Source organism: Chiloscyllium plagiosum, unplaced genomic scaffold, assembly GCF_037043375.1.
Source record: "Chiloscyllium plagiosum isolate Xiang-an unplaced genomic scaffold, Cpla_swu_hap1 HiC_scaffold_43, whole genome shotgun sequence".
NCBI lineage: Eukaryota > Metazoa > Chordata > Chondrichthyes > Orectolobiformes > Hemiscylliidae > Chiloscyllium > Chiloscyllium plagiosum.
In genome coordinates, this window is record NW_028270181.1 from 9,676,968 (window position 1) to 9,748,712 (window position 71,745).

The window sequence follows — 71,745 nt, forward strand, 5'->3', positions numbered from 1 at the left end:
AAAAGTGAAGGGGAGGGCAGGGATTAAATCAGAATAGAATTGGAGAGGGAAATAAAACACCCCACACACCACTGTGTCCGGCTCTAATTTCCCACTTTCTTTTTCTTTTTCTTTCAGTCCCCTAAACTGAGGAGATTCTAAATCTCCTGTTTATATTTTTCTGTTACCCCCGCACTGCTGCCTGACATTGGTAGTGCTTATTTTTCCCCAGCACCCATGTCGTGTGTGTGCAGGTGTGAGACACAGTGAGAAACAATACTGTGTTAATTTTAATTCGTATTACACCACCAGGAAGAAAGGAAACACCTGAGCGGCCGGTGACAAACAATGCCCTTCTTGTCAAAGGGCAATGATGCGCGATCAAACAAGTGAAGGGAAGGTGGGGATTAAATCAAAATAGCGTTGGACGGGGAAATAAAACACTCCACTCCCTGCGGTGCTTACCTCTAATTTCCCACTTTATTTACCATGAGTAATTGAGCCTTAATGATTAATTCTTAATGACGTGGTTTGAAGATAGCACTTTTAAGCCCCATGCTACACTCGTACAAATAGTATAAAGGTGTTTTGATATGTTAAAGTGCGATACTAACTCCAGCTGTTCATTAATTCAAATAAAGGTTCTGGCAGAATATGTAAACCATTGCTCCTGCACTGTATGGGTGGAGGTATCCACAAATGGAGCATGTATTGGATTGAATGCATTTACCAATCATTGACTTCGGTCATAGAGTCATAGAGATGCACAGCACGGAAACAGACCTTTCAGTCCAACTCGTCCATGCTGACCAGATATCCTAAATGAATCTAATCCCTTGGCTTCCTGCTCAGATCACATGGTCAGTGAATTAACCAGCATGTTTAACACATGGGCCATCGAGTAAGACAGTCAGCAGTGCATCTTAAAGGTTAAAAAGTAAGCTGTTGGTTTGCACTGGGGCTGATAGGATACTGAGTATTGGCTGGAACTCTTTGGCACACCATGACAAACAACACAATTTCCCTGACAGTTGCTACCAATTCACCTGCATTCTAACTTCCTGGTTATATATTTTTCCCCCCACACACTATCGCCAAACAGCGGTACTGCTTATTTTTCCCCAGCACCCATGTCATGTGAGTGCAGGAATAGGACTCTGAGAAGAACAACAAGTGGGTAAATCATATATTTATATTCCACCACCAACACTCGAGTGGCCAGTGACAAGCAGTGCCCTTCACATCAAAGGGCAATGCTGTGTGATCAAACAGTGAAGGGAAAACACAGTAACAGTTGGCAATTCTCACAGTGCTTGTGTTCCACTTCATTGGCTATCAAATGAATCTAATATGCAAACAACGCGATGATGAACTCATCATATTAAATTACTTTGTTAGCTAAAGAAGTACCTGTTGGGAAGGTGAGTCAGCACACCAAGGTTTTGCATCTGGGACCTAATTAGATTCCAGCTCAGAAAACTGGAATGAAAGTCTACTGGCTGCAAGGGTCCATTGTGAAATAAGTTGGACACTGTCCACATAGTCCCAAGCAAGCAGGCAGGGGCGTTTAAAAGTGCAAATTCAGCTTCACAATCACCTTTCTCAACTGGGAAGTTTATGAGGCCAGGTTTACACCAGAGCATTCTAACACCCTAAACTGTTTTCTTACAAATGTCCCTCCAGAAACCAAAGCCCCTTTAATTTTGTATTCTGGATTCAGAGCGATCCTGGATATGCTGATCATTACAAATTCATCTCAAGACAGCCTCAGAGGCATCGCTAAAAGCTAAATGGGTTCTTAATGCAACAGAATCCATTCGAGGATCAGTGAACAGAAATATGTCAAGTCAAGCTTTCCATTTCATTTATGGCAAGGCACTGAATAATTCAACAGCCCTGACTTTCGGGCTGAGAAAACCAAATACCCAGAGTATACTAAAGCAACATTTCCACTGACAAGGATTTTCATTCTATACTGGGCCTTACTGCACAGATTATCAATGCAAATGGTGGTCCAATATCTGTAGCACCACGGCCAGACCATTATTTCACAGTATAAAAGTGCAGGCTTGACAGCAATGCACTAGTGCATCAAGATACAACTTAACACCTTGCATTTATATAGCACCTTCACAGGAACAATGATTATGTGAAATTTAGCACAAGGTCACATAAGAAAATTTGACTAAAAGCTCACTCAGTCACAGAATCCCTACTGTGTGGAAGCAGGCCATTCAGCCCACTGAATCTAGTTCAAAGCCCTCTGAAGAACATCCCACCCAGACCTACCCCCTATCCTATCCGTGTAACTCTGCACTCCCATGGCTAACCCACCCTGGCCTACACACCCCTGGACACTAGGGCAATTCAACATGGCCAATCCACCTTTGGACTGCGGGAGGAAACCGGAGCACCCGGAGTCACGGGGAAAACGTGCAAACTCCACACAGACAGTCACCCAAGGGTGGAATTGCGTTCCCGGTGCTGTGAGGCAGCAGTGCTAACAATCAACGCATTGATTGAGCATGGGTGGCATAACGTAATGCCGCCCATGTTGAAGGAAGTAGATCTTAAGGAACATCAAAGGAGCAGTGCTATGGAGAGGTTTAGCAATGAATTCCAGAGCAGCTAAATTCATGGCACCCATAGTGAAATGATGAACATCAGGAACTGCAAAAGGCTTGAATTGGAGGTGTGCAGAGATCTAACCTGAATATCAAACTTCTAGACCTGATTTTATGTCCATCTGCAAAGCTATTTGATCCTCATAGCATGTTAAAAGATGCACAACTTATTTATGCATTAGCATAATGTTTTGAATTCACGATTATAAATGGAAGCGACGGATGTTGGTTATTTCTGTGAAGAGTTCCTTCCAGAGAAGTGAGTATATCCAGCATTTCTCAGAAAGCAAGTGAGTGTTGGCCCCTGTGGTGCTAATGGAAAGATGTTTATACTGTTGGATTTATAGTAGGGAAACAGGTAAGGTCATTAGCTCTGCCTTCCATTCTGAAGAATCTACAATTGAGACAGCTCCTTAATTCAGTCAGAAAACACCAGGGTTGCATTCTGAAACAAGTTTAGATTCTCTCCTGGAAGGAGGTCAGGGAACCAGTCACTTCAGCAGGAGGGTTTAGTTTGTGAAACATCTAAGCCAGGAGAGTTTGGTTAGAAAACTGCAAGTTATTTGAACTTAGGAAGTTTAGGCCCCCCAGTTTGTGAAACATTCATATCAATAGACTTGGAAAGGATTTGTTGATTTGCTTTCATAATCCATTGCTCAGAAACTGTAAGGAGCCACTTACACAGAAGGTTGGTGAGTTGAGTGAAATGTGCAATTTCTCTGGGCCCGAGTCCCTGTAATGATGATGTCAGAATAAAGGTTGAAACTTTGGTTTGCGGTATGTTTTAGATCTTTCTAGCTGTCTTCTATATTAAGGTAGTTTGGTTTGTTTCATTTCTTCTTTTATGGAACAAACATCTACTCTATTGTTAAAGAAAATCTGCAGCCTTGTGTGAATTTGTTTCAGGGACTAACCACCACATTAATGAATCAAACACAATGATAATTATATCATCTATCAAGCCAGGTTTAAGTCTGGAATCTAGTAGAAGGTTTGGAGGGTATGTAAGGAAAACCGTTTTCACCCAACGGATGGTGGGAGTTTGGAACTAGCTAACTGTAAGGGTGGTAAAGGCAAAAAACCTTTATAACATATAAATAGTGTTTAGGTGTGCACTTGTAAGGCTGTGGACCAAGTGCTGGAAAATGGGATTAAAATAGTTAAGTAGTTGTTTTTGACTGGCACGATTGAGATGGGCCAAAGGGCATTTTTCAGTGCTATAGATCTCTATGACTCTACGGCCATCAGCTCATAATGGTGATCTCTGCAATAATAAAGCACCAGAAGAACTACCCAGTACATGTACAACGCCTTGATTGAAAATGCTCCAAACACACAGTTTACTGCCAACTGTGACAGTTCTATATCTGTTGGTGATAAAGTGCGAAAAAGTGCAGAATTAATTATCTCAACTGTCGAGTTGTTTGTGACCTGGTCAAGCCAGTCATAACCCTTTCTAAAGGAAGGTATCTTGCTGGTTCTCCAATAAGTTTGCTCCCAAGCCAATTATTCCCATAACAAAATCAGGCTGAACATTGCCTACTCTGGCTGGACATATTCCTGGAGATTTTATCACATGTTCCTCCATTGTTCAGGTGCCCCACCTTCCCCACAGCCAATCAGAAAGGGAACGGACTATTTTTGTTAATTGGTTAGGTCTACCTTGACAGTTCCCCATCACCAACATTTCCAGAGCCAAAAGTAGAAGTGTTTTAACACAATTGTAGAAAATACAAAAATTTGCACTAAGGAATTTTTTTTTCTCTCTGAGGGTTTTTGCATACAAGATGTTGTATGAGGCCACATTTGGAGTACTACGTGCAGTTCTGGTCACCCTACCATAGAAAGGATGTAATTAAATTAGAACAAGTGCAGAAAAGATTTACTGGGATGTTGCCTGGAATGGAGAGTTTGAGTTATAAGGAGATGCTGGGACTTCCTTCAAGGAGTCTGAGGAGTACCTTTGTAAAGGTCTATAAAATCATGAGAAGCAGAGATAAGGTAGATAGCTGACAGTTTTTCCCCATAGTAGGGGAGTCTAAAACCAGAGGGCATAGGTTTAAGGTGAAAGGGAGAGATACAAAAGGGACCAGAGGGGAACTTTTTTCATACAGAGGGTGGTGAATGTCTAGAATAGGCTATCAAAGACAGTGGGGGAGGCGAGTACAATTTTATGATTGAAGAAACATTTGTACAGGTACATGGATGGGATAGGTATGGAGGGGTATGGAGCGAATGCAGGCAAATGGGACTAGATTAATTGTGAAAACTGGGCAGCGTGGACAGGTTGGACAGAAGGGCCGGTTTCCCTGTTGTAAATCTCTGTGACTCTCTGAAGGCCCTGAAGATTCTTTAATTGCTAAAGGCTGGAAGACAATTCTGTGAAGTTGACAATTCTTATACCAGTGGAACCTTTTTTTGTTTATCTTTCGTGGGATGTGGGGATCACAGACTAGAACAGCCTTTGTTGGCTAACACTGTTACCTTGAGAAGGTGATGCTGAGCCAACTTCCTGAACCACTACAGTCCATGAAGTACAGGTACAGCCACTATACTGTTAGGAAGGGAGCTCCAGCATTTTAATGTAATGACAGTGAAGGAATCCTAATACAATTCCAAGACAGGACAGTTTGAACTAGAGAGGAACTCAGTGTGTTCCCATACACCTGCCTCCTTCAAAATGGCACAGTCTATGAGTTTAGATATTGCTATTCAAAGGAGCTTTGGTGAGTTGTTCCAGTGCATCTTGTAGATTGTACATACTTCAGGGAGAAGGGAGTGAATACTTAACTTAGTGAATGGGGTATGATCTAAGCAAGTCCAAGGAAGTGTTGAAGGACGTCTTCAGTGTTGTTGGAAATGCACTCATCCAGGCAAGAGGAGAGTATCCCATCTCACTCGGGTCGATTTTCGGAGATTCAGCTTTGGTAACACCATTGAATATCAATGAATTCTGGTTAGATATTCTCTTGTTAGAGATGGTCATTGTCTGACTTGGGCCTTGGGCTTTGGGAATCAGGAGTTGAGGGACTCTCCTCAGAGTTCCAAGCTTCTGTCCTGCTGTTACAGCTACAAGATTTGCATGCCGGATATTTCCCAAGTCTTGCTGTATTTGGACATGGAATGCATCAGTATCTGAGGAGTCGCAAGTGGTGCTGAACATTGTGCAATCATCGGCGAATATCCCCATTTCTGACCTTATGATAGAGGGACGGTCATTGATGAAGCAGCTGGAGATGGTTGGGCCTAGGACACCACCCTGAGGAACTCCTGCAGAGATATCCTGGAGTTGAGATAACGGACCTCCAACAACCACAACCACCTTCCAATCCCATTATAGCACATTCAAGGGGCCAAATGGCTTATGCCTGTTCCTATTCTTTACAGTCTTACAGTCAATGGACTACAGTTTTGTTAAGGTTCCTTGATGTCATACTTGGTTAAATGTGGCTTTCCACCTCCCCTCTGGAGTTCAGCTTCTTTTGCCCATGTTCAAACTAAGGCGATAATGAAGTCAGGAGCTGAGTAACCCTGGCAGAACGCAAACTGAGCATCACTGAGCAGCTGCTGCTCAGTTGCACTGTTGCTGACCCCTTCCATCGCTTTACTGATGAGCGAGAGTAGACTGATGGCATGGTCATTCACTTGGATTTGTTCTTTTTTCAGAAAGGATATATCTGGAGAGTTTCCCTCAATGTCAGGTAGATATCAGCTTGGCTGGATGAGCAGCAAGTTCTGGAATGCAGGCCTTCAGTATTATCATCAGAATGTTGTCAGGTCCAATATTTTTAGCCAATTCTTAATGCCACGTGGAATGTATAGAATTGGCTGAAGTCTGGCTCGCTGGAGGAGATCAATGTGGATTGTTCACTTGATAATCTGGATGAAGAAGTTTGAAAGTTCTTCAGCCTTATCTGATGTGCTGAGTTCCCTGCATCATTGCAGGTGGGGATATTTGTGGGGCTACATGCTGCTCCAGTGAGCAGCTTACTTATCCAGCACCATTCACGGTAGGATGTGGCAGACTTGATTCATTAGTTGTGGAGTCCCTTGGCTCTGTCTATCATTTGCTACTTATGCTGTTTGGCACACAGGTACTCATGTTTTGCAGCTTCATCTCAGTTTTAGGTATTTCAACATGGCTGGGATACTAGAATTAGGAATGTAGGCCAGAAATTAGGGCCAGATCATTTATAGAATCCCTAGTGTGGACTCAGCCCATTGAGTCCACACTGATCATCCCAGTCCACCCAGACTTATCCCCCTCCCCCTCCCCATTTCCCACTAGCCAATCCACCTAACCTGCATATGTTTGGATTGTGGGAGGAAATCACAGGACCCAAAGGGAACAAATTGGGGAGAACATGCAAACTCCACACAGACAGTCACCCGAGGCTGGAATCAAACCCAGTTCCCTGGACCCTTCAATCCCATAGCATCAATGTGGACTTCACCAGTTTCCTCATTTCCCCTCCCCCCACCTTACCCCAGTTCCAACCTTCCAGATCAGCACCGCCCTCATGAGCTGTCCCATCTGTCAATCTTCCTTCCCACCTATCCGTTCCACCCTCCTCTCCGACATATCACCTTCACCCCCACCTCCATCCCCCTATCATACACTCAGCTACTTTCTCCTCAGCCCCAGCCCCCTCCCATTTATCTCTCCACTCACGAGGCTCCCAGCCTCATTCCTGATGAAGGGTTTTGATGAACACATCGATTTTCCTGCTCCTCGGATGCTGACTGACCTGCTGTGCTTTTCCAGTTCCCCACTCTAATCTTGACCCTGGTGCTGTGAGGCAACAGCGCTAACCACTGAGTCATGGTGACCTGCAGGAGAGATGTTAAGAAGCACTTCCATGTACAAAGGGTTGTAGATATTTGGAACTCTCTTCCACAAATGGGAGTTAATGCTAGAGCAGTTGTTAATTTTAAACCTAAGACAGATCAGTTTTTTTTGTTAAGCATAAGCGTTAAATGATATGGGCTAAAGGCAGGTACGGGAAGTTAGGCCACAAACCAGCCATAATCACATTGAATGGTGGAACAGGCTCAAGGGGCTGAATGGCCTACTTCAGTTCCTTTCGTTCTGTTGCTAGCATGTCCTCCTACACTGTTCACTGAACCAGGTTGATCACCTGACTTCAGGTTAATGATAGAGTTGGAGATGTGCTGGGCCATTAGGTTACGGGTTGTGGTCAAATACAATTCCGCTGCTGGTCAACAGCACAGCCTCACAGATTCCCAGCTTGAGCTGTTCCGAACCCTATTCTACTCAGTCAGTAAAGTCATCATAGACAACAATTTACGGCTTAGCCTTAAAGTCACCACACTTCAGGTGAGGGCAGAGGTTGAGAAGGTGGGACATTCATAGTAACCTCAGTCGGTGCAGGAATTGAACCCATGCTGTTGGCATCACAAACCAGCCATCCAGCCAACTGAACTAACCAATCCATGTAGCAGTGTTCCACACGACAGCCAGGAGAGTATTGTCAGTGTGAAGGCATGGGGCTGTCCACTGTCACTCTGATCTAAGCTGTGATTGGACTAATGCAGCTGTGAGAGATAGATTGGTGAGGATATGGCTGAGGACAGTTTCCCCTCTTGATGGGTTTCCCTCAGCACTTGCCATAGCCCCAGTCATAGAGTCATACAGCACAGAAACGGGTCCCAACCATGTTGTTAAAGCATGGAGTAGGAAAAAGCACAGCAGGCCAGGAGAAGGGGAGTCGACCTTTCAGTTCGGGACCTTTTATTGGGACCTTTTTGTGCTGTGGGAGTCGTTGCGTTTGAAATGGATGTCAGTGCTGATTCAGTTGCCAGAGATGAAGATGGAGAGGTCCAGGAAGGGGAGGGAGGTGTCAGAGACAGTCCAGGTGAATTTGAGGTCAGGGTGGAAGGTGTGGGTGAAGCTGATGAACTGTTCGAGCTCCTCATTGGAGGACGAGGCAGCGCTGATACAGTCCTCATGTAGCAGAGGAAAAGATGGAGCCTGGTGCTGACATAACCGCGGGAGGGGACTGCTCCATGTTCCCAAACTAAACTAGTCCCACTTGCCCCCGTTTGACTCATATCCATGTCCAAAAGTCTTTTAAATGTTGTAACTCCACCTACACCTGTCACTTTCCCTGGATGTTTATTCCACATACCAACCACCTTCTGTGTGAAAATGTTGCTCCTCAGTTCCCTTTTAAACCGTTCTCACCTTAAAAATATGTCTCCCAGTTGTGAACTCCAGTCAGGAATATTTTTCAGGACCCAACCCTCACACACAGTCACAGTGTTTGGATTGAATTTTGGGGAGTTCATAATTTCTCAAGTTAGCTCAAAGGAGGGATGCAAATTGCACAGAACACCCCATCTCCATCTTTGGTTTTATTTAACCATTTACCCTGAGCACTTCAAACGTGCGTTTAAGCAGAAGACTACACTTCAAGTAGTTTTCAATGTTAGGGACAGGAAACACACCCCCAGATTATTATTCTGATTAATGCAGGAGCTTCAATGATAGTTTTAGTCTTGTGTCAGTGGTTTTTTGCTGCAAGTTCATGTGGGAGGATAAGCTAGCAAATCATGCGAAGGGAGCCTAAAATAACTGCATGTTCTTCTGCACTGCCCACATCACCTGATATTTCTGTTTTAAGTTGGTCACAAGCAATTGGCAGAAACAGTAAGTCAGCATGAAGCCTGAAGCAGCTAAGCAAAATACAGCATTTCGAAATTAACGCGCCGAATGGGAGATAAACTACAGCTGTAGGCAGACTGGACAGTGGAACCACAATTACTTGTCGAGTTTCTATAATGGAAATTACTTTGTCACCTCCAGTTTAAGGTTATGCTGTCTGTCGATCTGTTACTTCAACCAGACGAAGGTTAGTACACCCGCAACTATTAGAAACAATAAGACTACTGTTGATTCAAGTGGTTTCTCAATCTCTAGTTCTTGGGAACATGCAAAAAAAAACTTTCTTTCCTTCTCTCTTTATATCTCCGTCTCTCTCACGTAGGTCAGTGCTCCAGGAAGTGCTGCACTTTTCGGGAGAGAGCATGCCAAGTGTTTGGTTAGTGCTCCGACCAATATTTCTCCCCGAACGAATGCCATCCAAAAGTAAGTCATAGTATGACTGCTTGTAGCATTTTACTTCACACAGAATAACTGCTGGGGTTTCCGGCAGAGCAAGCTCTTTTGCTAGCCCAGCTCTGCTTTCACCTGGCGCCAATGTTTGTTTATTAATGTTCCTGTGAAGTGCCCTGGGACGTTTTACTCTATTAAGTGTGCTCTATAAATAAAGGTTGTTGTTGCTTTCAGGGGTTTCCATGAGATGCCATATGAAATAAGAGAGTGACATGATGGCTCACTGCTGCTTCATAGCGCCAGGGACTCGGGTTTGATTCCACCCTCGGTCCGTGTGGAGTGTGCACTTTCTCCCTTTCTTCCTTGTATAGTCCAAAGATGTGCAAGTTGGGGTGGGGAAATTACTAATAATGTCCAGGAATGTGTAGATCAGACTTGGCGCTGGGATACTGTACAGAAGGTTAGTGTGGACCCACCTCGACATTGGCGTTCAGGCTGCCTGAACTGCTGTGCTTTTCCAGCGCCACTCTAATCCAGAATCTGGTTTCCAGCATCTGTGGTTATTGTTTTTACCTACCTCGACATTGTAGGAATTCTGCCATTGGAGCTTTTGAAAGTCAGCCTGAACATCTTTTTCACTTTTGACCCCCATTTCCATTACTCTCTTATTTGACAGCTACAACTCTGACTTCAGTTCAAAAATTAAATCCCACGTTATGCAAGGTTTCACGAACTAACGTCCCACTACTCCCTCCAACAAAAACTTTCGCTTGGAAATATAATCTGGCAAGTGTCTCAATGCTTTTGCTTGATAACTATGAAATAACTATTTGATGCAGACAGTTGACTTTATCACAACATAGACTTGTTTCCCCTGTCGAGTGACGGTCTGATGATGGTAGAGATGGTTTTCAGACGGTCCTCATGTGTGATTTTATCAAAGTCCTGCTCCATGTCAACAGTCCTGCCTCATGCCTAGTCATGGCCCCATGGTTTAATGGTAGGTGTTTGGAAATTAATAGGATCTTTTTCTAATTAACCCAATACCATCCAACAATATTCAGACAAATCTCTCCTTGTTTAAGAGTGGGGGAGGAGGGTCTAGATTAAAGTGGTGCAGGAAAAGCACAGCAGGTCAGGCAGCATCCAAGGAGTGGGGGAGTCAATGTCTTGACAGGACCCTTCATCAGGACTCCTAGTTGCTGCTAATCACACTGGGAAGCCTCTTCTAAGGATGCCCACATTGAAGAATTTTTCCTCCTCCCTCCGCAAAGATCTCCGTGAGTCTCCCATTGACTCTCCTGCTCCTCGGATGCTGCCTGACCTGCTGTGCTTTTCCAGCGCCACACTTTGTCGACTCTGACTCTCCAGCATCTGCAGTCCTCACTATCGCCTTGTTAAGAGGGACATGACTAATGGAGCACTACGTCTGAAAGCATGGAAACCATAAAATGAAATAATACAGTACAATACAGCCCTCCAGTCCTGCGCTGATTCCTAATCCTTAGTTAGACCTGCTTATTGCCCATATGTGGTTTCTATTTCTCCGTTTGCCTGCCATTTATGTGTCATCAAGATACGCCTTAAACATTGCTAACATGCCTGCTTCCACCACCTCCACTGGCTGAACCTTCCAGGCACCCACCACCCTCTGTGTGAAAAGGTTTTCCTGCACTTCCCCCACTAAATTTTTCTCCCCTCAAGTCACCTTGAACCTGTGCCCTCTTGTCATTGACCTTTCCACCTTCTCATTATCCACCCTATCTCTGCTATTCATAATTTTGTAGACCTCTGTCAGGTCATCGCTCAGCCTCTGTCTTTCTAATGAAAACAATCTGAGTTTATCCAACCCTTCCTCATAATTAAAACCGTCCAGACCAGGCAACATCCTGCAACACATTTTCAGCTCTGATCTCCAGCATCTGCAGTCCACACTTTCTCCAGGCAACATCCTGGTAAACCTTCTCTGCACCTTCTCCAAATCCTCCACGTCCTGGGGAGTGGTGACTTAATTATATTATTAGAATCCATCGAACATCTGGAGGCCATTCAGCCCATTGCTTTAGGAGACTAGAGACCCCTTTAGTTTGAGAAATGTGACCAATGAAAGGGCTCTTTGCCCACCTGAATCCATAGAGTCAACAATAAGCTTACGTAAAACAGTGAATGTAAGTTCTGTTTGAGCACATTATGAAACAGTATACATTAGTTTAAATTTCACTTCCTCGTGCCAGGTGATGCATAAGACAAACAGAGCATGTGGTTCTGAAGGGTTTTTTTTCCCCTGGACGGTGTTGTCAAACGTGACACACATCACTTTCTACCAAGTGTGACCAAAAGAATCTTCCCTACTCTCACTATCTACCATCGGGATATTGGAAAGATTATACCTACCATGCCCATAAAATGGGATTTGAACCTGGGGGATTCTGGTTTGGGGGTAGTGGTAAAAGTAGTGTAAAAAGTGTGTCTTTTTATTTCACTTTTTAAAACTGGGGACTAAAATGAGAAGGAACTGATGAAATCATGGATTTTACAAGAGTGGCTGCATGTTGAGAAAGGAAGGGGGTGTGAACACTAGGTGGAGCAGTGAGCTGCAGTAAATGTGCAGACGAACTGGAGCCACAGGGTTGTTTACAATGAAGCCGATAGGTGTGTGGAATAGGGACCAATTACCAATGACAATGATCCTCTCTCTGCCAACCATGTATGTGACAATCACCTGATGAAGGAGCGTCGCTCCGAAAGCTAGTGTGCTTCCAATTAAACCTGTTGGACTATAACCTGGTGTTGTGTGATTTTTAACTTTGTACACCCCAGTCCAACACCGGCATCTCCAAATCATGTATGTGATTGGTTGTCAAGCAGCTGAACAGCTTGGACTGTCAGAAAGACAGAGAAGCTTTGTCAGACCAAAGTGAAACCAGCAGGTCAGCAGCAGCCAAACAACTCTCTCTCCCAGTTCCCTGCAGTAAGCCATTTTAAACCAGCTCATATACCTTCAGCAGTTAATGCAAACTGTGACATTGAATTTGCTAGGTCAGAGACATTTTATAAGTGATCCAGCCATACTGCATCTCTTGCAAACCAATGGAAGCATTCAGACAAAGGTTAAGATCTTCAAATCAGCATCAACAAACCCAACAGATCTTATGAGCAAAGACTGTGGAACTGACCATAAACTACAGGAGTAGAATCGGGCCATTCAGCCCATCGAGTCTGCTCTACCGTTTGATCATGGCTGATATGTTTCTCAACCCTATTCTCCTGCCTTGTCCCTGGAAGTTTTGATTCTCTCACTAATCACTACTAACTAGTGGGTTTTTTTCAATTTTTTCTAAGCCAATATGTTTTCTTTGCCTGTTTGTGAGTTTAAAAAGGGGGTTTAAACTTTAATTTGTAGTCTTATATGCTGACAGTTTATAATTGCTTGACCTGTAGCTGGAGGAGAAAGTGAGGTCTGCAGATGCTGGAGATCAGAGCTGAAAATGTGTTGCTGTAGCAGGAATCTAATGACCAAATAAGTTGGGATTCTTGTTAAGTACAGAAACCTGATCTGTGCTTTCTATCAATATGGGTCAGAGTATCAGGTAGTTTGGGGATTTTGTATATTTCTTGTAAACAAAAATAACTTTTGCGATTAGTGGGATTTGAGTTGCTGTGTGTTACCCCAGTGAGTGGTGACAGTACACCTCCCCTCCTTTAGAGTAGAACAGATGGCATTGATGAAGTTTTTGTTCCACTGAGTATAGATAAACGGTGGACAAATTGACTTATGTTTGATAAGGCAGGCTAAATTGAGACTATTTTGTCTGGTGAGGCAGATCCATAAAGATGCCAGAGTTCTAACAGACTCTCATTCGAGAGAGACCTTCATAGTACGTTCAGCCAGTATAGGAATTGAACCTGCGCTGTTGGTATCCCACAGTATCACAAACCAGCCATCCAGCCAACTAAGCCAACCAACCACTGGAGGAAAGACCTGCAACAACCAGCACAGCCTTCAAATTCCAACTCCGGAGCAATACCAGGGAAGAGTTTCTTTGCACGCTAGGTTGTAGAGATATGGAACTCTCCCTCAAGAAATTGTTGAAAATGAAAATGTCAAACTGATATTGACCGATTTTTTAAATTACTCAAAGGCATGGAGGGTAATGGATCCAAGCAGGGCCGATGGAGTTAAGAAACAGGTCGAAACATTGTCGAAATGAATAACCCTGCAGATCTGAATTGCTTGCTTTCTGTTTCCTCTGCTCAATCAACCTATTTGACAGGTGGCCTGTCTTAATATTTCCTTAAGTGGAGTGGTGTCTAATTTTGTCTCATTAGACCTATGTAAAACATCTTCGTACATTTGATGATACTAAAGTCTCTACAGAAATGCAAAGTTATTGTTGTCCCGCAGTGCCACCACAAGGATACATTATGTAATGTCATGTGATTTTTGCACCACATTGAAGTGAGATTGCTGGTGTTCAACACAAACAAACTTGATGTGAATTCCCGGTCACTACTGAGTGACCAGAGGGTAGGTGTGTTCCCAATGCCTTTGCCTTGTAAGTGATGCTTCAGAAGGTGGCTGATTGAAAGTGAATGATTGTACTGATGATAGCTTTTCATCTCACCTCAACACAAAAGTAATGGTTACTGAGCCTAACCTAATCTAGTCCCATTTGCCAGCACCCGGCCCATATCCCTCCAAACCCTTCCTATTCATATACTCATCCTAATGCCTTTACCACTTCCTCTGGCAACTCATTCCATACATGCACCATCCTCTGCATGAAAGGTTGTCCCTTAGGTCCATTTTAAATCTTTCCCTTCTCATCCTAAATCTATGCCCTCCAGTTCTGGACTCCCTGACCCCAGGAAAGAGACTTTGTCTATTTATCCTATCCATTCCCCTCATGATTTTATAAACCTCTATAAGGTCACCCCTCAGCCTCTGACACTCCAGGGAAAACAGCCCTAGTCTATTCAGCCTCTCCCTATAGCTCAAATCTTCCAACCCTGGCAACATCCTTGAAACCCTTTCAAGTTTCACAACATCTTTCCAATAGGAAGGAGACCAGAATTGCACGCAATATTCCAACAGTGGCCTAACCAATGTCCTGTACAGCCGCAACATGAACTCCCAACTCCTGTACTCAATACTCAGACTAATAAACGAAAGCATACCAAACGCCTTCTTCACTATCTACCTGTAACTCCACTTTCAAGGTGTTATAAACATGCACTCCAAGTCCCTTTGTTCAGCAACACTCCCTAGGACCTTAATATTAAGTGTATAAGTCCTGCTAAGATTTGCTTTCCCAAAATGCAGCACCTCACATTTATCTAAATTAAACTCCATCTGCCACTCTTCAGCCCATTGGCTCATCTGATCTATTGTAATCTGAGGTAACCTTCTTTGCTGTCCACTGCATCTCCAATTTTGGTGTCATCTGCAAACTTACTAACTATACCTCTTATGTTCACATTCAAATCATTTAATATAAATGATGAAAAGTAGAGGACCCAGCACTGATCCTTGTGGCACTCCACTGGTCACAGGCCTCCAGTCGGAAAAACAACCCTCCACCATTACCTCTGTAAATATATTAATTCTCTTTAAACCACTGGCAGGAGCACATTATTTTCCATTTTAATGTTCTTGTCTGTGCAGTGGAATAGGTTCAGAACAATAAAACACTCCATATACAACACAGATGATACACATGAGGTAACATCCTGCCACGATCTGGCCACCAATGCCCTGATATTTAGCCAGAAATTCTGCTTCACACACATGTGAAGGGAATCAAGACAAGGGTGAGGCAAAGGGTCCCTGTGGATTCTGAGGGGATTTGGCAGGGTAGATATGGAGAGGTTGCTTCCCTGATGGGAGAGTCGTGAATAAGACAGAACAATCTGAGAGAATGGCGATGCCCATTTAAGACTGAGAGAAGGAGGATTTCTTTTCTCTTTGAGGTTGATGGAATAGTGAAATTCTTCACTGCAAATGAGGCTGGGTTGTTAAAATATATGCAAGGCTGAGACAGATTTGTAGTCAGCAAAGTAATCAAGGGTTATGGGGATAAGACAGGAAAGTAAAGTTGAGGTTTATCAGATGTCCATGATCTCATCCAATGGCAGATTGGACTTGATGGGCTGAATGGCCTATGTCTGCTCCTATGGTTCATACGGGAGAAGAAGGAAAGGGAGTGCAAGTAACATCAAGGCTGATGGACATAGTGGATGGTCCTGATGATCAAAAGCAATGGAAATAAAAGTTATGCCCGAGGAGAAGTGGCATTTCAGAAATTTTGGCACAACAAGCGTTATTAATATAGCAGGTTGAAATAGAGAAAGGGATTGAGTCCTTTGGGGAAGGGGAATTGACAGAAATAGAATTTAGAATTTAGTGGGCGGCACAGTGGTTAGCACTGCTGCCACATAGTGCCAGACACCCAGGTTCAATTCCCGCCTCAGGCAATTGTCTGTGTGGAGTTTGCACATTTTCCCCGTGTCTGCGTGGTTTTCCTCTGGGTGCTCCAGTTTCCTCCCACAGTCCAAAAATGTGCAGGTTAGGTGAATTGGCTATGCTAAATTGCCCGTAGTGTGTTAGGTGAAGGGGTAAATGTAGGGGAATGGGTCTGGGTGGGTTGCGCTTCGGTGGGTCGGTGTGGACTCGTTGGGCCGAAGGGCCTGTTTCCACACTGTAAGTAATCTAATCTAATTGCCAAAAATGTAGAGAAAAGTCAAGGGAATGGAATGGAAGAGTTGTAGATGGAGCACAAAATGGTTGAGAACTGGGAAATGGAAGGAGTAAAATTCTGCAGTTTAGAACGAAAGCAAGAGGCTATGTCAACGCAATCGACAATATCAGGGGAGGAGATATTCATGACAGGACATGAGAAGTCCTGAAAGACACAGTGGGAATGGATTTGCCAGTTACTTTATCGAGATCACATTTGTCACACTGGTAATTTGATGTTGGGACTATAATTCTGCTGCTGTCATGGTACGTTAGGTTCCTATGTTTTCGTCTATCCTCACACATCCACTGTAGCCTGTCAACAGCCACTCTGTGACATCCATTGTCCAGCCCCACCCAGGATAACCCCTCTTACTGCTGATCTCCACGTTGTCCTCCAGAAGAGATCTTTATGGCTTTTCAGCCATAAAGATCCAATGGCTAATGCTAGCATTTTCTGTTCTGGAAATTACTTTTTAGACCTTTATTTCTTCCTGTGATTTCAAGCACGTCTTGAGTTGATAATCATCTGTATTTGAAATTTTAAGGCTATGTCTTAGTATCAGCATCTTTTTCTCAGATTTTACATATTGTCCAGGTTTCTGAATCAGACGATGGCTCAAATGTAAACAATATGCTGAAGAGCCACGATCCCATTCAGTCTGTTAATCAGGAGAATGATTTGGGTGGCACGGTGGCTCAGTGGTTAGCACTGCTGCCTCACAGCGCCAGGGTCCCAGGTTCAATTCCATCCTTGGGTGACTGTCAGTGTGGACCTTGCACATTCTCCATGTGTGTGTGTGGGTTTCCTCCCACATTCCAAAGATGTTCAGGCCAGGTGAATTGGCCATGCTAAATTGTCCATCGTGCTAGGTGCATTAGTCAGAAGGGGATGGGTTACTCTTCAGAGGGTTGGGCCGAAGGGCCTGTTTCCACACTGTAGGAAGTCTAATCTAAAATGTGGTTCTCTGTTGCATACTTTACGCTGTAAATCCAAAACCAATTTTAATCCCACAGAGTTCTGAAGACAGGTTTTGTTACAGCAGTTTTGTCTTTGCTATGTTGACAGTTTGGGGGACGGTTACAGAGACATACGATTGTACAGCACAGAAACAGATCCTTTGGTCCAACTCATCCATACCCACCAGTTATCCTAACCTAATCTAGTCCCATTTGCCAGCATTTGGTCCACATTCCTTTAAATCCTTCCTATTCATATGCCCGATTCAGATGCCTTTTAAATGTAATTGTATCAGCCTCCACCGCTTCCTCTGGCAGTTCATTCCATATACGTACCACCCTCTGTGTGAAAAAGTTGACCCTCAGGTCCCTTTTAAATCTTACCCCTCTCACCCTAAACCTATGCCCTCAAATTCTGGACACCGCCACCCCAGGGAAAAGACCCTAGCTATTCACTCTATCCATGTCCTTCATAATTTTATCAACTTCTATAAGGTCACCCCTCAGCCTCTGACACTCCTGGGAAAATTGCCCCAGCTGATTCAGCCTCTCCATGTAGTTCAAACCCTGCAACCCTGGCAACATCCTTGTAAATCTTTTATGTAACCTCTCAAGTTTAACAACACCTTTCCTATAGCAGGGAGACCAGATTTGAACACAGTATTCCAAAAGGGAGCTGGATGGATTGCTGGTTTGTAGAGTGATGCCAGCAATGTGGGTTCAATTCCTGAACTGGGTAAGTTCACACTGAAGGTCCTTCTTTCTTAACCTATCCCCTTGTATGAGGCGGGGTTAACCTTCAGGCTAAACCCAACACTAGTAATCCCTCCTTAAACAGAAAGTGATGCTATGGCTACTATATCATTGTCTGTCAGAATCCGTTTACGACAGAAGTGAGATTTGTATCTGCAGCAGTAAAAACATTTGGTCTATACGTTTCATTCCAGCTGGTGACCCTGCTGAGGTGTGCTGCATCTCACAGTCTGGACAACTAAATGACAGTGTTATTGGGTGAAATTTGACAACAAAAGCTGGATAAAAAATACTAGAAAAGATGACTAGAGACTGTCAAAGAAATAGGTTTTAAGGAGCATTAAAGAAGGAGAGATAGGTAGAGAGTCAGGACAAAGCAATCTGCTTGATTGGCACCACAGCTACAAACATTCAGTGCATCCATCACTACTCAGATGTACTGCAGAAATTCACCAAAGATCTTTCGACAGCACCCTCCAAACCCATAAAACTACCATCCAGAGGATCAATGGCAGCAGATATATGGGAACACCCGCACTGGCAAGTTCCCCTCCAAGCCACTGTCCATCCCGTCTTGGAAATATATCACCAGTCCTCCAGTATCATTGGATCAAAATCCCGGAGTTCCCTCCCTCAACCTAAGCACATGGATTGCAGCAGTTCAAGAAGGCAGCTCACCACCACTTTCTCAACTAGGGACGGGCAATAAATACTGGCCCAGCCAACAACACTCACATTCCACAAGTGAATTTTTAAAAAAAGAAAGGATAGTTTACGGGTAGAATTCCAAAGATTAGGGTCTAGGGCATGCACAGTCATGAAGCTGGAGTGTGTAAACTGCAGGATCTGGAGGAGCACAGAGATCTGGATGTAGGTTTGGTGGAAGGTTCGCTGAGCTGAGCTGGAAGGTTCGTTTTCAGATGTTTCGTCACCATACTAAGTAACATCTTCATAAGCACTGGGATCTCAGGACCTGGAGAAGGTTACAGACAGATTGAGGAGGAAGACCATGGAAAGATTTCGAAACAAGCGCAGGAATTTTTATATCACAGTGACCAACCCAAGCAAATCCTACTTTGACAAAAAGGTTATTTCAATTATTTAAAAGAAACTCTTGTTGACTTTATTCATTGTTGAATAGTTCAAGAGACCGACTCCCAACCCTCAAGGGCATATACATCTAATTCTTTGATAAACAAAATCCAAAAAGATTAATTATGTATGTATAACTGTTTTTGAGAGGAAGTCTGTTTGATTCCTTGAACATCATGTTCAATTAAATCAGTATTATCTGCTGAAGTAGTGACACTCATTCTATTTTAATATAATTGCACTCATCGGCAGAAATTCTGATTGATTGCTCTTTTACTGCAGTTATAAAGTCAGCATTCTGCAATGCAGTGATAATATTTGGGATGTATTTAGCTGTGCTTATTCAGAGACACAATTGCATGAGCAAACAGCCTGCATACCCAGGATTGAGAAAAAAAAACAGACACACAAAGATGCATAATCAAACAACCTACATTTCCAGGATTGGGAACAAGGTTATTTACCCATTTGAAGTAATATGGAGTGAGGAGGCAATAATATTTTTCCAAAAAGCAATTCTCCAGGACCTCTGGCCTGACCATTCTAAGCAGTATCACTCACCAGTGCCAACATCACAGTATGGCATTCTACCATAATATAAAACATTGATGACGGAAGCACAATCTGATTGTGGAAAGAGCTAATGCTGGCAGTGAGAAAAGGAGGATGATAGGGGCCCTGAGTTGGCATGAGCAGTGTGTAACTCTCACTGCTACGTGTTGTACTGCAGTGAAGTTATAAGATTGGACTAAAATGGAGCAGCTCAGATTTACTAGACACTGATTGAAACACTGTTGATTGAAGAGGCTCCAACCTTAATTCCATCACATGGATTGACTAGGAATCTCTCCCACTCTTACCACCTGCCATTGGCATGTGTTGGAAGAAGCTAAAACTTGTTATTTGACCTGTTTGCTTGGATTACAAACACCTTCCCTCGCCACCCAGTCCTGCAGTGGGACTTAGACACATAAAGATGTACAGTATGGAAACAGACCCTTCAGTCCAACTTATCCATGCCTACTAGACATCATAAATTATTCTAGTCCCATTTGCGAGTCCCATTGGCACATTGGGGAGACTGGGCGCCTCCTAGCAGAGCGCTTTAGGGAACATCTCCGAGACACCCGCACCAATCAACCACACTGCCCCGTGGCTCAACATTTCAACTCCCCCTCCCACTCTGCCGAGGATATGGAGGTGCTGGGCCTCCTCCACCGCCGCTCCCTCACCACCAGACGCCTGGAGGAAGAACGCCTCATCTTCCGCCTCGGAACACTTCAACCCCAGGGCATCAATGTGGATTTCAACAGTTTCCTCATTTCCCCTTCCCCCACCTCATCCTAGCTTCTAACCTCCAGAAACTCGATCCCCTGACCTGTCCGGACTTGTCCGACCTGCCCAGCTCCTTTTCCACCTATCCACTCCACCCTCTCCTCCCTGACCTATCACCTTCATCTCCTTCCCCACTGACCTATTGTACTCTATGCCACTCTCTCCCTACCCCCACCCTCCTCTAGCTTATCTCTCCACGCTTCAGGCTCTCTGCCTTTATTCCTGATGAAGGGCTTTTGCCCGAAACGTCGATTTTGCCTGTCCTCGGATGCTGCCTGAATTGCTGTGCTCTTCCAGCACCACTGATCCAGAATCTGGTTTCCAGCATCTGCAGTCATTGTTTTTACCTCCTAAAAGACCTTGGCTGTTCACCCTATCCCTCATGATTTTAGAAAACTCCATAAGGTCACCCCTCAACCTCCAACGCTCCAGGGAAAACAGCCCCAGCCTATTCAGCCTCTCCCGACAGATAAAACCCTCCAACTCTGGTAACATCCTTGTAAATCTTTTCTGAACCCTTTCAATTTCCACAACATCCTTGCAGTAGCTTGGACTTGAACTTAAACTAGGAGGTTCTTATTGAGAGGCAGGGACACTACCCACTCCACCACAAAACCTCTCTTCATGAAGACAAGAGACACGGACAATGTACACCTGCTAAAAGGATATTTCAGTAGATTACAAAACATCTTTCATTTTCAATAGGAAATTTGACTAAAGTATCTCAAAATGAAAATAGATTTTTAAAAATCTGATTGTTCATATCAGCAGTCAATTTATTGTTATGAACTAAACCAGACCCCCTCAAAATGTTTTAAGAAGGTATCCTAGACTCTAATTTTTTCTTATTTTAAAGACAAATGGCAAGTATGTGTTCCAGATGCAATGCAATTGGTCAAACTATTTGACGTTAAGCAAAGCAAAATTTATTTAAACACTGTAGTTAAAATACAATGAAAGAAAGAGGAATTTAGAATAACTTAACTCTGTTGGAAACCTAACAGAATAATAGATACAGTAACTATAACTAATTAACTGTTCCAATATTGTAACATCCCATAAACACACTGCTTGGCAAAAAAGGAAAATTCAGACACAGATTCTCACATGCAGTTCTCCAATTCAGGAGGAAAACACATCAAGAGAAAATTCAGACACAGGAGCAGCCAGGAGACATTCACTGAAGCTTCCAACTCTGTTGAGACCCCAACAGCTTCTGATACTGTTCATAAATCCTGATCTGTGTGATAGCTGGCACACCCATTCAGGCTGCATTAAAACAAAATCCAAAGCCTTCCAAGCAGTTTACTCAAGTGGTCTTCAGTAGTTTGCTCGGTTTCTCTCGTTCAATCTCTCTCTTAAAAGTAACCAGGACAACCTAACCTTTTAAAGGCTTGGGACCTCTTTGTCACATTATACACAGCTAGCTGAGGGACAATTGGGATATCAAATGCCTTCCTTCATTCAAATCCATCTTGTGTTTTACAGAGGACTGCTGGGTCATTCTGATGCCGATGCTGTAACAGCTGAAGGTCAATGATGCCAATCTATGTGCTAGAAGTCTGGGTTATAATCCTGGTAATCCTAGCGACTATCCTCGTAATGAGTTTGCTGATCATACTGCCACCGGCTGTCATCGTGATCTGGAGGATGAAGCACGTCTCTGAAATCTCGCTGGAGGGAGCAATGTGAAGTGGGATGCACAGAAATTCAGCCAGTTACTGAGACTACCTTTGCACTAATGTTCAACCCCTGATTTGTCAACCACAGTGTTTAGACACACAACATTCTGAACTGTAGTGTGCTAAACTCCTGTAACCGGAAAGTTAAATCCCCAAATCAGCTTTCCTAAAGCAAAAATCCCAGGAGGACATCCCCTGCTGGGTCAATATCTTAATTTACTTGGAAGAATCTCGGGATTGAAGCTAAATCCCCTCTCACCTGTATCTATGGAATGGAATTTCCAGGTGGGATAGGGCAATGGAATAGAAGGAAAAGACAACATCATTTAAGAGGCCAGTGGATTCTATGAGAAACCATGCTGGATGGTTGAGCTTTCTATATACATTCATGGGATATAAGCAGCTGTATCAGTGGCCAGCACCACTGTCCATCCTTTATGGTGCTTGAGAAGGTAGTGGTTAGGTCTGGAATTGACTGTAAGACCTATTCTAGCTCAGAAATATTCAGAGAATATATTGCCTTTCTTCAAATCTACCATCTACTTACAGACGTATATAAAATTTACCTTATGTACAATGGCCATTTGCAAAATGAAGGAACTTACAAATTAAGTCAACTGATCCCCATCTCTAACATCCATATTGGCAGGTTTCAGTGTATCTGTTTAATAAACTCAGCTTACACTGTGAGAGTATTGGAATCACAGTGCCAATGTGAAATAACTGCACAGAGGCCGGTATCCCATCACTACGTCACCCTTTATTTACATGAGGACAATACACTGGCTGTGACCAGCCAGTTCAGAGCCAGCCCCTAGACTGAGGAGACTCTCTGAAATATGGGTGTACAATATCTTTAATGCAAAAATGAAAGCCACAAATATGGTCCTTTAATGCAAGTTATTGCAAATTTGAATCACCTCCTTTGATTTGGCTGTGTTCTCCTTTTCCACCCAACGTGCCACAGTAACAATAAATGTGGAACTAAAGTTGGCAACAGTATTCTGGTGTATGTGGATGATGAGACATAGGACTGTAGCACCATCTGGTGTTAGGTGAAGCCACACAAAATGTCAAAGTGCTGTCCCCAGTTGACAATGTGAAACTTAAAAAGGTTCAGAAAATATTTATAAGGATGTTGCCAGGGTTGGAGGATTTGAGTATAGGGAGAGGCTGAACAGGCTGAGGCTGTTTTCCTTGGAGCATCGGAGGCTGAGGGGTGACCTTATGGAGGTTTATAAAATTATGAGGGGCATGGATAGGGTAAATACACAAGGTCTTTTCCCTGGGGTTGGGGAGACCAGAACTAGAGGGCATAGGTTTAAGGTGAGAGGGGAAATATATAAAAGAGACCTAAGGGGCAACGTTTTCACACAGAGGGTGGTACGTGTATGGAATGAGGAAGTGGTGGAGGCTGGTACAATTGCAACATTTAAAAGGCATGTGGATGGGTATATGAATAGGAAGGGTTTCAAGGGATATGGGTCGGGTGCTGGCAGGTGGGACTGGATTGGGTTGGGATATCTGGTCGGCATGGACAGGTTGGACCAAAGGGTCTGTTTCCATGCTGTACATCTCTATGACTCACATTGCACTAGAATCCAGCTCTGAATGTTATATGACACTGTGATTATTTAGTACAGTTGTGAAATTGAAATCAATGGAGTGTGGATGAGACTGTAAAACTCATTTACTGTCTTGTCAATCAGTAGCATCACATAAATTCCTGCTTTGCTTCACAAAAATAGCAAATTATATCTGAAGTTGTCTAAGATTACAGTCTAGTGCAGCTCAAGGCTTGCAGTTGGACCGGAAAAGTCCTGAGTCGCAAAGTGTGGCATTGGAAAAGCACAGCAGGTCAGGCACCGTCTGAGGAGCGGAAGGATTGATGTTTTGGGCATAAGCTCTTCATCAGGAAGATCCTGAGGCTAGGGTGTCAGACAATGAGACTGAGTTCATGATTGAAAGTGTGTGCCTTATATCCTGAAGAAGGGCTAATGCCCGAAACGTCGATTCTCCTGTTCCCTAGATGCTGCCTGACCTGCTGCGCTTTTCCAGCAACACATTTCCATCTGTGCCTTATATCAGACATGTGTAAAGTGGAACCGGATAACCTGGACCTGAGAATCCCTGGAACATACATAAAGACCTTGCACACACAGAGAACTGACTAAAATTGAATGGTCCAGGTGAACAAACCAAATTTCAGTACCACAGGAGTGTCACATGCAGCCCATGCTGTCTGCACTGGACTCTGAACAAGCATTGCACCCAATATCATTACCCCTAGTCTCCTTGTAACCCAATGCAACGATTCTATTCAATCATCTAATACCCTCATGAATGCATCAACCGAACCTGCCTCCATGACATTTCCAGGCTGTGCATTCAGACACAAACCAAGCGCAGCTTGAAATTCTTGCAGTGCATTTGCTTCTTTTGGAAATCACTTTAACCCCACGTCTTCTGGCTTTCAATCCTTTCACAAGTGGGGAACAGTTTCTTCCAGTCTACTCTGTAACAGAGAAAGAACAAACCTTAAATAAAACAAATAATTGTACATGCTGGAAATCTGAAACAAAACCTCAACAAGATCTGGAAAAAGAAGCTAGTATTTCCAAATAAACCTGTTGGACTATAACCTGACGTTGTGTGATATTTGATGTTGGAAATAGAATAACTTGTAGAGATTTGCAACTGAGTAAGCCTACTCTCATTTGACCCAATGACTACAATTTTATCTTGGAGCTACCATTCTGAGCTCATGATTTGGAGGTGCCGGTGTTGGGCTGGGGTGTACAAAGTTAAAAATCAAACAATACCAGATTAATGTCCAACAGGTTTATTTGGAAGCACTAGCTTTCGGGGCGCTGCTCCTTCAAAGGAGCAGTGCTCCAAAAGCTAGTGTTTCCAAATAGACCTGTTGGACTATAACCTGGTGTTGTGTGAATTTTAGTTCTGAGCTCACACCAACAAGGCATTTAACGGGTTAATGTTGTGCTGGCTGCTAATTGGTGGGGAGAGATAGCCAATCAGTTACCTGGATGTTCTGCGATTGGTCCCTGCTGCTGGAACGCAGGGGAAAGACCTTCTATCGTAAAGTGGCACCCGTGCTGACCGACCTTCTGGCGTAAAGTGGGTGAGCGCGTGGCCGTAATCCGGGGGAGCGGAGCAGCGCAACTCGAGGGAAAGGGGGGCGGAGATCGACCATCTGCCGTAAAGTGAGGGTCAGCGGCGGCAGGGGTACTTGACCTCCTGCTGTGAAAGTGTCGTGAAGCCCGACCGTTAAACTGCCATGGCGGCCTTTCCCGCCGCTGCCACCGTCCTCCTCCTCCTCCTGGAGGCCTCAGTGCCGCCGGTACGCGGGCGGCGGGAGGCCCAGGCTTTCGAGGCGGCCTCGGCGGTGGAGTTCGGCAAGGCTAACGGTAGCAGTGAGCGGCAGCAGCGAGGGGGATCCGGGGACACGGAGCTGCCGGTGCTGCTGTGGTGGAGCGAGGATCTGTTCCCGCATTTCCCCGGCGGAGGGAGGACGTCGGAGCGGATCGAGTGCGGCCCGATCCCGGGCCCGGGCCAGGCCCCAGGCCGGGCGGCCCGCGCCTCCTGCCTGGTCACCCGCAGCAAGCGGGCCCTGGGCCACCGGCGGACGGCCGCCGTCCTCTTCTACGGCACGGATTTCCGAGCGGACCGGGCCCCGCTGCCCCGCCGCCGCCGACACACCTGGGCCCTGTTCCACGAGGAGTCGCCGATGAACAACTACCTGCTGTCGCAGGCCGCCGCCATCCGCCTGTTCAACTACACCGCCACCTTCCGCCGCCACTCGGACTACCCCCTGGCCCTGCAGTGGCTGCCCGCCGCCCGCTACCTCCGGCAGGCGCCCGGCACCTCCCTCCGCCGCAAGAACCAGCTCCGCCGCCTCGGCACCGCCCCCGTGCTCTACCTGCAGTCCCACTGCCCCGTGGCGTCTGACCGCGACCGCTATGTCCGGCAACTGATGGAGCACCTACAGGTACCGCCCGGGGGGGGGGGGGGTCAGTAAAGGGGGGAGGGGGAGGGTCAGTAAAGGGGGGAGGGGGAGGGTCAGTAAAGGGGGGAGGGGGAGGGTCAGTGCGGGCTGGGGGGGGGGGAGAGGGTCAGTGCGGGCTGGGGGGGGGGGGAGGGTCAGTGCGGGCTGGGGGGGGGGGGGGAGGGTCAGTGCGGACTGGGGGACGGGGAGGGTCAGTGCGGACTGGGGGACGGGGAGGGTCAGTGCGGACTGGGGGACGGGGAGGGTCAGTGCGGACTGGGGGACGGGGAGGGTCAGTGCGGACTGGGGGACGGGGAGGGTCAGTGCGGACTGGGGGGGGGAGGGGGAGGGTCAGTGCGGACTGGGGGGGGGGAGGGTCAGTGCGGACTGGGGGGGGGGGAGGGTCAGTGCGGACTGGGGGGGGGGGAGGGTCAGTGCGGACTGGGGTGGGGGAGGGTCAGTGCGGACTGGGGGGGGGAGGGTCAGTGCGGACTGGGGGGGGAGGGGGAGGGTCAGTGCGGACTGGGGGGGGAGGGGGAGGGTCAGTGCGGACTGGGGGGGGAGGGGGAGGGTCAGTGCGGACTGGGGGGGGGAGGGTCAGTGCGGACTGGGGGGGGGAGGGTCAGTGCGGACTGGGGGGGGGAGGGTCAGTGCGGACTGGGGGGGGGGAGGGTCAGTGCGGACTGGGGTGGCGGAGGGTCAGTGCGGACTGGGGGGGGGAGGGGGAGGGTCAGTGCGGACTGGGGGGGGAGGGGGAGGGTCAGTGCGGACTGGGGGGGGAGGGGGAGGGTCAGTGCGGACTGGGGGGGGGAGAGGGAGGGTCAGTGCGGACTGGGGGGGGGAGGGTCAGTGCGGACTGGGGGGGGGAGGGGGAGGGTCAGTGCGGACTGGGGGGGGAGGGGGAGGGTCAGTGCGGACTGGGGGGGGAGGGGGAGGGTCAGTGCGGACTGGGGGGGGAGGGGGAGGGTCAGTGCGGACTGGGGGGGGGAGGGTCAGTGCGGACTGGGGGGGGGAGGGTCAGTGCGGACTGGGGGGGGGAGGGTCAGTGCGGACTGGGGGGGGGGAGGGTCAGTGCGGACTGGGGTGGCGGAGGGTCAGTGCGGACTGGGGGGGGGAGGGGGAGGGTCAGTGCGGACTGGGGGGGGAGGGGGAGGGTCAGTGCGGACTGGGGGGGGAGGGGGAGGGTCAGTGCGGACTGGGGGGGGGAGAGGGAGGGTCAGTGCGGACTGGGGGGGGGAGGGTCAGTGCGGACTGGGGGGGGGAGGGGGAGGGTCAGTGCGGACTGGGGGGGGAGGGGGAGGGTCAGTGCGGACTGGGGGGGGAGGGGGAGGGTCAGTGCGGACTGGGGGGGGGAGAGGGAGGGTCAGTGCGGACTGGGGGGGGGAGGGTCAGTGCGGACTGGGGGGGGGGGGAGGGTCAGTGCGGACTGGGGGGGGGGGAGGGTCAGTGCGGACTGGGGGGGGGAGAGGGAGGGTCAGTGCGGACTGGGGGGGGGGAGAGGGAGGGTCAGTGCGGACTGGGGGGGGAGAGGGACAGTGCGGACTGGGGGGGGAACGGGGAGGGTCAGTGCGGACTGGGGGGGGAGGGGGAGGGTCAGTGCGGACTGGGGGGGGGAGGGTCAGTGCGGACTGGGGGGGGGGGAGGGTCAGTGTGGACTGGGGGGGGGGGAGGGTCAGTGCGGACTGGGGGGGGGAGAGGGAGGGTCAGTGCGGACTGGGGGGGGGGAGAGGGAGGGTCAGTGCGGACTGGGGGGGGAGAGGGACAGTGCGGACTGGGGGGGGAACGGGGAGGGTCAGTGCGGACTGGGGGGGGAACGGGGAGGGTCAGTGCGGACTGGGGGGGGAGGGGGAGGGTCAGTGCGGACTGGGGGGGGGAGGGGGAGGGTCAGTGCGGACTGGGGGGGGAGGGGGAGGGTCAGTGCGGACTGGGGGGAGAGGGAGGGTCAGTGCGGACTGGGGGGAGAGGGAGGGTCAGTGCGGACTGGGGGGGGAGGGGGAGGGTCAGTGCGGACTGGGGGGAGAGGGAGGGTCAGTGCGGACTGGGGGGAGAGGGAGGGTCAGTGCGGACTGGGGGGGGAACGGGTGGGGTCAGTGCGGACTGGGGGGGGGACGGGGAGGGTCAGTGCGGACTGGGGGGGGACGGGGAGGGTCAGTGCGGACTGGGGGAGGAGGGGGAGGGTCAGTGCGGACTGGGGGAGGAGGGGGAGGGTCAGTGCGGACTGGGGGAGGAGGGGGAGGGTCAGTGCGGACTGGGGGGGGACGGGGAGGGTCAGTGCGGACTGGGGGGGGACGGGGAGGGTCAGTGCGGACTGGGGGGGAACGGGGAGGGTCAGTGCGGACTGGGGGGGGACGGGGAGGGTCAGTGCGGACTGGGGGGGGACGGGGAGGGTCAGTGCGGACTGGGGGGGGACGGGGAGGGTCAGTGCGGACTGGGGGAGGAGGGGGAGGGTCAGTGCGGACTGGGGGAGGAGGGGGAGGGTCAGTGCGGACTGGGGGAGGAGGGGGAGGGTCAGTGCGGACTGGGGGAGGAGGGGGAGGGTCAGTGCGGACTGGGGGGGGACGGGGAGGGTCAGTGCGGACTGGGGTGGGGGAGGGAGGGTCAGTGCGGACTGGGGGGGAGAGGGAGGGTCAGTGCGGACTGGGGGGGGAGAGGGAGGGTCAGTGCGGACTGGGGGGGGAGGGGGAGGGTCAGTGCGGACTGGGGGGGGAGGGGGAGGGTCAGTGCGGACTGGGGGGGGAGGGGGAGGGTCAGTGCGGACTGGGGGGGGAGGGGGAGGGTCAGTGCGGACTGGGGGGGGAGGGGGAGGGTCAGTGCGGACTGGGGGGGGAGGGGGAGGGTCAGTGCGGACTGGGGGGGGAGGGGGAGGGTCAGTGCGGACTGGGGGGGGAGGGGGAGGGTCAGTGCGGACTGGGGGGGGGAGGGGGAGGGTCAGTGCGGACTGGGGGGGGAGGGGGAGGGTCAGTGCGGACTGGGGGGGGACGGGGAGGGTCAGTGCGGACTGGGGGGGGACGGCGAGGGTCAGTGCGGACTGGGGGGGGACGGCGAGGGTCAGTGCGGACTGGGGGGGGACGGCGAGGGTCAGTGCGGACTGGGGGAGGAGGGGGAGGGTCAGTGCGGACTGGGGGGGGACGGGGAGGGTCAGTGCGGACTGGGGGGGGACGGGGAGGGTCAGTGCGGACTGGGGGGGGAGGGTCAGTGCGGACTGGGGGGGGGAGGGTCAGTGCGGGCTGGGGGGGGAGGGTCAGTGCGGGCTAGGGGGGGTCAGTAAAGGGGGGGTTAGTGCGGGCTGGGGGTGAGAGAGTCAGTGCGGGCTGGGTGGGGGGGGAGGAGGGTCAGTAAAGGGGGGGTTAGTGCGGGCTGGGGGGGGGTTAGTGCGGGCTGGGGGGGGGTTAGTGCGGGCTGGGGGGGGTTAGTGCGGGCTGGGGGGGGTTAGTGCGGGCTGGGGGGGGGTTAGTGCGGGCTGGGGGGGGGTTAGTGCGGGCTGGGGGGGGGTTAGTGCGGGCTGGGGGGGGGTTAGTGCGGGCTGGGGGGGGGTTAGTGCGGGCTGGGGGGGGGTTAGTGCGGGCTGGGGGGGGGTTAGTGCGGGCTGGGGGGGGGTTAGTGCGGGCTGGGGGGGGGTTAGTGCGGGCTGGGGGGGGGTTAGTGCGGGCTGGGGGGGGGTTAGTGCGGGCTGGGGGGGGGTTAGTGCGGGCTGGGGGGGGGTTAGTGCGGGCTGGGGGGGGGTTAGTGCGGGCTGGGGGGGGGTTAGTGCGGGCTGGGGGGGGGTTAGTGCGGGCTGGGGGGGGGGTTAGTGCGGGCTGGGGGGGGGTTAGTGCGGGCTGGGGGGGGGTTAGTGCGGGCTGGGGGGGGGTTAGTGCGGGCTGGGGGGGTCAGTGCGGGCTGGAGGGGGAGAGGGTCAGTGCGGGCTGGAGGGGGAGAGGGTCAGTGCGGGCTGGAGGGGGAGAGGGTCAGTGCGGGCTGGAGGGGGAGAGGGTCAGTGCAGGCTGGGGGCTGGGGGGGGTTAGTGCGGGATGGGGGGGGTTAGTGCGGGATGGGGGGGTTAGTGCGGGATGGGGGGGGTTAGTGCGGGATGGGGGGGTTAGTGCGGGATGGGGGGGGTTAGTGCGGGATGGGGGGGGGGTTAGTGCGGGATGGGGGGGGGTTAGTGCGGGATGGGGGGGGGGTTAGTGCGGGATGGGGGGGGTTAGTGCGGGATGGGGGGGGTTAGTGCGGGATGGGGGGGGGTTAGTGCGGGATGGGGGGGGGTTAGTGCGGGAGGGGGGGGTTAATGCGGGCTGGGGGGGGTTAGTGCGGGCTGGGGGGGGTTAGTGCGGGCTGGGGGGGGTTAGTGCGGGCTGGGGGGGGGTTAGTGCGGGCTGGGGGGGGGGTTAGTGCGGGCTGGGGGGGGGTTAGTGCGGGCTGGGGGGGGGTTAGTGCGGGCTGGGGGGGTCAGTGCGGGCTGGGGGGGTCAGTGCGGGCTGGAGGGGGAGTGGGTCAGTGCGGGCTGGAGGGGGAGAGGGTCAGTGCGGGCTGGAGGGGGAGAGGGTCAGTGCGGGCTGGAGGGGGAGAGGGTCAGTGCGGGCTGGAGGGGGAGAGGGTCAGTGCAGGCTGGGGGCTGGGGGGGGTTAGTGCGGGATGGGGGGGGATAGTGCGGGATGGGGGGGTTAGTGCGGGATGGGGGGGTTAGTGCGGGATGGGGGGGGTTAGTGCGGGATGGGGGGGGTTAGTGCGGGATGGGGGGGGTTAGTGCGGGATGGGGGGGGTTAGTGCGGGATGGGGGGGGTTAGTGCGGGCTGGGGGGGGTTAGTGCGGGCTGGGGGGGGGGTTAGTGCGGGCTGGGGGGGGGGTTAGTGCGGGCTGGGGGGGGGTTAGTGCGGGCTGGGGGGGGGTTAGTGCGGGCTGGGGGGGTCAGTGCGGGCTGGGGGGGTCAGTGCGGGCTGGAGGGGGAGTGGGTCAGTGCGGGCTGGAGGGGGAGAGGGTCAGTGCGGGCTGGAGGGGGAGAGGGTCAGTGCGGGCTGGAGGGGGAGAGGGTCAGTGCGGGCTGGAGGGGGAGAGGGTCAGTGCAGGCTGGGGGCTGGGGGGGGTTAGTGCGGGATGGGGGGGGATAGTGCGGGATGGGGGGGTTAGTGCGGGATGGGGGGGTTAGTGCGGGATGGGGGGGGTTAGTGCGGGATGGGGGGGGTTAGTGCGGGATGGGGGGGGTTAGTGCGGGATGGGGGGGGTTAGTGCGGGATGGGGGGGGTTAGTGCGGGCTGGGGGGGGTTAGTGCGGGCTGGGGGGGGGTTAGTGCGGGCTGGGGGGGGGTTAGTGCGGGCTGGGGGGGGTTAGTGCGGGCTGGGGGGGGGTTAGTGCGGGCTGGGGGGGGGTTAGTGCGGGCTGGGGGGGGGTTAGTGCGGTCTGGGGGGAGGTTAGTGCGGTCTGGGGGGAGGTTAGTGCGGTCTGGGGGGGGGTTAGTGCGGGCTGGGGGGGGGTTAGTGCGGGCTGGGGGGGGGTTAGTGCGGGCTGGAGGGGGAGAGGGTCAGTGCGGGCTGGGGGGGGGGGAGGGTCAGTGCGGGCTGGGGGGGGAGAGGGTCAGTGCGGGCTGGGGGGGAGAGGGTCAGTGCGGGCTGGGGGGGGGTCAGTAAAGGGGGGGTTAGTGCGGGCTGGGGGTGAGTGGGTCAGTGCGGGCTGGGGGGGGGGAGGATGGTCGGTAAAGGGGGGGGTTAGTGCGGGCTGGGGGGGGGGGTTAGTGCGGGCTGGGGTGGGTGAGTGCGGGCTGGGGGGGGGTTAGTGCGGGCTGGGGGGGGGTTAGTGCGGGCTGGGAGGGGGGTTAGTGCGGGCTGGGAGGGGGGTTAGTGCGGGCTGGGAGGGGGGTTAGTGCGGGCTGGGAGGGGGGTTAGTGCGGGCTGGGGGGGGGTTAGTGCGGGCTGGGGGGGGGTTAGTGCGGGCTGGGGGGGGGTTAGTGCGGGCTGGGGGGGGTCAGTGCGGGCTGGGGGTGGAGAGGGTCAGTGCGGGCTGGGGGTGGAGAGGGTCAGTGCGGGCTGGGGGGGGAGAGGGTCAGTGCGGGCTGGGGGGGGGGTCAGTAAAGGGGGGGTTAGTGCGGGCTGGGGGTGAGTGGGTCAGTGCGGGCTGGGGGGGGAGGATGGTCGGTAAAGGGGGGGGTTAGTGCGGGCTGGGGGGGGTTAGTGCGGGCTGGCGGGGGGTTAGTGCGGGCTGGCGGGGGGTTAGTGCGGGCTGGCGGGGGGTTAGTGCGGGCTGGGGGGGGTTAGTGCGGGCTGGGGGGGGGTTAGTGCGGGCTGGGGGGGGTTAGTGCGGGCTGGGGGGGGGTTAGTGCGGGCTGGGGGGGGGGTCAGTGCGGGCTGGGGGGGGGTCAGTGCGGGCTGGGGGGGGGGTCAGTGCGGGCTGGGGGGGGGGTCAGTGCGGGCTGGGGGGGGAGAGGGTCAGTGCGGGCTGGGGGGGGAGAGGGTCAGTGCGGGCTGGGGGGGGAGAGGGTCAGTGCGGGCTGGGGGGGAGAGGGTCAGTGCGGGCTGGGGGGAGAGGGTCAGTGCGGGCTGGGGGGGGGGTCAGTAAAGGGGGGGGTTAGTGCGGGTTGGGGGGGGAGGATGGTCGGTAAAGGGGGGGGTTAGTGCGGGCTGGGGGGGGTTAGTGCGGGCTGGGGGGGGTTAGTGCGGGCTGGGGGGGGTTAGTGCGGGCTGGGGGGGGTTAGTGCGGGCTGGGGTGGGTTAGTGCGGGCTGGGGGGGGTTAGTGCGGGCTGGGGTGGGTTAGTGCGGGCTGGGGGGGGAGAGGGTCAGTGCGGGCTGGGGGGGGGAGAGGGTCAGTGCGGGCTGGGGGGGGAGAGGGTCAGTGCGGGCTGGGGGGGGAGAGGGTCAGTGCGGGCTGGGGGGGGAGAGGGTCAGTGCGGGCTGGGGGGGAGAGGGTCAGTGCGGGCTGGGGGGGGAAAGGGTCAGTGCGGGCTGGGGGGGGGGGGAGAGGGTCAGTGCGGGCTGGGGGGGGGGGGAGAGGGTCAGTGCGGGCTGGGGGGGGGGGAGAGGGTCAGTGCGGGCTGGGGGGGAGGGGAGAGGGTCAGTGCGGGCTGGGGGGGAGAGGGTCAGTGCGGGCTGGGGGGGGGGTCAGTAAAGGGGGGGGTTAGTGCGGGTTGGGGGGGGAGGATGGTCGGTAAAGGGGGGGGTTAGTGCGGGCTGGGGGGGGTTAGTGCGGGCTGGGGGGGGTTAGTGCGGGCTGGGGTGGGTTAGTGCGGGCTGGGGGGGGTTAGTGCGGGCTGGGGGGGGTTAGTGCGGGCTGGGGGGGGAGAGGGTCAGTGCGGGCTGGGGGGGGGAGAGGGTCAGTGCGGGCTGGGGGGGGGAAAGGGTCAGTGCGGGCTGGGGGGGGGGGAGAGGGTCAGTGCGGGCTGGGGGGGGGGGGAGAGGGTCAGTGCGGGCTGGGGGGGGGGGAGAGGGTCAGTGCGGGCTGGGGGGGAGGGGAGAGGGTCAGTGCGGGCTGGGGGGGAGAGGGTCAGTGCGGGCTGGGGGGGATCAGTAAAGGGGGGGTTAGTGCGGGCTGGGGGTGAGAGGGTCAGTGCGGGCTGGGGGGGGGGAAGGAGGGTCGGTAAAGGGGTTAGTGCGGGCTGGGGGGGCGTTAGTGCGGGCTGGGGGGGCGTTAGTGCGGGCTGGGGGGGGAGAGGGTCAGTGCGGGCTGGGGGGGGAGAGGGTCAGTGCGGGCTGGGGGGGGAGAGGGTCAGTGCGGGCTGGGGTGGGGGGGAGAGGGTCAGTGCGGGCTGGGGGGAGGGTCAGTGAGGGAAGGTCAGTGCGGGCTGGGGGGAGGGTCAGTGAGGGAAGGTCAGTGCGGGCTGTGGGGGAAGGTCAGTGAGGGGGGTCAGTGCGGGCTGTGGGGGAAGGTCAGTGCGGGCTGGGTGGGGAAGGTCAGTGAGGGGGGTCAGTGCGGGCCGGTGGGGAGGGTCAGTGAGGGGGTCAGTGCGGGCCGGTGTGGAGGGTCAGTGAAGGGGGGGTCATTGTGGGCCAGGAGGGAGGATCAGTGAGGAGCGGTCAGTGCGGGCCGGGGGGGGAGGATCAGTGAGGTGGGGGTCAGTGCGGGCTGGGGGGGAGGGTCAGTGAGTGCGGGGGGGTGTTAGCGCGGATGAAATGATATCAGTTTATTGATACAATAACACCGGCGGAGACCAACCGAGGTCCGAATCTCGGCTGGTCTGCTGTTCCCGCGCGCTGCTACACGTTATATACCTTTCTTTGTCAGGATGTGAGGATTTTGAGTATGAATGGGGTGATAGTTCCCCACCATCGCTGGAGTAGGTGCAAATGGTGGGTTTCCTGCTGTCCCAGGAGAGTTGCAGTGTACACACAATAGGGTGCTAATTGGATTATGCAAACGGGTCCGGGTACTATCTGCTTGTCTCTCTCTGTGAGGGCTGGGGGCTAGCACCCCCCTTTGTTCCCTTGGGGTGCTGGTGTGTATTAGTCTGCTCGTTCCTGTCTGGTGGATGCCTGTCCTTTGTGTCAGGATGGTTTTGTATTGATGAATATGGGTGTGTCAGTCTCTTGATATGATTAGGAGATGGTTTCCATATTAATTAGTTCTGGAGTTTTGGTCCATGAGTCATGGTTTGTGTCTGGCCTAGTGTGGATTTGATCTGTTCTCTGGCTCCCATCTCCCGGTCACGTGCTGTGTTCTGTGGGTTTAAGCTGCGGCTGCCGTTTAAAACACAAAATGAATTCCTATAGTTTTACCGATGTAGGCATAGTCCCGTGGCAAATGTGGGGTGGCTCTGATGCCCGCTTGCAGTCCCCCCTTTCGGCAAGGGGTTGGACACGTCCACACCCCCGATGCCGATATCTTGAAAGTCGGTTCCTCGCCCGGTACGTTCCGCCGGCCGTCATGATGCAGTCATTGAGCCTTTGGATAGTCCCGGGAGATGGTTACATTAACTCGAGCCCTGTGTGCTCGTGGTGCCTGATCGCCCGCCAGGAGTCTATGGCGTGGAGCATGGTCTTTCTAGCCTTTCGTTTCTTGTGCTGACCATGAGTGACACGCCACCAGGAGCCAGGCCAGAGCCAGCAGTAACTGTATGCCTACAATGGTGTGCGAGATGATTCGGCCCCAATCCCACACCCTCTGTGCCCAGCCCTGGGACTGCAGAGCTGTCTCTGTGTCCTCCTCTAGGTCCTTTATATGTGATTGCAACTGGTGGTACAGTTTCACTGAGTGTCCTACCCGGGTCCTAAGCTCCCGTAAGACCTCGGCCAAATGTGGGATGGGGGTTTGTTCGGGCTCCTGATATTCCCTGAGGGTGTCCCTGAATTTGTCGGTAGTTTGTATGGACTCGGGGTTCCGTCGTCGGACCTCTGAGATGTGAGCTTGCCCAATAGTGACTGGGCGCCTGGGGGGTGAAGCAGAACTCGTGCTGGGGAATCGGTCACTGCTGTTCGTTAAACCAAAATGAAGTTTCAAGAGTGGAAACACAATACTGTCCCCTTCCACCATACCCCGCCCTAGTGAAGTGGGGGTCCGTGGGTTCCATTTCAAGGATGCAAGGGAGCCCTGTGTCCAATTGAACCCGCATTCCACTGTTTCACTCCTTCGTAAGGGGTGAGGGCAGATGGTAATTGCCCCCCCGCCGCTTGCAGCCTGTAAGGCGGCACCCCATACACAGCGCCGTTTCGAGATATGGCTGTGTGGTGAGCTAAATGATATTTGAGGGAACCGTTTTCCCGTATGGCTCCGATGTTCTCAATGTGAAACAAGGAAAATGGCCCAGACCCTGGGGTGACCACGGGGATCAGGAGGACAATCCCAACTCCTGTCGCCTCACTGACCTCACAGTCGGGAATCACTGGGTATACTCTGGCCATACCCTTCAGAGTCCGGCTGTCGAGCGGCCCGGAGCGCCCTGCGAGTGAGGCCAGTTTGGCACTGTCGATCCAGTCGGACGCCTCCCCCCTTTGGACGTGGTCAAGATTATGCCGGATCTGGGCTACCATCCACAGGCCATACACATGGCACAGCTGCTCCTCGTGGATATGGGCCATGTTTTCTCTTTCCCGGTCTATAAGGCGGTTAATGGTGTGGGCGTGTGTTTCCAGGACTGCAATGCCGTCGAGCTGGATGTATGCTCCCTCTTCCCCCAGGAGTGCCTGATTTGCGAGAGACCTCTGTAGCAGGTCCCTCATTACCCCTTTTAGTTGCTCGATCTTTTGGATAAGGCCCTGGATGTCTAGGGAGTTTACTACGGATGTCCCCGTGTTGAGTCCTGTGAGAGCATCGTTGACTATGTCCCGCCTGTGTCGTTGTGTGTGTGTTATGTATGTCGGTCCGGTAGTGGGTTGCCCCCATGGCGCCTATGGCCCTCTGTATAACCTCCTTCCCCATCATGGCGTATAGGTTGCGTACCTGTGCTGTACAATTGTCCGGTACCCGAATGCCCGATATATTGACCAGCACAGGTACGACCTCGTGTTGGACGTTGTCATAAAGGGCCTCTCCCTCATCCCACAATACCGTTCCCCCCTCGGGCCCCGGTCCCAGAGAGAGACATGGCAATATCTCGGGAGTCGTGGTTGGGGCGGGTGGAAAGCACAAATACAAGGAGATTACCGCGGCATTGGTGGGCTCATAATACCTGCAAACAGACAGAACCCGTAAAGTAAAAGCATCAAAGGCCAGGGCAGAGGTGAGGTCCTCTGGCATGGCACACATTGTCCCGAACATGCAACCCCCCAAGTCCATCGCCTCAGCACGCCGGAGGCAGGCCGGCCGCGGGTCGTGCAGAATAAACAGAGTGTCTGTTCGCCCGGGAGGACCTCCAGCCAGGCGTTGTAGAACGCGTCGATCTCGTCGGGCTTGTCCCTTGTAGGAATACAGATGGCGTCGGACGCGTTGATGGCAACCCCGTGGCGGTAGAAGTTGTCATGTATCTCGGGGAAAGAAGGCATCAGTTGTAGGGCGAAGAGGAGAGCAGGAAGGAGAGCGTTGCACCGGTGAAGCATGATCTGTGGGAAGAGAGAGAGAGAGGGGGGCACCCTTACCAAGGGCGTAGGGTTAGTGTGTGTAGGAGCAGGCCCCCCCGGACTGGTCCACCCGTCGCGCTGTAAGGAGAAAAAGGAGGCGGTTAGAGTCCAGTCAAAAGAGGGGTGGGGGTGTCTGTCAGGTCGGGGCTTAAGGGAAGGGTTTAAGCTGGGACCAGTGTTTCCATCTGTCCTTTCCTTTCATGTCAACACAGGCGCAAGTGTCGCTGATGAGGATGATTTTGTGCGGTCCCAGCCACCGGGGGGCGAAGCTGGGCCAGTCAGGGGCGGCCCTGACCAGGACTTTGTCCCTAACGCCGGGAAGGGGTTGGGCGGGCAGATGCGGTTGCAGTTTTGTCTGGTCCCTAATGTCCTGGTCGCGCGCAGTTTGTCTAAGGGCCCGCAGCTGCACGTCCAGCTCCCTGATATAGCACGTCATCCTGTCCCTCAGGGGGGCCATGTCTTCCCCACCCCGACCATGACGTTCTCTGGTAGTCGCATGGCCCTCCCCGTAAGGAGCTCGAAGGGAGTGAGGCCAGTGGAGCGGCCTGGGGTGGCCCTTAAGCGCATCAATATGCAGGGCAGAATGTCCACCCAGCCCTGCCCTTTGAGGGTCCGGTTCATGCGCTCGACCATCCCGGAGCTCTGGGGATGGAACGGGATGTGGAAGCGCTGTCTGATGCTAGGAGGCGGCAGTAGTTAAAAAGCCCCAAGACGCAGCGGATTCCCCTGACTGTGTCCGGCCGTGGCATGTCGGCGATGGTCGACTTGCGGTCGGGGGGTAGGGTCTTGCTTCCCTGGCTGATGTCGTGTCCCAGGTACCGGACTTTAGCCAGTCCGACCTGGGCCTTCGTGGGGCTTATTTTGAATCCTGCCCGGCCGAGGGACTGCAGGACGGCGGCCAGGGCTCCCAGGTGGTGGACGCGATCAGAAGGTCGTCTACATACTGTCGGAGGGTGTTCGAGAAGGGGGAGAGGTCGCACCCCTCCAGGGTCCGGCTCATGACCCTGTGGAAAATGTTAGGGCTGTTGTGGAAGCCCTGCGGCAGGCAGGTCCATGTATATTGTTTGTCCCACAGCATGAAGGCAAACTTGTCCTGTGAGTCACGGTGCAGGGGAATGGATCAAAAGCCATCAGGCTTGGGCTGCAGGGTTTGTGGGAGCTGGGGTCGCTGTTGACCCCTTGTCTGGGGCGATCCTGGTCGTGGGGGCGCGAGGAGTGCGGTTGTGAAGGTGACTGGCCCCCCTTCGGACCCGGACCCCAGGGGCGTCGGAAAGAGAGCGGGCATTGGGCTTTGCGGTGCCCCGTCCGTTTGCAGCGGAAGCAAACATCCGGTTCGTCCGTCGAAACTGCTGCAACGGCGGGCACCACTCGGTTGTCAAGGGACATGGCCCAGTTCTCAAGCTCTGAAAAGGTGACATAGGGCACCAGGCCCGTCCGTAGGACTGCCTGGTGTGTGGGGTTCAGGCCGCCTTTGTATAATTGGACGAATGCGGGGTTCTGCCTATCAGCGTCGGGAACCCCGCTGTGTGCTCGGAACGCCTCAAACTTGCGGACCCCATATATCTGGGCGCCCTCCCCAGGTTTCTGAGTGATACCCACAATGGCGTTCCAGTCGACCGATGTATGGCCGAGTGCCTTGCTGACATCAGCCTTGAAGTCGGCGAGGGCAACCTCCTTTTCACGACGGCTGTCGCTGAGGTCAGCGCACCAGGACCCATTCTGGTGCGCGGGCTGGAGCCTGGACCACAGGTTCTCCGGGAGTTTGGTCCGGACCAGGCCGGCATGTCCCTGTTGTGAAGGTTGTGGCAGATCTGCATCTCCCTAAGCCTCTGCCAAAATTCAGCGTTATTGTGCCGAGGCTTAAGGGTGGGGAGCCTGTCCAGAAGTTTCATGGTGTCGCCCGGGGTCAGGGAGACGTAGGTCATCTTAAGGCGGGGGTTATGGGCAAGGGTCGTGGCCCGTCCCCTCTCCCCTCCCTCAGGGATATATTCAACTTTCACCGGGGCTGCACGGGCATAGCCCGTGCGCGATTTCCGGGGGTCCGGATTGTCCGTGAGCCCCTCCCAGTCCCAGGTGGGGGACGGCGGGGTGCTGGGCGCATCAGATAAGGTCGGTAAAACCGTACGGGCAGCAAGCGCCTGGGCTTCTAGGTGCTCTGTGGCCTGCTTTTTCTTGTCTTGGACATAAAGCTGAACCTTGCCAGCAAGCCTAATGTGTGCCTGTAGCACCAGGACGCAAGCTTTCTCGTACCTATCTTTCTTCTGGCGGGCCCACCACTCGCGCTGTACATCCAGCGGGTCGCCAGCCTGAGCGAAACATAGCCTTAATAACTTTTTATTCTCGTCGGCTATAAAACGGGTAAGGGAACCCTCCGGCCCCCAATCTAGGTCTTCAGCTGCGCTTCCACCCATGATAGGGGCGCAGTGGGTGTAGCTTGACAGAAGCTAAACTAAAGTAAAGCTAGCAGGCGTGCTAAGGGATGTCGCTGGCACTAGCTTATTAATCTCCCAGTCGGGGAGCCCACTCCCTGTAAGTCGAACACTAGCCCCGCGGGCAGGGGTGGGGATAATCTCCGTGTCGATTCCTGAGCGCGCGACCCCGGGTTTCCGTGAGTCTCTCTCTCTCCGCCTGACGTTCAGCGGCCGTGTGTACCCCATGAACACTGGGCGTGAACCAGGGCCCCGAGTGCAAGGTGGGGGGGGCGGTGTACACAGACCTAACCGCGCCTGATCCTACAGAGGCCAACACCTTGGGACTGCGAAGTCAATGGGCAGAGTGTGTAACCGTCGCTTGGCCCAGAGGCTTCGCGTCTCGGGCAGGTTTGGAGGACTTCCCTTCTTGTAGCGCGCATAGACCTCCCAGCCTCTACCGCGTACGCAAGGAAGGCGCTAAAACCGGGCTCAACGTACAATGGGGTCCCCTATCTCCCACTGCAGAGGTCAACCAGGAAGGCTTGTTTGGTCGGTTTTTAAACAGGGAGAGTCAATCTGTCGGGGTCTCGTACGTAAAGTCGTCGGTCCAAGGATAGTCCGTCAGTCACCGTAGCACATTAACAATAAACGACAATAATAATAATCACGCACACGTTTACTAGTGTTCCGCTACCCCAATCGCCCACCCACGAAGGATCTCTCTCACGCGCGCGCGCGCGCACACACACACACACACTCTCTCACTTTTAAAGAGTACTCTACCGTTACACGACTGCCGGACTCACTCTGTTCACAGGTTCAGATAACGGCCGGCAGTGAAGTCCCTTGCGGGGCACTGGGAGACTTTTACGCGAGAAGTAAAAGAGTAAAGATACTCACCCAGTGCCGTCGCAGGGATCCAGCAGCCGTCGTTAATCTCTGACGAGCCCCCAATTGTTAGCGCGGTGTCAGTGAGGGCTGAGAGGGGGGGGGTGGGTCAGTGTGGGCTGAGAGGGGGGGGGTGGGTCAGTGTGGGCTGAGGGGGGGGTGGGTCAGTGCGGGCTGAGAGGGGGGGGTGGGTCAGTGCGGGCTGAGAGGGGGGGGGTGGGTCAGTGCGGGCTGAGAGGGGGGCACGGGTCAGTGAGGTGGGGGTCAGGGTGGGGGGGGGGGGGTGCGGGTCAGTACGGGCTGGGGGTCAGTGTGGGCCGAGGGGATAGGGGAGAGTCGGTGCGGGCCGAGGGTGGGGGGTGTCGATGCTGAAGTTCTGTGATTCACATATTAATGAACCAAAACCTGCAACCCTTTCTAAGAGATGAAAGCCTTAAAAGCAATCTAGGTTTGTTCAATATAATTTCAGTTGCATGATGCTAATCTTTTCCTATAAATTGTCTTATGACCCTGTCCCACAGCTACCTGATGAAGGAGCAGCGCTCCAAAAGCTCGCACTTCCAAATAGACCTGTTGGACCGTAACCTGGTTATGTGATTTTTAGCTTTGTCCACACCAGTTCAACACTGGCTTCTCCACATCATGTCCTAACATAATTTACTGTTTTATGTGACCTTCCAATTATAACTCAGCCTAGTTAAAGATAAAAGACACGCAATGTAACATCACAGTAGGTGGCAGTGTAAATCTACAATAAGAGGCGATATCACAATATTCACTTCAGCACTGGGTCCAGTCAATTGTAGACAACAAACATTAAAGCTGTTTGAATTATTCTATACTGATTGCTGCAGTATTGCTGTCACAGTAGCTATTGATAGAGTTTTATTTGAAATTTAAATTAATTTATATTTAAACATTTAATCTTACAACCTTTAGGCTAATATATCATTTGTTTTTGAAAATGTTGGGTTTTCATATTCAGTAGCAATAGGGAGCATCATAATCTTGTTTGTTGAAAGATTTTGTTTGATAGTTTAACTGCCTCCAGTAAAGGCCACAAGGCCTTTGGCAATGAAGCTATGAAGTAAGGTAAGAGCCTGTGGTATTAGAAGCAAAGTGCTGGTACGGACAGAGGAGTGGCCCACTAGCAGAAGGCAGAGTGGGGATGAAGGGGTCTTTTCAGGATGGCTTCTGGTGACTAGTGGAGTTCCACAGGGCTCAGTGTTTCACATTATGAATTCATGATCAGGATGAATGAACTGAGGGCATTGTTGTCATCCCCGTGTTTGACTAAGACGGACCAGATTAACAGTCCCAATCAGGGAATTCGTATTCTATAGTGTCTACTTGACTGACCTCATTACAATCATTACAGTCTACTACATTCTATTCCGTTCATTTTCCAATGCTAAGGCAGAATCCTTAGTGGTTTGGTGATCAAATGTACCTCATGATTACATTAAGTTTGTAGTGTTAACAATGACTGACTGAAATTAATTGTTCTAAATTAGAGTTTGATACTAGTGAACTTGTGTTAACACAACGAGAAGAGCGGGTTTTGTGTGAAATTGAGTTGCTACTTAACTAGGGTGACCAGACTGGCAAAGGTCAAACCCAGGAAACAACTAAAAACTGGTTTTTAGTAGTTACATGTTGACAGACCAATGGCAGGTTTCTGGGGTTGGTAGTGGATGCTGGGAGAACATATGATAACATCTGTCAAATATAAAATAAAGCAAAGAACTGGAGATCTGCAACAAAAAAGAAATTGTTGGTGAAACTCAGCAAGTCCAGCAGTATCTGTGGGAAGAAAGCAGAGTTAATGTTTTGAGTCTGATGACTGTCCGAGCTATGATATGTCCAACCAGAGATGGCAGCCTCTATTCTGTGGATCATTTAAAAGACTTCTTCACAGCAAGTTCAAAGATGTCAAGGGGCTTGTGGGTGAGGGATACAGGTCGTCTGCATGTAGTACAATGAGGTTGTTTGACAGGAAGAATTTTCACGTACTTTCTCCTCCAGCATTGGTTTAAAGTTTTAACTGGAAAGTGTAAACCAGGACATTTGAACTATCTTTAGGAAACTGTCAGAACAGCAAGGCATTTACTGAGAAAATACAACTGTCATTGTGAAAACAGGATATCTGTGTCACCCTCTGATTATCCTTGATATGACACTCTTTACAGCCAAATAAAAAGGCCTTTTGTTCTCCCCTTGGTAAGAGCTATCCACATATTTTTCTTTTATTCTGCCCAGATTTCACCTCTACTATCGTTAAACCAAAGAGCAATTTCTGTTACCTCAACTGTAATATAAAATGACCCTAGAGATACATATTGACTGACCTTCACTCAACTTTGTTTTCTTTCCTTCTCCCACATGTAGATTGATTCTTACGGCCAGTGCCTGCAAAACAAGAATCTGCCTAATGATCGATTGGTCGACACACTAACAGCCACAACTGAAGATGCAGAGTTCATGAATTTCATAAGCCAGTACAAATTTCACCTCGCCATGGAGAACGCGATATGTGACGATTATATGACTGAGAAACTATGGCGCCCAATGCACTTGGGAGCTGTGCCGATCTATCGCGGTTCCCCAGTGGTCCAGGATTGGATGCCCAATTCACATTCTGTAATTCTAATCGACGACTTTGAATCGCCAAAGGATTTAGCAGACTATATCAACTTCCTTGACCAAAATGACAATGAGTATTTGAAATATCTAGAGTACAAACAGCCAGGTGGCATCACCAACACTTTGCTGCTGGAGAGTTTGGAAAAGAGGGAATGGGGCGTGAATGATATTAACAAGCCTAACTATTTGAATGGATTTGAATGCTTTGTTTGTGAGAAGGAAAATGAAAGATTGCAGGCAGAGGAAGCTCACAGACAGCAGCCAGATAAATTTAAAATGCCAGCCCCTAGAATAGCTGCTTACAATCATATGGGCTGTCCATTTCCAGTCCCTGGGCATGGAAGCATTGATGAGATTCCTGAAAATGACAGGTAGGTGACTGCCATCAACTTGTACTAAGGAACCTATTTCTTAACCATCCAAAGTGATCTCCTTTCATAAGGACAGCTGATTTATACATCCAGCTTTGACCAAGATTTCTGCAGAGTTGCCAAAATGAAATCCAAAAGCTATTCTTTTCAAACTATGGATGTTTCCCGTCATGGAAAGACAAATCAATCTCTGACCATCTAAACTGGGAGCTTAATGTATAACTGTTTACTTTGTCCCCTGGTAAAACTCTCCTTGTGAACAATTTCCCATTAGCCTCCAAGAACTAGCTCTCAGACTGTTCTTTAAAATACATTAGCATGACAACAGAAACACTTTTTTTTATATACCCAGAACTCGCAAATGCACCCAAACATTTCTTTTCCATCACCAAATCACCTGTCTTTCAGAAACACCTAATTTTTAAAATTTAACCTATTGTTCAGAGATATTATTACGCGCCGTTGCAGCAGATGGGAATTGAACCCAAGCCTTCTGGTCCAGGGGTAGGGACATTACCATTACACCACAGTTGGAACCCTAAAGAAATAATTACAAGCTAAAATTTAGCCCCATCAGCTATACAAACCAAAGCCCGCATGCCTCTAAGTTCTATTAAAATATAGATAGTTCACACCTTTCATTACAGTGCCTTATCATTAATTAGAAATGGGTTTAATGGGGAGGAACTACAAAAGGACAGAATTTGAAAATGTTTGGAACAAACGGAACGGTGTGGAAAAGCACACTTTAAAGTAGAATGTAACAAGCAAAAAAAGTCAGCAGGTCGAGCAGCAACATTTTAAGTCCGGTGACCCATTTTCAGGTCTCTGGAATTAAAAGTTGACTGTTTTCCCTTCACTGGTGGCAGATCAGTTGAGCTTTTCCGTGATTTGTGGTTTTTTTGCTTGTTTCAGATCTCCATCTTCCACATTTCTTTCTTTAATTTAAGACGTAGAATGTCTTGGGCAGTGCCCAGACCCCGATTCTCAACGTTTTCCCTTCTGACGTCTATGCTGTGTTATAACAAACATTTTTTTTTTCTATAAAAGAATGTTATTTTTGTTTAAAGATTAATGTACAATTCAATATATGCTTTAATTCTATTTTACTTTCTTAATGGGAAAGTTGAGGCTGCTGTTGTGTACCAGGTTAAACCTTGGGTAAGGACATACTGCAGCCGCAAGCCTTTTTATGCCTGTTTGTGGGTGAAATGCTCTGTGCCCATTGCATAAATTAAATAGTACACCTAAATGTAATTTTTTTTTGAGTTGATTTGCAAAAGGCAGACTACCCAAGACCTGTATCTATGAATTCCCTGTGATCCCTTAATGATTTTGCTGCCAAATCTGCTTAAAAGGATTCTAGGAGCTGATTGACATGGTTGTAATGACAACAGCATGAGATGATGGGAGGCAGAATAACTTTTTTTAAAAAAAGCTACAATGTGTACCTCAGTCAGTCACAAGGATAGAGGCAGTGGAGACCTACCGTACAGCTGCAGTGGGCTGAATGACCTCTTGTATGATTCTATGATTTTTAAATTATTTCTTTCTGGGTGTGGTAACCTAAGCTGCTTCAGCATTTTTCTATTTCAGTCCAGTTGTAATTATTCCCATCACGTTTTCAGATCTCTGCATGAAATGTGCGGCCTGAAGTTTCTGGATTACCTGCTGCAGCTGGTGATGTATTAAAGTGTGTTGATATGATCTGTACAGGGCAAGACCAAGCAAGGAGTGGGTGCTTAAGGAAATTAGAATAATATGAGCTATTTAGCCAGCTGTCAATTTTTAACTGACAATTCTGTTGATGTTCCAAATCCTTTGAGCTTGAAACTTAATGAAACATTTTCCTTGTTTAATAGAGAAATAATGGGAGATTAGGAGAGTTTGAATTAGAAGCTTGGTTTTGAACTTTGGCATGCTGAAATGAGGCGATAGGGAGTTGCTGATAATGCTAAGAGTTATGGATTAAACCACACAAAACTAAGGTGAGTTAGTACCCATGCTAATGTTGACCTGCATGTTTGCTGGCATTTTTAATTTGCTTGATGTATTTTGTAGTTCACGTACGATTGAAATTCTGGCTCTGGGATTTTACAACAGTTGCATGGCAACTGCATAGACCCTGGAGGGTTTTCAAAGTACATTATAAGAAGTCAATATGCAAAGGAGGACTCCGCAGATAAGCTTTTTTGTTTAGTGCCATCAATATGAAACTATTGGAAAGCCATTCCTGCAGATATTTAAAATAACTTGCATTTACAGCACCCTTAAAGCAAAACACCCAATGTTTTATCAAATAAGTGGTGTGTTTATGCGTTGACACAATTATATTACAACTTTCACGAAGTACTGTGGTTTGACTTTTTTCCCCAGCATAATTTGCTCATGTTGCTTTCTCTTAGAAGCAACCTTTTTATGGAGGCAGGAAATAAATCATAGGGCTATAAGTGGTTTCTGACTCAGTTTAATTCGAATAAGGAGGTGTTCATAGGTTAGCTTATATGAAAAAAGATTGAGAGTGGTAAAGTGTGGAGTCTTGGTGAGTGTAGCAGTCCCTTCCAAACCCTATAAAATTGAGTTTTGTTTCCATTTTATTCAAACCTATTCATAAAGATGTGTTCACGACTGGTGTTCTGCGAATGTCTAATGATATTGATACGTTAGTGAGATAAAAATGAAGTGCAGTAACTACGGCGATGACAATGTTTTGACAGAAGAGAAACAAAGCATAGTAGACTTAAAATGAAGTCGGTTTGGTGGGATATTTTCCACCACTAATTATTGCATTCCCAATACAAATATTTCAATGAAATGTGCTATGGAGTTTAATTAGAAATTATGTTGCATAGAAAGTACAACATTAGCTGAATACTGTCTTTCAAGAGTTGAGGCTAAACATTACATTGACAAATGGCTGCTTTCTGTTTTGATGATGGTAGTTTGCCATTTCTGTTACCAGATGTCATAGAGCTGGATGTGAAAAGCTCTTGTCTCTGAGCCCTACATTTTAAAAAAAGTAACAACCAGTTTCAAGATTTGTTCTTATTTCTGTTAGGGGTTTTTTCAGAATCCAGACTTGATTCTGAAAGATGAGAATTCCTGTGAACACAATGTATAACAAGTTCACATTGAATTAATTTGAAATTAGATGAACATTTATACTTATTCAGGGGAATATCATTGTCATGGCCAATATTTGACTCCTCCTAATTGCCCTTGAAAAGGTGATGAGCTGCTGTTGTGAACTGCTGACACCAATTTACTATACCAGTATCTGCAGTGCTGTTGAATAAGGAGTTACAGGATTTTTACTTGGCTGCAGTGGAGGAACAGGAATATAGTTCCAAATCAGTGTGACTTGGAAGGGAACTAGCAGGTGATGGTGCACCTGGTATAGATGTCATGCATGGATTCGGGAGGTGCTTTCAAGTAAGTTATTACTTCATTTTACCCATGACTGTTTCATTGGTTATGTTGATCATTGTTGAGCAGTGAAAAGATGGCTTTGACTAGATGTTTTTTTAAAAAAGCAAACTTTGCAGAATGGTTTCTAAAGTGTCAGAAGAAAGCACCATACTCTCTTTCAGCAATAGATGAATTTGAATATTGAGAACCAATTAGTAAGACGGTTGATAATTCTATGCAACAGAATTATGGTGGACTGTTGTCAGGGTTATAGACCACAGCTGTGTGGACACTGTCTTATTGAAAATGTATCAAAGGAGCATGGATAGGTCTGTTGGATCAAGCATAGCATGGTTAATGAAATTAACTAATTAAGGGTACATTTGTAAAATTTCTTTGATCTAGAGTATGCTTTTCAGATAACATTGAGAGATGAGGTGCAGGAAATTACTAAATGTACCAATTACATGGTCTGAAGTTGGGAAATCAGGAGAATTGATAAGCTCATGTAAGATTTAAAGTTGAAAATCCTATTGATTTTTATTTTGAATGGATTAATAAGGGGACCAAGAGTTCCATGGTTTTGATCCTGCAGATGGTAATTTGTGTTTATGACTGGTGCAGTCAATCACAACTTGGGCACTGGGATTCTGCAGGAAGACAGAATTTCATAGGCTTGCAAATCCACATGTAATTTGCTCCAGGTCTTGGGTTTGATGGCATACTTGGCACTGTGTAGTTTGTTTTCCCAATGGCCTTCAGTTTGGCACCTATTTTCCTACCCACTGAAATATTGGTACTGGTATTTAAGGATTGCATTGATTATCTGAGTTTGTGAAAGGTTCTACTTAAATGCAAACCTTTTCTTATACAGTAGCCAGGGCATTATCAGCATAGGGATTTAATAAGGAATAAGAGGATTAAATGCAAGGAGACTTCTTTTAAGGTAGGAAATAGCTGCCACAATGTCTGAATTTATGGGGCCAGTTTTCACGAAGAAAGCTTTTTCACAAGATGGAATGATTTGATATTGTTCTATTGCAACAAGCCATTAAACCTAGCTTTTCTGTATTTTTAGATGTATGGCTGACAATTTTAGAAACTCAGCGCTAATATGTTCAGTCTCTTGAGTCATCCCACCATTTAGTGCAGCCAGACTTCATTTGTGTAAAACGTCCATTAAAGAAATTGCCCATCCTGTAATAAAATCAGTTGGAAACCTTCCAGTTATTGTCTACTCTCCTCTGCCCAGTTTCATTCCTCATTGCAAAGTCACCTTGTTGTCTTGATTCATGAAGTGTTGAATTTTTTTCTTTCTCCTTGATTGATTAGAAGCAAAACAAAGACTCGACAGCAGTAAAATGCTACTGTCAAAGTATCCCAACTTTCCACTCTCTGTGTAGATTCCAGTGCAAGTCAATCAAATGTTGACTATCTGACTGCATTATGGCTATTTTTGCCGTTTAGTCCTCAGAGCTATGTCATGGAATCGTGAATCATAATAAGTCGTCTTACCTCTGTTCATTTAACCACATGGAGCATAAACCTGTTGAGTTGAGTGTCCTGTTCCTGTCTACAGTACAGTTGGGTGCTGCGCAACTCAAATGCAATTGTACCTATTCTGTTAATATTCCAAATTTATTGCTCTGCCAAATTCTAATTACATTATTCAGTGCTTTGTATATTTTGAAGGTTCCGAAACGCACTTTTCCAAAAGAAATCAATTTTGTTAGCTAGTGTGCAACAAGTTTGGATGATTCATTGTGTTCATAAAAGATGTATTTCAAATATTTGAATAATTAAAGCAAAATTTTCAATTCTACACGGTCATTCAAAGTCTTGAAGTAGGCTCAGATAATTTATTATTGAGCGCTGTTGCCGTTTGGTAAAAGTATCTGCCCTTTTTTAAAAAAAGGGCAGATACTTTTACCAAACGGCAACAGCCGTTTTAAAAAAAGGAAAACAAAGTCATTACATCGTCAGATTGGGCAAATAGAGAGAACAGTTCTAGATAGGTAAAAATAAGTAGTGCAACTTCAAATTAAGAATATGGTCAGAAAATCAACAAAATCTTGCATTTGTATCATAGTAAAGTGTTTCAAGATGCTTCACAGGTGTATTATCAGCCAGGTTCTGGATTAGTGGTGCTGGAAGAGCACAGCAGTTCAGGCAGCATCCAAGGAGCTTCGAAATCGACGTTTCGGGCAAAAGCCCTTCATCAGGAATGTCGATTTCGAAGCTCCTTGGATGCTGCCTGAACTGCTGTGCTCTTCCAGCACCACTAATCCAGAATCTGGTTTCCAGCATCTGCAGTCATTGTTTTTACCTCTATTATCAGCCAGGATTCAACACTAATACATGAAGATAATGGGACAGATAACATAATGCTTAGTCAGAGGTTTTAAAGTGCATCTTAAAAAGGAGGAACAAACAGATTTTAAGGAAGGAATTCCAGAGCTTATGGCTCACGCAGATGAAGATACGGCCACTGTTGAGCAATTACATCTAGCATCATGCAAGAGGCCAATATGTGCCTTTATACTGTAACTGTAAATGAATTGGATGTGGAAAGGGAGCTTGTATGTTCATAGGAGTTTAAATTGAGTTAGTTTATGAAAATGAGACTGAAACTCTAGTCTTGTACTAGAGCCATAGAATATTTTTAAAAAGGCAATATTGAATATACAAAACTGACAGGCAGGAAAAGCCAGCTGAACCATCAAGACTACCACATCTGGGATGACTGGCGCATTGTGGTGAGCCACTTTGCGAAATAGTAGCTTCCGTTTCTCATTTCCATAAAAAGTATTGATCGACAGTCAAATTTTTCTCATTCTTCAAATTACTGCTGTGGTTCCAAGCTCAGACTAGCAATGGAAAATTTAGGATTGGTATCAGGAAGTTCTTCAAAGAACACAGTCTACTTCAGGTCAGACAGAGGGCAAAAGCCTTGGAGTTATTTGTGGTTTAATTCAATGCAGTGGATTTAAACTTCACTCTGCCTGCAATTTCGGATTATTCTACAGGATTACTGACCAAACTGTTTCATGCTAATTTCCCCCTGCCTTAACATGCTAATCTTGTTTGATTCTTTCCTCACAGTTGGAAAGAAATGTGGCATCAAGATTACTGGCAGAGTCTCGACCAAGCTGAAGCCCTAAGCGATATGATTCACCAAAATGAGACTGACCCAAGTAAACTATGGGAATACGTTCATCAACTAATAATGAAGAGGAACAGACACTGACAGTTGGACTGCTGCTTGAGAATCGGGCCATTGGATAAACACTACCACTTGTATCGCATTTTGAGAATGCAATTCTCATTAAATTTATGGACACTTTTTTTATATATAGATATATTTTTTATTGTAAACAAGTTCTTATAGCTTTTGTAGGAATCAATGGTCTTGCTGTTTCCATTGTGCTAAATATGGTGCTAAATGGCAAGTGCAAAACTGGTTTCAATTCGCAGGACATGGTTTGAGTTTGAAGTTTTAAAATGTGAAGGTAAGTTTCAAGCATATTTATCGCTTCCAATCAGGCAAAGGTTGCAACTTAAATACCCTCTTCTACAATATATAGAGATAAATATTTTTAAATGATAATGAATATTACAACATTTAACATTTTGTACAAGTTAAATTTAATATTCTTTATTCCTTTCAGAAGAATAAAAGAGTTTTAAACAAGAAATTTACATGGTACCTGCAGCATACAAATGCATCATTTGGTCCAACAGATTTGTTCCACATAAGCCTCTATCAATATTAGCACTGCTGCCTCACAGCGCCAGACACCCGGGTTCAATTCCCGCCTCCGGTGACACTCTGTGTGGAGTTTGCACGTTCTCCCCGTGTCTGTGTGGGTTTCCACCGAATGCTCTGGTTTCCTCCCACAATCCAAAAATGTGCAGGTTAGGTAAATTGGCCATGCTAAATTGACCGTAGTGTTAGGGAATGGGTCTGGGTGGGTTACGCTTCGGAGGGTCGGTGTGGACTTGTTGGGCCGAAGGGCCTGTTTCCACGCTGTAAGTAATCTAATCTAATCCTATTGTAGTCCAAACATGGTCCAACCAAGGTTTTATATAAGCTCAATGCAACTTTACTTGAATTCAGTTGTACTAGCTAATCTGCTCTGGCATTGCCACATTGAGGTAAGATCAAGTGTAGACTTCAGGTCATGGGGTATTTAAGTTAAAAGGGTAATGAAGCTATGACATGCTGTAATTTAGCCCTCTGTGAAACCAGTGCTTTCTGTTGTTTTTGACATTTTATCTGCATTTGTAATAGGAACAGCTAGTGTATGCATATTACATTAATGCAGGTGTGTATTTATTGTATAAAACAGTTGCCACAATACATTGGGGCATTAGAAATGTTATATTGGGAAAATTATTTTTAATATATTCCAGATGTTGAATGTGGAGAATTAAAACTGACAAAATAATTTGAAAGCAGAAGAGTTTCCAGTCCTGAAATGTGCTGCATGTTGGTCTAACGTAACAGGGAAAGACTGTCTAACTTTTATACCCATCTGGACGGATGGTAGAAGAAGCTATAAAAACCATGTCCATAAATATGTTCTTGAGGCATGCCGTCTGTATTGTACCTTGGGGGTTGCCATTGTAGACCTTTTTTTTGAAGATTCATTATGTGCCAACTTGGAAATGCATCCTCTGTCTTTTCAAGGTTACTTGATCGTTTATCATTTGGTCACTGGAGGTGCAGTGCTTCAGGGTTTCTTGTACACTGCTCAGTGATTGACAGTGCCAATGTTGGAGCAGGGTTAATTGGTGCCTGAGGGACACCAAAGCTCCATTTCAAAATTCAGCAGCTCAGTTTCTCAGGTTTTCAGTCATTTCCCAAGCTTTATAAAATATGAATCTTGCAGTTGAGGTATGATTGATTAACCCCATAAATCAAAAAGGCTAGTTCTGTTCTGTTAAGAGCTTTGGCTATTTTTGACTCAATATTAACAGTTTGCAGTCCAAACAATGATGAAGAAACGTGGTAAGAGAATAATAAGAGGATTGAAATAATTTTAAGCTTTTGGAAAAAGTCCTCCTGTGGGTAGAGGAAGTTCTTAAGTTACTTGAAGAAACTGCAATTTGACCCAGGCATGGGATGAAATGTATAGGGTGTTTGACGTGAGCACTTGCGTTGACTGCAGATATCACAGTTGTTTTCAGAAACATGGTGACCGATTGTTTTGTTTAAAAGTTCATTGCATCACTAGAACCATGTCATCAAATTGATATTGCTGCCTCCTCCCATTAAATATTTTTCTTTAATTTGTGTAATCCTTCTATAAATTGGTAAGTAGTGAGATGGACATGTTACCTCATGCCGAAGGCATTGTACCTCACTCTGCTTACTAACTGGAATCAAAGGCTGAACCACTTCCCTATGTCTCCCAAGTGTTGGTGGGACATAACACTGATTTATAACACATTGTGTCAAAACTCCCAAGTGCTTATTTGAACAAAGTGGGGCCTGAACATATTGAAATATTTTGTACGCACAACTGCCTTTTGTGGAACAAATGGGTGGAGGAGCTGAATTTAACTTGCACACTTTTGAAGCAATTCACATTTAAATAAATGGATGCCAAAGAATTATTTAAAATTAATTGCATGGTACATTATAAATGCAGACACTGATCATTTGAGTATTATGTGCCTTGGACTTTGCTTGCTTTATGGAGATTAATGTGAAAGATTTTGATTTCTAACTAGTATACTGTACATCAGTAAGTCTTAACTAGTTCCAGATCATACTGATTACAGAATGTTTCCCATACCCATGAACTTTTTATAGTGTGTGGGAATACCTCCACGTTTGCTAGGCTGGTCATTATTGTTAGAATCAAAGTGTGGCGCTAGAAAAGCATAGCGGGTCAGGTAGCATCCAAGGAGCAGAAGAGTCAATGATTCAGGCATAAGCCCTTTAGGAATGTAGGGGAGGAAGAGGGCTGAGAGATAAATAAGAGAGTGGGGCTGGGGGGTGCAGTAGGTGGGAATGTGGTAGATACATGCAGATGGGGGACAATTGTTAGGTTGGTGGGGAGGATGGAGTGGGCAGGTCGGTGCGGAGGACATCCCAGGTGGCCGCCTATTTCCATGACCATAATTCTCCTCCCATGTGATCAACAATGCCCTCCAGTACATCTCCTCCACTCCCCACATCTCTGCCTTAAACACCCCTCCAACCTTCTAAGCCACCAGTCTCCAGTTTTGGAACATTATCCTCTGCCATTTCTGCTGCCTACAATCATCCCACCACCAGAGATATATTATCTGTATTCCACAGAAACCATTCCCTCCATGACTCCGTTGTTAGATTCACGCCCCACCCTCCACACTCAGCACCTTTCTTTGATACTACAAGAGGTGTAAAACCTACACCCACACCTCTCACCTGTGTCCAAGGCCACAAAGGATCTTTTCACCTCCGGTAGAGATTTTTCTGTACGTCCACCCACCACCTCTACTGTGTCCGTTGCTTTTAATGTGGCCTCCTCTACGTCAGAGAGACCGGGCCAACTCTGTGTTCAGGGAACATCTTTGGGACACGTGCTCCCTAAAACCCCATTGCCCAGTGGCTGACCACTTCCAATTCCACCCCCACACATGCGCACACACTCTGCCAAGGGCATGCAAGTCCTGGGCCACCTCCACTGCCAAGCCTAAACCACCCGATGATTGGGGAACAATGCCTCATCTTCTACCTTGGGACCCTTCAACCACACAGCATTAACATCGACCTCACCAGTTTCCAAATCACATCTCCCCACCGTCCACCTCGTCCCAGATCCAACTCTCCAACTCTGCACCGCCCTTTTGACTTGTCCTACCTGTCCACCTTCCTTCCCATCTATCTGCTCTACCCTCCCCGCCAACCTAAAACAATCACTCCCCACCTGCATCTACCCACTGCCTTCCTGGCTACCCCCACATTCCTGATGAAGGGCTTATGCTTGAAATGTCGACTCTCCTGCTCCTCAGGTGCTACCTGACCCGTTGTAATTTTCCGGTGCCTCACTTTTCTGCTCTGACTCATCAGCATTTGCAGTTCTCACTTTCTCCTGGTCATTTATTGTTAGTTTGATCCATGTAGGACTGAGTTCTTTTCCTGTTTTGGTTATATTTTGTACACCAGTGGTTTTCAATTTCTGCTAATGCCTGTAATGTGGATAATGTAACCTGATCTGAAATGTAAAGTCATGGGTGCATTATGAACCCAAGTTAGATAAGAGGGGAATGGTTTTCTTTCTCTCAAGCAGCTGGCTACACTTAACCATGACACTAGTAATTAGCATTCCTGAAGTCATGTTGATGTAGAAGGAGGCCATTTGTGCCTATGTCACTATTTATTTTGCAAAACTGAAAGAAATATCTAAACCGTTTCGTACGCTGTGGTATTAATATTATACAATCTAGTATTTTTATAAATAGTAATACTTACAGTATTGAACATTTTGCACAAATGTAGTTATTGCTATGCCAGACATGGCTAGTTAATTTATTGTCTGTTTCATTGTTATTATGCATATTTGTCAGAAATGCTGTCTCTGTAATGATTTTACTCTGATGTGAAGTGCAAGTTGATGTTATTAGAAATAGCCCTGACTGAGGACTTCCTTTTATTTTTAGATCATGTACAAGAAGAAAGGAAGTTGTTATCCAAGTATTCATGTAGATAAAGTCTGTTTACAAAATTAAAAATTAAACTTGTTGAATTTCACTGCTTGTGTATCAGTAAACCAGTTTATGGTTCCAGCTGAATTAAACGCTTATAGTCCTACAGGTTTATTTGGAAGCACTAGCTTTCGGAGTGCTGGTCCTTCATCAAGTGGTTGTCAGGTGGACAAACACCTCCAAATCAGAATTAAATGTTGTTAGTCCAGAATATTATGGTCCATGATATTGTATATTTCACAGGTTCCACTATCTGAATGTACCTACTAGAGAAGGTGCAAAACTTGACCTACTCTTGGGAAATAAGGCAGGACAGGTGACTGAGGGAACAGTGGGGGAGCACTTTGGGGCCAGCTACCATTAATTCTACTGGATTTAAAATAGTGATGGAAAAGGATAGACCAGATCTAAAAGTTGATGTTCTAAATTGGTGAAAGGCCAATTTTGACAGTATTAGGCAAGAACGTTCGAAAGCTGATAGGGGGCAGGTGTTTGCAGGTAAAGGGATGGCTGGAAAATGGGAAGCCTTCAGAAATAAGATAATGAGAATCAAGAAAGAGTATATACCTGTCAGGGTGAAAGGAAAGGCTGGTAGGTATAAGGAATGCTGGATGACTAAAGTGATTGAGGGTTTGGTTAAGAAAAAGGAAGCATATGTCAGGTATAGACAGGATAGATCGAGTGAATCCTTTGAGTATAAAGGAAGTAGGAATATACTTAATATTATACAATCTAGTATTTTTATAAATAGTAATACTGACAGTATTGAACATTTTGCACAAATGTAGTTATTGCTATGCCAGACATGGCTAGTTAAATTAAGAGGGAAATTAGGAGGGCAAAAAGGGGACATGAGATAGCCTTAGCAAATAGAATGAAGGAGAATCCAAAGGGTTTTTACAAATACATTAAGGACAAAAGGGTAACTAGGGACAGAATAGGGCCCCTCAAAGATCAGCAAGGTGGCCTTTGTGTGGAGCCGCAGAAAATGGGGAAGATACTAAATGAGTATTTTGCATCAGTATTTACTGTGGAAAAGGATATGGAAGATATAGACTGTTGGGAAATAGATGGTGACATCTTGGAAAATGTCCAGATTACAGAGGAGGAAGTGCTGGATGTCTTGAAATGGATAAAGGTGGATAAATCCCCAGGACCTGATCAGGGTGTACCCGAGAACTCTGTGGGAAGCTAGAGAAGTGATTGCTGGGCCTCTTGCTGAGATATTTGTATCATCGATAGTCACAGGTGAGGTGCCGGAAGACTGGAGATTGGCAGACGTGGTGCCACTGTTTAAGAAGGGTGGTAAGGACAAGCCAGTGAACCTGATGACAGTGGTGGGCATGTTGTTGGAGGGAATCCTGAAGGACAGGATGTACATGTATTTGGAAAGGCAAGGACTGATTAGGGATAGTCAACATGGCTTTGTGTGTGGGAAATCATGTCTCAAACTTGATTGAGTTTTTTTGAAGAAGTAACAAAGAGGATTGATGAGGGCAGAGCAATAGATGTGATCTATATGGACTTCAGTAAGACGTTCAACAAGGTTCCCCATGGGAGACTGATTAGCAAGGTTAGATCTCACGGAATACAGGGAGAACTAGCCATTTGGATAAAGAACTGGCTCGAAGGTAGAAGACAGAGGGTGGTGGTGAAGTGTTTTTCAGACCAGAGGCCTGTGACCAGTGGAGTGCCACAAGGATCGGTGCAGGGCCCTCTACTTTTTGTCATTTACATAAATGATTTGGATGTGAGCATAAGAGGTACAATTAGTAAGTTTGCAGATGACACCAAAATTGGAGGTGTAGTGGACAGCGAAGAGGGTTATCTCAGGTTACAACAGGATCTTGACCAGATGGGCCAGTAGGCTGAGAAGTGGCAGATGGAGTTTAATTGAGATAAATGTGAGGTGCTGCATTTTGGGAAAGCAAATCTTAGCAGGACTTGTACACTTAATGGTATAAGGTCCTAGGGAGTGTTGCTGAACAAAGAGACCTTGGAGTGCAGGTTCATAGCTCCTTGAAAGTGGAGTCGCAGGTAGATAGGATAGTGAAGAAGGTGTCTGGTATGCTTTCTTTTATTGGTCAGAGTATTGAGTATAGGAGTTGGGAGGTCATGTTATGGCATTCGGGACATTGGTTAGGCCACTGTTGGAATATTACAGAAAGATGTGAAACTTGAAAGGGTTCAGAAAAGATTTACAAGGATGTTGACAGGGTTGGAGAATTTGAACTATAGGGAAAGGCTGAACAGGCTGGGGCTGTTTTCCCTGGAGCATCGGAGGCTGAGGGGTGACCTTATAGAGGTTTATAAAATTGAGGGGCGTGATTAGGGTACATAGGCAAAGTCTTTTCCCTGGGGTGGGGGAGTCCAGAACTTGAGGGCATAGGTTTAGGGTGAGAGGGGAAAGATATAAGAGACCTAAGGGGCAACTTTTTCATGCAGAGGGTGATACATGTATGGAATGAGCTGCCAGAGGAATTTGTGGAGGCTGGTACAATTGGAACGTTTAAGAAGCATTTGGATAGGTATATGAATAGGAAGAGTTTGGAGGGATATGGGCCGGGTGCTGGCAGGTGGGATTAGATTGGGTTGGGATATCTGGTCGGCATGGATGGGTTGGACTGAAGGATCTGTTTCCATGCTGTACATCTCTATGACTCTAACTCCACCATGTGTGCGCACTACAGTTTTCAGTACTAATATGTTCTTTGGAGCCTTTCAAACTTTCCTTTTATCACCTTTTATGTATTGAAGTTGTAACTATGCTGTCAAATAATCAATTATCCCTAACTTGCATCACTCTAGATACAAAGGCAGCACTCTTGCTGACTAGCCAGAAGGCTGTATTTCAATACTGGGCTAAACTTTTCCTGTGAAAGACAAATCTCTTGAGGTGGCAATCACTTAAAAAAATTGCAGCTCTGTTCCTACTTTTCCACTGCAACTAAAAGCTGCATTTTTAACTGGGACTATAAACATAGAACAATACAGCACAGTACAGGCCCACTGGCCCTTGATGTTGTGCTGATCTTTTATCCTACTTGAAGATCAAACTAGCCTACATTTTTACTATCATCCACATGTTCATCCAAGAGTTGCTTAAATGTCCCTAATGTATCTGACACTACTACCACTGCTGGCAGTGCATTCCACACCCACCACTCTCAGTAAAGAACTTACCTCTGACATCTCCCCTAAACTTTCCTCCAATCACCTTAAAATTATGCCCCCTCGTGATAGCCATTTCCACCCTGGGGGGAAAAAGTCTCTGGCTATCCACTATTCTATGCCTCAGCATCTTGTACACCTCTATCAAGTGGTGTACCGGCAAGGTGGCTCAGTGGTTAGCACTGCTGCCTCACAGCCTCAGGGTCCCCAAGTTCAATTCCAGCCTCTGGTGATTCTGTGGAGTTTGCACATTCTCCCCGTGTCTGTGGGTTTGCTCCTGTTTCCTCCCACAGTCCAAAGATGTGCAATTCAGGTGAATTGGCCATGCTAAATTGCCCATCGTGTTAGGTGTATCAGTCAGAGGGAAATGGGTCTTGATGGGTTACTCTTCGGAGGGTCGGTGTGGACTGGTTGGGCTGAAGGGCCTGTTCCAACACTCTGGAGAATCTAATCTAAGCTCTCACCCTTCACTCCAATGAAAAAAGCCCTAGTTCCCTCAACTTTTCTTCATGAGACATGCCCTCCAGTCCAGGCAGCATCGTGGAAAATCTTCTCTAAAGCTTCCACATCGTACTGAGGTGACCAGAACTGAACATGATAGTCCAAGTGTTGTCTAACAATGGTTTTAAAGAGCTGCAGCATAACCTTGCAACTCTTAAACTCTATCCCCCTGCTAATGTAAGCCAATGCACTATACGCCTTCTCAACAACCCTATTAAATTGGGTGGCAACTTTGAGGGATCTATGGACATAGACTCCAAGATACCTCTATTCCTCCGCACTGCCAAGAATCCTGCTTTTAACCCTGTAATCTGCATTGAAATTTAAAAATCTCACAACACCAGGTTATAGTCAAACACGTTTAATTGGAAGCACTAGCTTTCGGAGCGCCGCTCCTTCATCAGGTGGTTGTGGAGGATACAATTGTAAGGCACAGAATTTATAGCAAAAATTTACAGTGTGATGTAACTGAAATTATACATTGAAAAATACCTTGATTGTCTATTGAGTCTTTCATCTGTTCGAATACCATGATAGATTCACTTCTTTCATGTGTAAATCACAACTTTTTTTTAAAAGTTGCATTCTCAGGTTAACCGCAACAATTGGTGTTTGCTAACACCTTCAACATGTTTGACCTCTGACCTTTAGGTGACCATCCTCCAAGGCGGACTTCGAGTCAGGCAGCAGCGAAAAGTGGCTGAGCAGAGGCTGATAGCTAAGTTCCATACCCATAGGGAGGGCCTCAACCGGGACCTTGGGTTCATGTCACACTACAGGTGACCACCATTGCGCTATACACACACACACACACACACACACTCACACGCATCCTCTCAGAGACTTAGACAACTCTACACTCACGCACACACACATACACTCTCACAGACACTCACAACCCCCCGCCCCAGACAGACAGACACACACATACACACACACACACACTCACACATGCACCCCCTCACAGACTTAAGACACTCTACACTCACACACACTTTCACACTCACAACCCCCAACCCAGACACGCATACACACGCACAGACACAAAGACCCTTATGCACACATATACATATATTTTGTGGGGTGAATTTGTACTTGTAGAGTTACATTGTACTTTGTTCAAAAACCGCATGAATTCATGTAAAACTCTATTATCTCACGTTTTAGATTAGATTCAATCTAAACATCATGGCATAGACAGAGAACATGGGGGCTAACATCTTCAATGTATTGTCTAGCTATCACCAATTGTTACAGTTAACCTGAGAATACAACATTTTTTAAAAAAAGTTTTGTGATTTACACAAGACAGAAGTGAATCTACCATGGTATTCGAAAAGATGAAAGACTCAAAAGATAATCTATGTATTTTTCAATGTAAAATTTCAGTTACATCACACTATAACTATTTGCTATAAATTCTGTGCCTTACAATTCTGTCTTCCACAACCACCTGATGAAGGAGCGTCGCTCTGAAAGCTAGTGCTTCCAATTAAACCTGTTGGACTATAACCTGGTGTTGTGTGATTTTTAACTTTGTACACCCCAGTCCAACACCCGCTCCTCCAAATCAAGCATTCAAATTTGACCTTCGAAAGTGAATCACTTCACACTTTTCCAGGTGGAACCCCTTCTGCCACTTCTCAGCCTAGCTCTGCAACCTGCCAATGTCCTGTTGCAACACACAGCAGTTCTCCACTCTGCCCACAACTCCTCTAACCTTCATGTCATTGAAAAACTTATTAATCCACCCTTCCACTTCCTCATCCAAGTCATTTATAATGTCTTAGAATGGAATGCTGCTGGTCACAACGCTCCAGGCTGAATGCTTTCCATCTACTAATACCCTCTGTCTTCTATGGGCCAGCCAATTCTGTATACAGGTAGTCAAATTTCCCTGAATCCCATGCTTCCTTGCTTTCTGAATAAGCCTACCATGTGGAACTTTATGAAACACCTTGCTAAAATCCATATATACCACATCCACCACTCTATCCTCAAATATGTTTTGTCACATCCTCAAAAGAGTTCAATAAGGCTTATGAGGAATGACTTACCCCCTTAAAGCCATGCTGACTATCTTTAATCCAGCTATGCTTTTCCAAAGAATAATAAATCCTGTTTGTCAGAGTCCTCTCCAATAATTTGCCGATCACGATTGTAAAACTAGTCTGTAATTCCCCGGGTTATCTTTATTTCCTTTCTGATCAAGGGAATAAAATTTGCAACCCTCCAATCAACTAGTATTACCCCAGTGGGCAATGAATGTGCAAAGATCATCACCAAAGGTGCAGCAATCTCTTCCCTCGCTTCCTATAGTAACCTTGGGCATATCCCATCTGGTCCAAGATGACTGATCTATCCTCAAGTTTTTCAAAATTACCAGCACAAACCCCTTAACATAAACCTGTTCAAGCGTATCAGCCTGTTTCACACTGTCCTCACAAATGATCAGGTCCCTCCCACAAGTGAATACTGATACAAAGTTTTCATGAATGACTTCGCCTACCTCCTCTGACTCCAGGTTAAAGTTCCCTCCACTATTCCAGATCAGCCCTATCCTCACTCTGGCCATCCTCTTGTCCTCAAGTGTAGAACACCTTGGGGCTTTCCTTTATCCTACCAACCAAGACTTTTTCATGCCTCCTCTTAGCTCTCCTAAATCCATTTTTCAGTTCCTTCCTGGTTACCTTGTAACCCTTTAGAGCCCTGTCTGATGGTTACTTCATCACCTTAAGTAAGCTTCCTTCTTCCTCTTGACTAGCTGTTCCACATCTTGTCATCCAAAGTTCCTTCACTCTATCATCCCTTCCTTACCTCCAGTGGGACAAACCTACCTTGCACTCGCAGCAAGTTGGGCGGCACGGTGGCACAGTGGTTAGCACTGCTGCCTCACAGCGCCAGAGACCCGGGTTCAGTTCCCACCTCGGGCGACTGACGGTGTGGAGTTTGCACGTTCTCCCCGTGTCTGCGTGGGTTTCCTCTGGGTGCTCCGGTTTCCTCCCACAGTCCAAAGATGTGCAGGTCAGGTGAATTGGCCATGCTAAATTGCCCGTAGTGTTAGGTAAGGGGTAAATGTAGGGGTATGGGTGGGTTGCGCTTCGGCGGGTCGGTGTGGACTTGTTGGGCCGAAGGGCCTGTTTCCACACTGTAATGTAATCTAAAAAATCTAATCAAATGCTCCCTAACAATCTCCACATTTCTGTCATGCATTTCCCTGAGAATATCCGCTGCGTCCCATACCCTTCAGAAATGCAGAACACGTCTTCGGTCAAGTGCTCCTTTATACTATTGGATTGGCCTGCCCTTGGCTCTTTTTCATTTTCAAGTTAAGTCTTCATTCACGAGCACCAAAAAGCCTTTGGGCATTCAAAGTTATTAGGAAGTTGGTGAGATTAGATTAGATTCCCTACAGTGTGGAAACAGGCCATTCGGTCCAACAAGTCCACACTGACCCTCTGAAGAGTAACGCATCCAGACCCATTTCGCTCTGACTAATGCACATAACACTATGGGCAATTTAGCATGGCCAATTCACCTGACCTGCACACCTTTGGACTGTGGCAGGAAACTGGAGCAAACCCACACAATGTGCAAACTCCACACAGTCTCCCGAGGCTGGGATCAAACCTGGATCCCTTACACTGAGACAAAAGTGCTAACCACTAAACCACCATGCCAGTGAATCAAGTGAATTGTGAAGCAGCTGGGTGAGGTAGGTAGTCCAGCAGTCCTGACAGCCCCTTCCAACCAGTCAAATCCAGAATGACAATTACCTGGTGATGAGGTTTGGACAGGGAGTTGGTTGAGAGGTTGGATTCAGGCGTACAGTGTCAGATGTTACACTGGGAGTTTTCTGTCCAATCTTCCCTCTATAATTAACTGTTTAAGAACTCAGAACTGACCAAAGTGCCTGACAGTGACTAAGTCAGGCACCCTTTTTGAGGGCACCAGGAAGTAGGGCAATTGTCTGGTGGAAGTTCAGCTTTCTTGGGGAGTTCTCAGGGCCCACTGGTTGGAATGTCTGATGGGTATTGACGCACATTGTATGTCACTAGTCAGTAGAAATAAAAGGACTTCAATTTCCTAATTGGGGGAGGGTGGGAAAAACAAATCGCAAACTGGCTGTGTTTGCCAGAGAGTGGTAGGTATCTGAAACTTATTATCTGAAAAGGTGGGAGAGGCAGGACTGAAGAAGGGTTACACCTGAAACGTCGACTTCACCACCACTGATGCTGCCTGGCTAGCTGTGTTCTTCCAACCTCCTCCCTGTCTACTTTGGATTTCTGCATCTGCAGTTCTGTTTGTCTCTATAGCATAGAAGGCAGCAGGTAGAGTGCTGGAAAATGGCGCAGTGGGCCGAAGGGCCTCTGTATTACAAAATTCAAACCTTGAGAGTGGACTAAAAATGAAGATGAAGTAGATAGAGACAAAATGTTTCCTTTTTTTGTTATTTCCATAGTATGGTAAGTTCAGAGATTAATATAGTTAAGAAATCCAATGTAAAAATTGAGGGAAACCTTTTATAGCCTGAGCTTTATTAGAAAATGGAGCTTACGTCAAGTATTTGAGGTAGTTATCATACATGGATCTAAATAAGTGCATGTGATAAAGGGGAATTTGAGGACATACTGACATGAAATAGAACAGGAGACAATTGATATGCAGTACAAGCAATGCCAGGGACCAGCTGGGCTGAATGGCCTTATTTTGTGTTGTAAATTTTGTATAATGCAGATAACATTCCTGTATTCAGATTACTGTGGTCTATGCCAATTTGAGGTGTGTCTGTACTTGCTCAATAATTAAGGGCTCAGCTGCCCCAATGTCAATGCTGCGCACCACCCCAGTCTTTATAATCCTTGAAAGGAAATGTGTGCAGTTTGCATTCAATGAACTAAATTCAACAGCTTTAGTTAGCAGTCTACTAGTAGAGTAAAGTAAATTAGAGTAGCAGTGGAATGTTTAAAACTTGCAGTAGATTCTGTGAAAGCAAAATCAAATATGTATTTTCACTATTGGGGCTGTCCTTATATTTGAACTTTGGTTTGCTGGTTATCGTCGTGCTCTAAGATAAGATGCAATAAACTTTAGATCAAAATGTCTATTTGCAAACTCAACATCAATGCAGTTGTTTCTGAGCATAGGGCACATTCGTGTTCTGAGACCTCACAGCTACATCAATTTAGTGAAGCAGTGTTTGATGAGCACAGGTGGCTTGATCACAAACTGAACAGAAATCCTGTGAATGACTAACTCTAATGTAGTATTTAGGAGAAAGTGAGGACTGCAGATGCAGGAGATCAGAGTCATAAAGTGGTGGAAAAGCATAGCCGGTCAGGCAGTGTCCGAGGAGCAGGAGAGTTGACATAAGCTCTTCATCAGGAATGTGAGGGAGGCCCAAGGGGGCTGAGAGATAGATGGGAAGGGGGTGGGGCAGGGGGGTAATTAGCTGGGAGTGCGATAAGTAGATGAAGGTGGGGGGGTGAAGGAGGTAGGTCAGAACGGAGGTTGGAATAGATAGGTGGGAAAGAAAATGGACAGATAGGACAGTTCAAGAAGGTGGTGCTGAGTTGGAGGGTTGGATCTGGGAAAGGTGGGCGTGGAGGGGATGAGGAAACTAGGGAAATCAACATTGATCGCGGGTGGTTGGAGGATCCCAAGGCAGAAGATGATGTGTTCTTCCTCCAGGCATCAGGTGGCTAGAATCTGGAGGTGGAGGAGATCCAGGACTCGCATGTCATCCACCTATCTTATCCCAGCTACCTCCTCCCCCCCCCTCCCCAGCCCACCCCCCCCTCCCATTTATCTCTCAGCTCCCTTGGGTCTCCCCCACATTCCTGATGAAGGGCTTATGCTTGAAACGCCATCTCTCCTGCTCGTTGGATGCTGCCTGACCGGCTGTGCTTTTCCAGCACTGCACTTTTTGACTATAATATAGTTTTGTCCATTACAGCAGTGAGTACCCCACTGCTCGTTATTGACAGCTGATTCCAATCTCTCCATTTTTCTGAGAAGTTAGATTTTGACTTGCATGCAAAGACAGGTGGAGAATGGAAATCAAAATGCAGAAAGGTTCAGAGCAGAGGTTCCTCTGGACATGTACCTGCATACCTCAGGAGAAAGCTATCATTTCTATTGGCTGACATTTGTGGTGGTTCTCTGGTGCACTTCCTAAGGTTAGAAAGTGGAAGATATACTGAATATTTTTCGAAACTCTGACTAGGCTAGAGCTAGAGTACTGTGTCCAGTTCTGGTCACCACATTTTAGGAAGGATGTAAAGGGATAGAAGTTTACCAGAATGGTTCCATGGATAAGGGATTTCAGCTGCAGGGTGAGGTTTTATTTAGAGATTCCCAGTGTGGAAACAGGCCCTTCGCCCCAACAAGTCCATACTGACCCTCCGAAGAGTAACCCACGCTGACCCATTTCCCTCTGACTAATGCACCTAACACTATGGCCATGGCCAATTCACCTGACCTGCACATCTTTGGACTGTGGGAGAAAACTAGAGCACCCAGAGGAAACCCACGCAGACACGGGGAGAACGTGCAAATTCCACATGGACAGTCGCCCAAGGCTGGAATCAAACCTGGGACCCTGGTGCTGTGAGGCAGCAGTGTAACCACTGAGCCACCCAGTTTGGTGAAGCTGATGTTCTTCTTGGAGCACAAGAACCTGAAAGGTTGATTACGACAAAAGCTGTTTCAGTTAGCTCATGGTAAAACATCTACTTTCCTGATGCAGTGTGATGCTAATAGCACAGGTTCAATCCTGTGTAGGAAGGTACTACCTTCTCAACCTCTCCCCTTGCCTGAGATGTGGTGATCCTCCAGAGAAACCCGCCAGCAGTCATCTGTCCTGAATGAGAGAGCAGCCCTATGGTCTTCTGAGACTTTGGGTGAAAGATTTAGGTGTTATGGATTTAAGGTTTTAGACAAGCATTACAGAGAAAATGTGAAGAAGAATGTTTTTATTCAGTGAAATAAACTCACTGAGCTACAACAATAGAGCAGGGGAATCGGGCAAATCTGATCCACAGCAAGCCAACATGACTCATAGGTTCATAGAAATGTACAGCATGGAAACAAACCCTTCAGTCCAACTCACGCAGATATCCCAACCTAATCGAGTCACCTTTGCCAGCGTTTGGCCTGTATCCCTCCAAACCCTCCCTATTCATGTACCAATGCAGATGCCTTTTAAATCTTGTAATTGTACCAGCCTCCACCACTTTCTCTGGCAGCTCATTCCATACATGTACCACCCTCTGCATGAAAAAGTTGCCCCTTAGGTCCCCTTTAAATTTCTCCCCTCTCACCCGAAACCTATGCCCCCTAGTTCTGGACTCCCCCAACCCAGGGAAAAGACCTTGTCTATTTACCCTATCCATGACCCTCATGATCTTATCAACATCTTTAAGGTCTCCCCTCAGCCTCTGATGCTCCGGAGAAAACAGCCCCAGTCTATTCAGCCTCTCCCTATTCAAACCCTCCAACTCTGGCAACATTCTTGTAAATCTTTTCTGAATCCTTTCAAGTTTCACAACATCCTTTCGATAGGAGGTAGACCAGAATTGCTCGCAATATTAAAAGGCCATATAGCTACCTTCTGTGCCATAATGACTTAATGACCTAGTGACTCCTGCTGGAAGTTTACATGCATGTTGCTGTGATGCCTGAGATCTGTATTCAGGACTCCTTTTTGAAATAGAAACAGATTGGGCATTTTGCAGAAAACTGCCTGAGTCCTGGACAATCATTTCCAAATATGAAAATAGCAAAATCAGGTTTGTTGCTCCTTGTCCCACAGTGCTTTCACTTTACAATGTATTTCTCTTAACCATTTTTTCCTTTCCTTGATCTGCTGAGTTAAAGACCAGGAAACTGCTTCCACTTCTAGATTCCACTCTGAGGAGTCAATAGAAACATAACCCTTCTAAAACCACCTTTCCCAACTTAAAGACTGACCCAAAGCACTTCCTGCTAATGAAGAGTGCTCAAGAGGTTTCAAGCAATCCCATAATTTACAAAAGGATCCTAATATTAGGGGAGGAAATTGGATGGAGGAGGTGGAAAAACTGCAGAATGTCTCTTTTGCTAATGTGCTAAAAGCATCTTTCAATATTCAAATGGTCAACATCAATCAATAGTTGTAGCTCAAGCTGGACTTGTGCTTTAAATGAATGGTTGCAGCTGCCCAATAAAATGTTTTGCGAATGATAGAAATCCATTAAAGATTATTTTTTTAAAAGGGGACTGTTTTATCCTTAAATACTAGAATTTACACAGGAAATGAACTTAAGGGAGAACTGTGATTGAAATCAATAGCTTTAGGGCTTACTTGCAGATCTCCCATGAGGTAATGATATACGTTTGCATTCTTCCAGGCATGTTGAGCCATGTATCTCTGACTCTATTATTCTCCTGTGAAAGATTAATTATGCTTAGGCTTTTTCTTTAATGACCACTAAGTCTGACTGCTGTATGTAAACATCCATCTTTCAGGAGCTAACTACTGTTGCTGCAGGAAGTGTGCGTTGAGAGATGCTTGAAAAGCTTTGGATCCAAATCCGAGGAGATCATCAGACTTGTTTTCCCTCCTCATTTTGTTCCTACTTATGGCACTTTGAAATGCAACATCTGAAGTGGGGTGGTTATTCAAAACTTACAGATCAGAGTATTGTTCTCCAAAGATCCTTAAATAGCACCTTCTAAACCTGTGACCGTTTACATCTAGAAAGACAAGGGTGGCAGATATATGAGAACACCACTCCCTGCAAGTTCCCCTCCAAGCCGTCACCATCCTGACTTCGATACATATGTCGCAGTTCCTTCACTGTTGCTGGGTCAAAATCCTGGAATTCCCTCCCTAAGGGCATTGTGTACATGGACTGCAGTGATTCAAGAAGCAGTTCACCACCACCATCTCAAGAGCGATTAGGGACAGGTAATAAATGCTGGCCCAACCAGTGACACTCATATCTCACAAGTGAATAAGAAAATTCTGAACACAGCTTTTTTTCAGAAGCATCCCAAAGCAAAATAAGTAATTGTTGAAGTGTAAACTCTATGGTAATTATGATGAAAGGTGTATAATTCATATTTTATCATTTTTGAAAGTTGCATTTCAAAATAAAAGCCATAGGGCTTTGGTTAGTTTGTGAAGGTGTATTTAAAGGTCAGAAAGTCATTCTGTGACAGTTACCCAAAGATGCAAGTTCCAAGAAAACATTAGTGAATTGCCTAGTGGAACCTTAGCGTTTTAATGGAGGAGAGAGCTTTGGTAAATGGGATTGGCATTCTCTGGACTTTTGAAGAATGCAGGGTGAGCTCGTTAAAGTCTACAAAATACTAAAAAGGACAGACAGGGTCGATGCAGGTAAGGTAGTTCCCTTGATTGGTGAGTCTAGAACCAGGGGATACCATTTCAAAATTTGGGTAAATCCTTGCGTATGACACTGCTGTGTCTCTATTGACTCTTCAGAGTGGAATTTGGAAATGGAAGGAGTTTGCTGATCAATAAACTCAGCAGATCAAGGAGAGACATTGGGAAAAAAAATCGTTCCGAAAAGTGAAAGTTGAAAGTGCTGTGGGACAAAGAGCAACTTACCTGATTTTGCTAATTTACTGCCAAAATTGCTTCATATTGGGAAGTAATTGTCCAGGACTCAGGCAGTTTCATGTAAAATGTCCAATGTGTTTCTGCTTCAAAAAGGATTCCTGAACATAGATCTAGGGAATTCATTGAGGACCAAGATCAGGAGAATTTCTTTTACTTACAGGATGGTAAAGCTTTGGAATTCTCTATCCCAGAGGACTGTGGAAACTGCCATTGAGTATGATTAAAGTATGGATTAGCAGGGTGACATAATGGGATATGAAGGTAGTGTGAGAAAAATACATTGCAGTAGATGTTCAACTGTGATTGTACTGAATGACAGAGCAGACTCAATGAGCTGAATGGCCTATTCGTGGTCTTACGTTCCTACAACAGTGCAGGAACAGCAATATCTTTCAGGATGGTGTGTGGTTTGGAGGTGACCTTTCAGGTGGCTGCGTCCACTTGCATTTGCTATCCTCATCCTTCGTAGAAGTCAGGGGCTGGAAGAAGCCTTGGTGAGTTGCTGCAGTCCATCTTGTAAATGATACATACTCCGCACTGTGCATCGGGGAGGGGGGGGAGGGGGGGGGCGGGGGGGCTTTGACAGATTGCCAAACAGACATACTGCTTGTCCTGGATGGTGTCGAGCTTCTCTCATGTTGGAGCTGCACTCATCCAGGCCAGTGGTGGGTATTACATGACGCTCCTGACTTGTGCATTTACGACACAATGCATCAATTCTCATAAGCACTGGCGCAGCAGTCCCTTTTGTGCAAAGCTGTCCTAATGCTCAAAGTCCGATCACACCACTTTAACAAATTTGCACTATTTCTCTAAATATTTGGCATTAAACTTCCTACACTTAGTTTTAAGTAATTCGAAAATAATTGATCCTGCACAATCCCCAATCGAGTTAGAGTCAGTGCACCAGTTCTGAAATTTAACTTATTTATGACACTTAGCTGAATCAAATGTAATAATTTGTTAAAAGGAATTGATATCGCGAGTGGCTTGCTAGAAAGTTGTGTGTGCAAAGGCAATTTCTTGGGTGTAATGAAAAATAACAAAGGAGCTTTTTTTAAAAGCTGATGCATTAGAAATGATGCTGCCTTTTCTTCTTTGTTGAGCTATTGTCATTCCTTTAACCATGTGCACATAGAAATGATGTTGAAGAAGTTTTCCTCTGACAATAGCTGAAGATTGTACAATTACTCCACTGTTACACATGGGAATAAGGGACACTGCCTTGACAGGCCCAGCGTTGTTACTGTGGAAACGTGACTTGTTGCCTGTGAAATGCAAAGGCCACCATAAAGGAACTTTACAATGAGGTTTTCAGCTTCTTTCCTGGGCAAGTCTGAGGCCTGGTCAATACACCAGCACTTCATCATATCCAACAGCATTTAAGCAAGTATTTTAATTTGCTTGCGCTAAAAGAAAAGGCTTTTTACTTTGTTCCTTCTTGCTTTGTACTTAGTAATATTTCCAAACAATCAGAGGTCACCTATCATGTGCCCGAATCCATTCCAACTGCAGAATAGCAGTCTTAAATATTCACATTTTCTAGACCAAAGCCACTGAGGACAGGCATCAGTAACTGAGGTTGATAATTTTTTGTTGGGCTAGAGTATTAGGAGTAATAGTCCCAAGCTGTGTAATATGAAGTTAAGATACAGAAAAGCCATGATCTAATATCCAATACTTTTATGAAGGGGCTGGACTAGGAAGGATGGTTTCCTTCAGTATCCACTCTGTTCCCATGCCTCAGGGACTGCCATGGTTCAGTTCCTCATCGGTTTCTCAAGGGCAACTAGGGACGGGCAGTAAGGGACACTTAGCTGGTTACACCCACACCCCTTAAAAAAGTCTGAAAAGCACCGGAGATCACACTCTCTGAAGAAGGTGAACAGCCGTTTGGAACTGAGAATGAGGAAAACTTGTTTTTTTGTGAATCTTTTGAATTCTCCACCCAACAAGCTATGAAAGGTCAGTCGTTGAGTGTATTCAAGATGCAAATCGAGGTAGTTACTGGGTAATCCATTACTGGAAAAATTATTTGTCATCTTCCTTGTTTTAAACCTTTCTGATTTTGAGATTAATTAACATGTCAAGGTCTATCAAGGTTTGTCCTTCATTCTGAGTAGATCATGCCAAAAAATTCAACACTTCAAGCACATCTTGCAGTGATTTTGTGGCTGCCCTCTTTGAATGAATGATGTAAGACTATAAAACCATATTTTACTGTTTATTTTAGCTGGCTACTTGCTTGCAGATCCCAGTGGAGAGGGCATGCCATTTTATTGATCTATAATGAATGCAATAATTGTTCTTCAAAGACTGGTCCAGATGTTAACACAAGCGCTTAATGTGTAATATGATCCAGTCAGGCACCTTTAAATTAGATTTGAAGCCTCTGTCTCGATTGGACTTGATTGACTAATGTAGCTTTCCTCACCTGACTCTATGACTTCATGACCAGATTCAGTTGATTTGTCACTGCTTTCCAGTTCCTCATCAGAAGCTTTTTTATAAAATGTTTTTCCATAGAAAACTCATGAAATGTCATGGATTTCAGTCAGTGGGGGTGTTTTTGGTTTTGTGCAGTAGTGTGAAAATTGTGATTGTGATTTGGCTGAACAGTTGGAATTCCTATTGATTCCACACATAAATAAACTATTCAAGTAATTTGATTTAATTCCTCTTTCTGCTAAGTTTCTGCCTTTTGGTGTTATGTTTATAGTACTCCTGGTGTGCAGTATTTCTTGTTTGACTTTATAAAAAATACATCTGAAAAGAGTTGGTTTCTCCCCCAGTAGAGAGCTGGTTTCTGGAACAGGGAAATGATGCAGAAGGGAAAGTTGGAAACTGGTGTTTGTGCTAAGCTGAAAGTTTACAATAAAACCCTTATAAATCCTTGATGATAGGAGTTGGGAGGTCATGTTGCGGCTGTACAGGAGATTGGTTAGGCCATTTTTGGTATACAGCATTCAATTATCGTCTCCCTACAGTATTTAAAAAGGCATCTGCATGGGTATATGAATAGGAAAGCTTTAGAGGGATATGGGCCAAATGCTGACAAATGGGACTAGGTTAATTTAGGATATCTGGTCGGCATGGACGATTTGGACTGAAGGGTCTGTTTCCTTGCTGTACATCTCAAGGTCTAAATCTGTGAAAATCTTCTGCTAATTCCAGATTCCAATTGATTACACAGTGGAAACATGACAGAAGGCTTTAGGTGTGGCTACAGGTAGAACATGTTATACCAAGTATTGAATCTTAAAATTTCACCCACTCTTTTTTTTCTGCCTGTCTGCTTTTACTTGTCCCATTTTGCCAATCAAACACACTAATGGGGAAGCTGCATTTTGAAAGAACATACCTGCTCACTGACCAGCAAGACACTGGTGCTACATAGAAAGGTGCCTGAGCATTTATCAACTATATCAGTGAGTGTGTGGCCTCGTCTTCCAGATAACACTTCCAACCATCACAAGTACAATTAGCAGGCACAATTCTTGATTTGATTTGATTTGATTTATTGTAGTCACATGTACCTAAGTACAGTGAAAAGCTTTGTTTTTACCAGCAGTACAGGCAGATCATAGCAAACAAGGACATACAGATCATTGGGTGCTTAGACAGAGCAAGATATCCAGGTTATAACTGAGGTGCACAGAGAAAGGTCAACATTATTTGAAGTTAGAGAGGTCCATTCAGCAGTCTGATAACGACAGGGAAGAAGCTTTTCTTGAACCTGTTGGTGCGTGTGTTCAATGTTCGGTACCTTCTGCCTAGTTCATAGTTCCGTGGTCAGCAGCAGCCACAGCTCCTGGATCAGTGAACGTCGTGCAT

The 71,745-nt window shown here is 47.7% G+C and overlaps 1 protein-coding gene and 1 long non-coding RNA gene across 2 annotated transcripts; both read left to right on the forward strand.

Moving 5' to 3' along the window:
* Positions 1–9,227: 9,227 nt before the first annotated feature.
* On the forward strand, positions 9,228–24,877 carry LOC122541901 (uncharacterized). The gene is made up of 3 exons (XR_006309709.2): positions 9,228–9,475; positions 9,611–9,711; positions 22,043–24,877. It is a non-coding gene; the product is annotated as an uncharacterized LOC122541901 (long non-coding RNA).
* A 639-nt stretch (positions 24,878–25,516) lies between these two features.
* On the forward strand, positions 25,517–54,660 carry pofut4 (protein O-fucosyltransferase 4). The gene is made up of 3 exons (XM_043679084.2): positions 25,517–26,242; positions 42,883–43,508; positions 50,019–54,660. Exons 1-3 carry the CDS (start codon positions 25,532–25,534, stop codon positions 50,161–50,163), a joined length of 1,482 nt encoding a protein of 493 aa, XP_043535019.2. The 5' UTR covers positions 25,517–25,531; the 3' UTR covers positions 50,164–54,660.
* Positions 54,661–71,745: the final 17,085 nt, after the last annotated feature.

What these genes read in the sequence shown, in the direction of transcription:
- pofut4 (XM_043679084.2), top strand. Translation starts at nt 25,532, where the DNA reads ATGGCGGCCTTTCCCGCCGCTGCCACCGTCCTCCTCCTCCTCCTGGAG. An exon ending in AACTGATGGAGCACCTACAG is followed by an intron (nt 26,243 to 42,882) that starts GTACCGCCCGGG and finishes TCCCACATGTAG; the next exon opens with ATTGATTCTTACGGCCAGTG. An exon ending in GAGATTCCTGAAAATGACAG is followed by an intron (nt 43,509 to 50,018) that starts GTAGGTGACTGC and finishes CTTTCCTCACAG; the next exon opens with TTGGAAAGAAATGTGGCATC.